At 28.1% G+C, this 72,089-nt stretch overlaps 3 protein-coding genes across 9 annotated transcripts; 2 read left to right on the top strand and 1 right to left on the bottom strand.

Moving 5' to 3' along the window:
- Nucleotides 1–12,339: 12,339 nt before the first annotated feature.
- LOC129966354 (protein TFG-like) lies at nt 12,340–34,585 on the bottom strand. Of its 2 annotated transcripts, XM_056080779.1 has the most exons (9): nt 34,513–34,585; nt 32,775–33,030; nt 31,371–31,454; nt 30,566–30,712; nt 28,455–28,583; nt 28,141–28,179; nt 25,674–25,868; nt 18,946–19,147; nt 12,340–13,385 (listed from the first exon to the last, which is right to left on the bottom strand). In XM_056080779.1, exons 2-9 carry the CDS (start codon nt 32,998–33,000, stop codon nt 13,136–13,138), a joined length of 1,272 nt encoding a protein of 423 aa, XP_055936754.1. In that variant the 5' UTR covers nt 33,001–33,030; nt 34,513–34,585; the 3' UTR covers nt 12,340–13,135. The 2 variants fall into 2 exon arrangements, with proteins under 2 accessions (XP_055936754.1, XP_055936758.1); XM_056080783.1 differs by lacking the exons at nt 28,141–28,179; nt 34,513–34,585.
- Nucleotides 34,586–34,921: 336 nt separating this feature from the next.
- LOC129976719 (TIP41-like protein) lies at nt 34,922–59,207 on the top strand. Of its 6 annotated transcripts, none has more exons than XM_056090452.1 (8): nt 34,922–35,197; nt 43,150–43,329; nt 43,448–43,547; nt 43,658–43,789; nt 45,740–45,835; nt 49,816–49,878; nt 52,619–52,733; nt 59,156–59,207. In XM_056090452.1, exons 1-7 carry the CDS (start codon nt 35,031–35,033, stop codon nt 52,703–52,705), a joined length of 825 nt encoding a protein of 274 aa, XP_055946427.1. In that variant the 5' UTR covers nt 34,922–35,030; the 3' UTR covers nt 52,706–52,733; nt 59,156–59,207. The 6 variants fall into 6 exon arrangements, with proteins under 6 accessions (XP_055946427.1, XP_055946418.1, XP_055946409.1 ...); XM_056090443.1 differs by lacking the exon at nt 59,156–59,207 and adding an exon at nt 55,278–56,161 and having other exon boundaries at nt 52,619–52,709; XM_056090434.1 differs by lacking the exon at nt 59,156–59,207 and adding an exon at nt 55,278–56,161.
- A 6,971-nt stretch (nt 59,208–66,178) lies between these two features.
- LOC129974932 (uncharacterized) lies at nt 66,179–70,549 on the top strand. Its single transcript, XM_056087737.1, has 2 exons — nt 66,179–66,445; nt 68,156–70,549. Exons 1-2 carry the CDS (start codon nt 66,179–66,181, stop codon nt 70,547–70,549), a joined length of 2,661 nt encoding a protein of 886 aa, XP_055943712.1.
- The last annotated feature ends 1,540 nt before the right edge of the window (nt 70,550–72,089 follow it).

The following is a 72,089-nucleotide window of genomic DNA, read 5'->3' as shown; positions in this document are numbered from 1 at the left end:
ACACACCGGACAGTACAAAAAAGACAACTATATACAGCACAGAACACGATATCTTCAGCCGAGACTTGCAGCAACAACAGCATACACAGCAGCCGTCGCTGCTCCGCTAGTCCCTGGAAGACGAGTTCTTCACCGTCGATTCCGACTACTCTTCACTCTGTCGTTTCCGACTACAACTCTCCAATCTGGTTCACGACGACTCTGGTTTACTCTACTCTGCTCTGCTCTGTCGCTTCCGACTTCTCCTCAATTCACCGCTCCCGGCAGCTGCGGGTGCTTCCTTTTATAGGTCTCAGGAGGCGGGGCTAGAATCCTCTCAACCAATCAGGAACGTCCGAGGCGTATCTCCGATCCTACTGGACGGGTCGGGAAAATTCTTGGTGTTTCGGGTATAATCTATTTTGGCGCCAAAGTCTCCAAATTCGTCGCCAAGTCGCCAAATGGTCGCCAAGCTCTGGGACCTCCTATGGAACCAACTATGCTGGAAAGCCGCATCAAAGATTCGTAACAATATGTATCTACAATGTAGATGTTAAATTTGGGTACCGAATTTTATCCATCTAGCTCTCTTCGTTTTGTAGTTATCATTAACTTATATTTGGACAGCAGGACGAACAGACTTCCTCTGATCGGATTTTACTCAAAAGTTGATAAAAATTTACAGATTTGGTGTAGATTTCTATCCAAATGTCATTCATCTAGCTCAAAGCTTTTACAATGTGTTTTTTCGAATTTAGGGAGATCTAAAATCTGGAGATTTGTCAAAATTCTAGAGTTTGAATTTTTTGACAATTACAATACTTCCTCCATACTTCTTACACGAGAAAGTAAAAATAGATTTTGCTTCTCATTTCATTTACAAGTTTTCAGATACAGCTACTTTTCTAAAATAAATTCTAAACTTTGAATTAAAAAGTAATCAGCATCGTTTTTTAAATTCATGAAAGTTATTTAAGAAAGAAAATTCGAAGTGTTCATTTATTAAAATTTTACTAGAGCAAATGATACGAGGAGTTATTTTTACAGCAATAACTTTTTATTCATATGATGCTGCCTTATACATATTTTATTCTTTACTAATTTTTTTTTACAAAGGAAAACCTTTTAGTGTTTCAGTTAAAGATAACTGTTGACATTTACAGCCGTTGCCATGACAACGAAGGTTCTTTACATCATAGACCGATAATTGGTTGTTTCATTTGTCTTTTTTGCAAGTACCATTTTCATATTTTGAGCGAAAATTATCGGGGCTCATATCCTAATCCTAGAGTTTAAAATAATTTTTTTTTTTTTTTTTTTGTCCCAAGTATAAGAAAAAAGAAAAGTGAAGTTTGCGAGGTAATTATTCAAATAGAAGTGTGAAATTTGAAAAAAGATTTTTCTCAAACATAATAATTCATATTTTCAAAAAAAAAATCAGATTAAAAAAGTTAAGGAAATTTGAAATTCTAGTTCAAAACATCGTGGCTTAAGAATGCTTTAGATTTGATTTGTCTATCTTTATCTTATTTTTAGAATTTATTCTGAAGAATTTAACTGCAATATCAATAAAAGGCGTATGAATATGAATTTAGTAACTTAAAAGATGAAAAATATTTTTATAAAACGCATTAAAAAAAGTATCTTTAAAAATGTATTAAAATTAAAGAAAAAAAATGAAAGGAAATTTTGCAATTAATTAACTATTTATTTTTACTTTCTTTAATTCTAAAGTAGTATAAAAATAGTTTTTCCCGAAAAATGTGTTCCGAAATTATTATGAAAAAAAAAATTAACATTTTGCTTAATCTTTAATTATAAATATAATTAAATTTTTGAACACTTCTTTCATAGCGAGTACTTAATACCCAAGATGTACAAATATTATAGTATACAATAAGAAAGAATTGTAATCATCAAAGAATTCAACCAAACGATTTTGGTATATCTTCAGGTATTATACCTCCCTCCCTAGTCCCCCCCCCCAAAAAAAAAATCAATAACTTATATATAACTGACACAATATCTCTAAAATGGAACGAGTTAGAAAGTATTAAACTTAATATGTAGTCTTTATATTAAAATTAAAAGTTGTTGCCAAATTCTGGATATACCGTCGTTAACACTAAATCTATTTACTATTTGACTATTCCTCAATGTGCATTGAACATGGTAATTTAAAAGTGCAATGAGCTGTACTGATGAAATTTGGCATATGACTTAACCATCAGAAGTGCATATCTGTAATATCGACTTTTTTTATCAAATTCGCCGCCGAGCAAACAATTAATTTGCCTATCTAAACATTTATGTTGGGTTTTTTTTTAAAATAAAAATAGCATTCTAATTCTTATTTTATTTTAGAGCATTAGTGTACGTATGTTTTTAAAAACTGTTTTTGTTTCGACTTTAGTAGAATAAAGGTAATTCCAAATTGCAATTTCTACGAGTTTATATGAGCTCATACATACATACAAAGGAATTCAAATAAGATTTTATGTATTTTACACCACCGATCTACTTTTAATGTGTTGCATAGTAATAATCATCCCCTTATGCTTCTAAATAAAATAGTTAAAAACATAAAAAAATAGTAAAAAACATACAATATAAAATAGTTAAAAAGTATAGTTGGAAAATAAAAATAATAATATAATTCAAAAGCAAATAACATCGTTTAAAAGTATATAGTATCTTTGACTATACATATTGTTACGAATCTGTGATGCGGCTTCTCAGCATAGTGGGTTCCATAGGAGATCCCAGAGCTTGGCGACAAATTTGGCGACTTTGGCACCAAAACAGATTATACCCGAAACATTGAGAATTTTCCCGACCGTCCAGTTGGAACCGAGTTACGCCTCGAACGTTCCTAATTGGTTGAGAGGCTTCTAGCCCCACCTCCTGAGACCTATAAAAGGAGCAGCCTGCAGCTGCCGAGTCGTCGTGAACCAGTGGAGAGTGAGAATAGTCGGAAGCGACTTTAAAGAACTGGCCTTCATATAACCGGAGCAGCGACGGAGTGAAGCTAGTGCTGAACTAAGCTGTGCGCTATTGTCTGCAGTAGAGTCTTGTTATATGCTGCTGTGTACGCTGTTTTGTACACTGCGAGTCTCGGCTGAAGATAATCGTCTTCTGTGCTGTATATAGTTGTCGTCTTTGTGCTGTCCTGTGTGTCTTCGTGTAAATAAACGTCGTTGTTTTTTTCTTCTACTGCCGCCTGCTGATTGAGCGTTCTCCACACCATATAACTCCCACTATCCAAACGAGCCCCGGAAATTTCGAAACAATATAAATTTATATATCATATATTTACTTAGGTTGAAATTTGGTATACGGTCTTTAAACCAAATATGCAGATTTCTATTAAATTTGAGTAAAATTTGTTACAGTAGAAGTCTGTTTGTCCGGCTATTTGAATATAAGCCAAACGAAGACAGCTAGATAAATAAGATTCGGTACACAGATTTATCATTTATAGTGTAAACACTTGTCTAATTTTGAGGCAAAACTAACAACGGGTTGACTGTGTGTCAGTCTGTATTTCCAGAAACATGTAAACGCGGTAATTCAAAAACGCAGTCACTTAGATACGTCAAATTAAGTGAGAATTTAATGAGAATTTGTGAACTAAAAGTGCAGTTTTGTGTTAAATCTTTGTTTCCATCGATTGAGAAAAACATGTGTCTAAAGCCGAAATTCGATTTCCAGATTCTATTGACCTCATGTCAGGAATAAATCGCCAAAAAAAAAAAAAAAAAAAACTCGCCAAGGATGACACGATAGATTCAGTAAAAATGCTAAATTCACACCAAAAGTTAATATTTCGTAACTATAGTACGCCAGTGCCATGCAAGGTGTTCTGTAGCACGACAAGTTTATTAGAAAGTATGTGAGGAACTTTTGAGAAGACTACACTCGTTGATTATTCAATCAAATATTGATTTTTCTATACTATAATGGCAACTAATCCACTTTGAAATGTACACAGCAACAAAAAATATACAACAGAAAATCTCATAATTTCTAGTGATAAAAATTGTTGTTTCTTATGGCACTTACCTAGGACAAGCCCGCTGTTAAGAAGACAGCGATTTTAAGCCAGTGGTGGAGCGTCTCTTATTTTTTCAGTAGTGCCAACTAGAGTACGACTTGGCTACTCACGCATCACTCATTCGCTTAGACAACCCCTATTTACAGGAGAGTGTATTCACACATCTCACAGATAGAACAACGGAAGAACAGCCATGCCCAAACTGGGAATCGAACCCAGGACGCCCAGATAACGGGGAAGATGCGCTACCCCTATGCCAGGACGCCGGCTGATCAAAAATAAATACATTCAGTATCAGATTTAAAAAAATTTGCACTTGTCAAATAAGAATGTGCCTCTAATAAAGCTGCATTTCCGGCTTAAAAATTAACATGAAAATGTGCTAACATCAGAGAACAATTACATTTACCTATTATTTTACCGATTTGATTATCTTATCACAAAAATATTAATCAAATGAACAAAAAATAGTAAGAAATATAATGAATGTTAGAGTAGAATAATTAACAAACCCGCTAGAATGGCCTCTCCGATATTTCCTCATATATTCTTCAATAAAAGTGTTACCTCTCCCCCCCCCCATAAAAAATTGTGTATTTTGCTTAATGCCGCCAATGCCTACACAGCATAGACGGATAATAGTTACAAAATATAGATTTTTTGGCTTGGATCTAGGCATTTTTATAGAATTTTTATATTCGAATATGTATTTGTACCGATGAATGTGCCATATACTATTGACCACATGCCAGGGATAAATCGCCAAAAAAACTCGCCAAGGATGACACGATAGATCTTGTGATTATAGCTACAATTCTTTGCTCAATTTTAATTAAAACCAAAATTTGACATGGAATTACAGCTGTAGTCACAAGATCACATACTGCATTGATTAAATCATTGCGTTTATAAGTTACTGTGATAAAATGCAGGCGGAAGTCCAAGCCGAACGGTCACCTCTCGGACAAATTTAGCTCAAAATTTCATAAGAATCTACTTTTAGATACTAAACCAGCGCACCAAATTTTTTCTATCTAGCTCTTACGTCTTGTAAGTTATCGAGTTCACATGTATTCGAACAGCCAGACAGATATTCTTTGGTTCGATTTCGTTCAAAATGTAATAAAAAAATCTACAAATATGGTTTAAAGTCCATATATCAAAGTTCATCCATCTAGCTCAAAGTCGTTTTAAGTTATCGAGTTTATAGATAGACAGACCGAATTCCAAAAATGTGTTTTTTCAGACTTAGTGGAGAATTTTTTGATAATTAGAATGCTTTCTCGATACTACGTATACGATAAAATAAAAAGTTATTCAAGCTTCTGCAGGAAAAACATTTGCCTGTCATGGAAGTTGATCAATAAGATATTAGATGTAATAGGTTTGTATTTCTTTTCAACAATCTAAATACCAGCTTGATTTCTAAATTATTCATTCTCTGAATTCTTACGAATTGTCTTAATCAATTTAAGTCATTAACCAGTTTAAACCGGTTTGAAACAATCACGAGACTATCAGATTACGCATGCGTCGATATTTAGAAAAATGATGAGTTTTTTTCATCTCAAAATCTGTCGAACTCCAAAACTTTGTTTGCCAGCTAGAAAAATTGAAAATGAAAGTTTTAAAAATTATCATTAAATATATATATATATATATATATATATATATATATATATATATATATATATATATATATGTAATATTATTTGTGGTGAAGCATGATGCAGTTGAAGGCAATGAAGATACTTTTAATTTCGTGACGTCGTTTTATTTCATTTTGAAGAAGCAAGCATATGTACAAGCGACGAGCACACAGAACGACACAGAAAGGAATGAGGGAAGAGCTCTTGGACATTTTATCCCTGGTCTTATATAACCTATGATTTTGATAGGGAAAATGCTTCTTTACAGTGCTAATGTATTATGAGATTTCGATAGGGATTTTCATTACAGGCGCCGAGAAGGTAGGGGAAACAAAGGGAGATTTTAAAAAAGTATTTGCTTGATCAGCGGTATGTTATCTCTTCACGCGTAGTGTGGGAAAGTTAGGTTTTAGCTGATTCAACAATTTAACAAAGCTTCTCTTGAATTAATTAAGTAGAGACAGTGGAATTGGATCACGAAATAAGAGAATATTTTAGAATGAAGTTACTATGGGCTAAATTAAGATGAAGTTACTATTAAAATTAATTAAATTGAAATTAGAGTTAAAATATCATTACATATATATATATATATATATATAGAGAGAGAGAGAGAGAGAGAGACCGATAGGGAAGTCTCGTGATTGTTTCAAACAGATTTAAACTGGTTATAGACTTAAATTCATTAAGACAAATAATGACTTAAAAAACAATAATGTTCTCACATGATAACTTGAAATTTACGATCGTAGATTTCATTTTATTATTATTATTATTATGATTACTATACTTTCTCTATACTACGTATACGAGAAAGTAATAAATAATGGATTCGGCTATTAACTTGATGTAAAAAAGTATTATGATTCATTAGAAAAAATTCTGTTTGCAAGTCAAAAGGTGAAAGCTGATTCCTTGTGTTCAGAGATATTACATATAGAAAATTTCATCCCTGCTAATATTTCCACTTCTAATAATTTCATAAAAAATTATAGATACTATTTTATTTTTGCTGCCCTCGAAATAAATCCCCAAAAAATTCAAACATTCCCATTCTTCTTGGCATCTTATGCATGACGGAGCTTGAAGATCTGGAAGCAAAATGGAAATTGCTAAGTAATCCCGGGAATGCAATTATCTTAGCATCTCATATATAATGGAGTTTGACGTAATCTGAAGATCGTAATGTAAGCTCATTATCTTGGCGTAATCTAAAAATCGCCAAGTAAAACCAGTTACACAACCATCTTAGAATTATATACTAAATGAAGCATGACAATCTTAATGTAATCTGAAAATTGGCAAGTAAACCGTTAAAATGAACAAGTAACGAATTGTAGCTATGAGAATTCAAGAGAATTAACCTAATGAAATCTTCCCAATGAGGTGCCATATAAATGGGTTATAAAACAGTCGGGGTTCAAAAGTGATTTTCGACTCTTAAATTTCTAAAAATGGAACCGATCGAAAAAAATTGCATGAAGACTGGTCTTCCTATAGAGATAACCAGCGGGAGTCTCCTCAAACCTTTCTCGCATACTCTCTAATAATCCTTGTATGACATTAGCGTACAATAGTTACGAAATATTAACGTTTGGCTTAAATTTCGCTTTTTTTTATTGAATCTATCGTGTCATCCTTGGCGAGTAATTTGGCGATTCATCCCTGGTACGCGGGTAATAGTATCCGAAAATCGAATTTGGGCTTTAGACACATTTTCCCAATCGATTGAAACAAAAATTTGACAAAGAATTACAAATGTAGTCAGAAATTTCCATACTTAATTTGATATATTTAAGTTACTGCGTTTTTTTAACTATCATGTTTACATGTTTCTGAAAGTACAGACCGACAGACAGTTAACCCGTGGTTGGTTTTGTTCAAAATGTTTACACTGTAGATGTTAAATAAATATGTATACCGGATGTCATCCATCTAGCTCTCTTCGTTTCGTAGTTATGTGTTAACTTATATTCGAACAGTCAGACTTCTTCTGAAAGATTTCACTCAAAATTTGATAGAAATTTGTAAATTTTGTATAAAGATCGTATATCAAATTTCAACCATCTAGCTCAGAGCATTTTGAAGTTATCTTTATCTACTGAAGTTATCTATCAGACAGACATTCGGGCATTTTCCACAAATGTGTTTTTCGAAGTCAAGGAGGTTTAAAATGCGGACATTCGTCAAAATCACGAGTTCGGATTTTTTGACGATTATAATACTTTCTCTATATTACGTATACTAGAAAGTACAAATGTGTGGATTATATGCCAACAAAATTAAACCCCACTAAGAATGTCTTTAGTGACATTAAACATCCAATGTATGTCAAAGCTAAAAGAATTTAAGACTGTTATACAACTGCATTTGATACACCATTTAAATACATCTCACTGGTATAGTATAAAGAGGGGAATTGCAAATGCAGTGTATTATCTTATTCCAGTCTAAAGCCTTGAGATATTTCCCAATAGTTGCTCCACGTAACTTTGAAATGAAATGCTAATCTACTCAAATATTCTAAACTAGATATTTGAGATCTTGAGCCTCATGAAATTTCGCATTTTTCCGTTATTCGCCTTCGGCAGCTGTTGGCTCGATATATTCTACCATTAGAGATCCGCCATAGTTGTTGGTGTGATTTACTTTTCCGTTAGAGGCCTCTACAAAAGAGATATTTTCCAACAATATTTTAATTCCAACTTAGTAGACTTCGTGTGGTGTTTTATCTAGCCAAAGACCGATATATTACAGTCATATTAGTAGCAAACTTAGACCTACCATCTAGTGTTATTTGTAATTTTTCAACTGGCCTTTTTTGCTGGAAGAATGAAATAAATGCTTTTAATTGGTATTTATTATATTATTCGATATACGGATTTCAAATAAATTTGTAGCTTTCTATCAAATGTTGAGCAAAATTCGATCAGAGGAAGTCCGTCTATGCGATTGCCCGAATAAAATTTAACCTAACTACAAAACGAAGAGAATTAGATAAAATGTGATACATAGATTTAACATCTATAGTATAGACATCTATTCAATTTGTTGAACGTCGGTTGGTATATACTTTTAGAAAAATGTAAATGCGCTAATGCAAAAATGCACTGTGCAAAATTTTTGCTTTAATCGATATGAAAAAATTTGTTTAAAACACAAATTTGATTTTTGGATACTATTAACAGTACGCCATGGAGTAAATCACCGAAAAAAAAAAAGAAACTCGTCAATGATCATACAACAGATTCAATAAGAATGCTAAATTCTCGCCAAAAGTTAGTGTTTCATAATTACTGTACGCCAGTGCCATGCAAGGCGTTCTCTCGGATAACACTTTTGTAAGACAGTATACGAGAAAGATTTGAAGAGACCACTCCTACTGGCTTATAATTTGTTGTCTGAACAGCAATTATGCTATATTTTAATATTGATATTTTGCATCAATGGTATGAACAAAAGCCTCTAAGTGCTGCAACTAAATATTTAGATTTCCCAGCACCCATCATTTTCCCACGATAGTTAATTTGTATTATTATACTTCTTACTGAAAGACAACCATATCCACACGACATATTGTTAACATCATGTTTTGACAGCTAGCTGTGGCTCTATCTTTGTAAAAATCCCATCTCTGCTATGTAAATAACTTATCATTATATAGAGTATAACATTCAACATAAAGAAGCTAATGATTTATAATATTCATGGAGTGTTTTTAAGAATACCTCTTTTCAAATAACATATTAAAATTGGAGTTGACTCTGATAAGATTTGAAACGTTATGTAAAAATCAATATTAAATACAGAAAACTTCACTATACCAGATACTAGATGATATAAAGTTAAAGGGTTAAAAATTGTTTGTTTGATGAATAGTCGTTTTTTTTTAAATTATTATTATTACTGAAATAAATTTTAAGATAAATGTTTATAATGCCTAACATTGTTGCATTTAACAAAATCATCATACAATATAATTATGCATTTTAAAAAAATAACCATTAACATTAAATGTAAGCTAAGTCTTAGAAAAATTATTTAAGCTTATTGCACTATTTATTGATAAATGATTACATTTATTTGAAAAGGTAGGCCTAAGGTTAAAGAGTCCAGTTTTTTTTTTTTTTTTTTTAGTTATATTATCCATTTGGTAACACATGGATCATTTTGCAATGGATCTCGAACCTTAATCAAATGATAGCCGGCATGCCACATCAATGAAAAGATGTTTGGTACACATCAAATATAGCATGCAACAAACCTATATATATGATGGATCTTGAATGGATGGAATAGTTTGAAACCTGTAGTTTTGTTTGCAACCATTTAATTGAATTATGGAAGTGAGTTGTTTTTAAATCTTTTATATTATTTAGCTGTGGCGATGTCACTGTATGGTAATGTAAATTTTATGGCTATATCATAACCATTTAAAATTGGCTTTGACTGTAATATTATAACTAATCAAATTTTAGCCATAATGATTATGCTACTATCTCATATATAAATAATGTGTTAGATGCATAAGTTGAGAATGAATGGAAAGAGTCATATTAATATTTTATATCTTTTTAAGTTATTTCAAGTTTGAATAATTTTTTTTTTATAAGATGGAATAATTATTTTACAGCAATGGTGATCCATCACTTAATCCTATCCAACATAGTACTAGGCCATCACAATTTTGAAAAAAATCAAAATTGGCAATTTTTGAAAAGTCCAATGATTTTAGAAAGTAAATAAATTATTCCTCATTAATAATGGAAAATTATTTGGAATTTGTTATAAACAACTGCTAAAGAGACAAGTTTATTTCAACCAGCAGTTAATTACCAAAGATGCCACGTTAAGTTGTTTTAATAATCTATTTATTGACTTTTGGCAAATGGCATGTAGTTAAGCCTAAATTTTGTCAATTATATGTATTACAGCAATAGTTCCAATTAATTTTTAAACCAGACTGGATAATCAAAAGTCCATAGAAATTGAGCATACACCTTAAATCAAGGGTTCTGCACCGATACAGGATCTGTTGAATACATAATTTCCGAGTATATATATTGTACACAGTATATTCCATTGAATCAGTAATTGAGTATAATCCTCTACACAATATGTTCTATTGTTACTCATGATACTGAGACGTGCATATATATAAAAAAATTATCGTTTTTATGTCTCCAAACCTACTCTAGATATTTTGATGAAATCAAACAATACAAGTCTTACCACAGAAAAGGATATGCAAGTTAAAATCTGAGAGAATTGATTTTTAGTATCAAACCTAACTATATTTTATAAATAATGGCAATCAAAATTTTAAAACTTGGCAAACCCAGAAGAAAAGAGATGAAACAAATAACTAATCCCATTGCAAAAGTTGCCTACTCTTCTTGTACCACTCAATCTGTGGATTCAGTTTAAAAATCATCTTGAAATAATAACTGATGCAGTGCAAAGACAACTGCTTGAAGTGATCAGAACCAACTTTGAAACATGATGCTTTTACACCATGGGCAACTAAACCATCTTTACATTCCTATAAAAAATGAATTAAAAATAAAGCACTGGAATAGTTAACAAAATGCCATGTCCTATTGAGCATTACAGTGAACAAATATAAAATAAAATTAACTAATTTTCATGCTTTAAAATATTGTTAATTTTTTCTTTTAAACCTAAATTAGAAGCTCATACAAGAGCAGCTGCAAATACAGATATATCAAGATTGCATATATATATGTGTCTCAATAACGATTTTTATTGGGCGTAGGTCCTTTAATCCAAAGACATGATATTAAAATGACTACTCATAGACATCAAAGAGCCATGGGTGGTTGTTCATTCAATTTCAATTAAGTCCATTTGTTTACTTACCCTCTGAAGAAAAAAGGAAGAAAATTAAAAGTGCATAAACTCGAGAATATCAGAAAATAGAAATTTGTCATCCCTTTCCAAAGTGCAGAAAAATTAAGCTTCATTCTCTACTGAGAAAGTGAATAGTATTATTTGTCTCCAAAAAATTGTCTTAAGAGCAACTATTATTCATACAGTATTACAGTCACTATAAAGAGGTTTCAATATACATGCAATATTCCAATAATTCTTTACCTTTTCTCTTATGACTAAAATGAAGGGAGTTGATGTGATTTGAACTAATCAATAACCAAGTTTATTTCTAGCTTGCTTAAAAAGGTAAAAGCCCCCTTTATATTGTGGGTAATGAACCAAAATAAGTAGTAAATAGTTTAGGTAAACTAAATTAGGCTTGACAATTTATAATTAAAAATAAGAAAAATATTTTTACTTACTTATACTAGCCAAAATTCTTCAAAAAGGTATTTTAAAACTGAATTTCTTTTTATTTATTATTATCTAGAGTCCAACTTTTGCATATATTTCCACTTTTACACATTATTTAATGCGAAAAAATGTTTTGAGAGGCAAATGAATTTTCTAAAAAGAGATAGCAAGTGGGAAAAGTTAAAGAAGATATGCTACTATAACATAAAATTCAACTCTGATTAAACAGACACCGACAGTTTAAATGAAAAAATCACTGAATTTAGCAAGATGAATAATAGTTATGGATACAATAATCATTCAGCTAGAGTTTGTATAAAAATATTCTGACCCAGAAATAATATACAATAGTCTGTTTTATTGTACATGTTTATTACATTAAAAATTCATAATACTACAGAAAATATTTTGTAAAAAGTTTTTCCTGTAACAAAAAAGATGGGTATCAGTAAAAGAATTCAAAGCACAACTTTATCCATTTATGAATGTGATTGTTACAGTACTAAAGGACAGAAAAAGATTTATTACCACTAGGCATTTGACAAGATCAAAGTTTTAAACAAAAGAACAGTTCAAAAACTAATTGTAACATAATAAAAGTTGCAACTGGATTGCTGAAACATACAGATTTTAAGGAGAAGAAAAAAAAATAATACAAGAAGCATCTATTTTAGTCTTCTATTAATTTAAGAAATATTTAATAAAACCAAAACACATTTTAAAGCAAATTTTTATTTACTAATGAATTTCTGATTATGATGTAAGGCAATGCATATTCCAATAATAAGCATTTATAATGAAAATGCATACATACTAGATAACTGCACCATTTGAGCACATTTCACGTAAATAACACAAACATTTTTCAAAAGCGTTTTAAAATAATCTCTAATTTATAATTTTTAAAGGGAAAAAAAAAATGTCAACTCAAGTTGAATTTTAAACTTAAACAAAACAAATAATCTCTAATTAAGAGGGGGAAAATTATTTTTTTAATATGGACTGCAATTTTTTAAAACATATATACAAGCATAAATTTTTAAAATACTAAAATGATAATAAACACAACCTGTAGGCCTGCCATACACAGATCTTAGCATGAAAAGAAAGATAACAAAAATAAATGAATAACTAATTAAGATTAAGATTAATATCCTGCTTGGTAGTTCAAGGTAGGACGAGCATAAGAAGTTGTAGAGCCTCTGGAGTAAGGATTAGCAGGACCGGGACCACTTGGTACAGGTCCAGTTGCAGGACCAGGAGAATACCCAGCAGGATATTGCATTTGACCTTGGAAAGCTTGTGATGTGGGAGGACCTCCCTGGAAAGGAGAGGGTGCTCCAGTTTGACCCTGACTGGGACCACTTGTTGGTGGACCAGTGAATGGACTGCCACGACTACAGAAATAAAAATGTGTTTATCATAATGAACATATAAATTGAATTGACGTTTAAAATATTACTAAAAAAAAAAAAAAAAAAGGCTACTGTGCCTTTTGCTTGGACAAAATTGTCAACAGGCATTTAAAATATCAACAATTAAAATATTAACATACCTTTCTAAAAACTGATAATTCACCTATAAATAAAATGTTACTGTTCAGAAGCATAAATGCCCAAAACATTAAAAGAAAAGTAGATTTAAATGTATATTTCTAATAAATTTATTATGAAAAATTTATAAAAATAAAACTTTTACAAGGGTAGTTCAGAAACAAATTAACCAGGTTTCTTAAAGAAAAGATTCATTCACAAAATTAAAGAGATATATTGGTGAGTATGTGTATATATACATATATACACTTTGGGATGTCAGTAGATCAATTTATTTAAATCAGTACAGAAGAAAACAGAATTCAGGTCACACAGCCAATTAATGATAGATTCTTGAACTTCAGCATTGGAGCTGAAATGCTCTTTTCATCTATGGTATCAGATAATATATCTACAATTCACCCCCTATAACAAAACACTTTCTAAATGCTGAAGAGATAACCTTATTTGAATAGCTTTTTCATCTCATAGTTGCTATGGTAGTAAGTGAGAACATGTATTCTAGTAAGCCAATTTTTTGTGCTTGATATTCGGTACACTGCCAATGGAGATGTTGAGTGCAAGAATCAGATTGAGTTGGACCTCAAAATGGCATGTCTTGCCATCTATGGTTTAAAACTTGGCTGCCCTTATCTTTGCTCATTTTGCACATCTCTTCTGTCTAGTTCAAATTCTTTAGATCAAACCTGGTTTCCAGACATTACACTCACTCTGTAAACTTCCCCTAATTGGTAATGAATTTCAGCTGGGGAATTTTTCTTTCATGTGTTAGCACTTCTATTACTAAAAATATATCCATCAACAGCGACAACTTTTAACAGATGTTGACAGGTACAGCACAAGTAGCTTCATTAACCATTGATGCCTGAATGCTGCAATTGTCTATTCTATTTAAACATTGAAATTTCATTTGCATGCGGAATTTGTGCACCCATCAAAAACTCTAGTTACCTTTTACTTTTGAACTACCTGCATATCACCTGCTACTTGGAACTAAAAATCACAACAAAGATTTCATAGGAAAACAAGTTTGCAACACTTCTCACTATTTGATATTAGGAGTTCAATTTCTTTGCATCTCTGCCATTCCAATAAATTTAAAATACTCAAGAAATGCCCCTGTTGTCGCTTATAAGTATTTTTAAGTACAAAATATTTTTATATCAATGTATATATTTGCTTATCTGATTGCAAGTATTAATTGATTTTTTTTCCCTCTTTAAACATTATCCTCTTTATAGTTAGGGTTAATTTGTCTTCTATCAGTTATTTATTTTTTAATAATTCTGTATTTAAAAAATGTTAATAAAACCTGATATTTAAAATGCATTAAATTTAGCTAAAAATTAACTCTCTAAACATCATAATGTGTGCACACATTGACAGCAAAGATAACAATAAGTTACACAATTAGGGATTGCAATACCGGTATACCGGGATACCGAATACCGGTATTTTGAGCCATTTGTACAGTTTTGTAATACCGGTATTCACAAGTTTAAATACCGGTTTTTCGGTATTTACTAGAAATTTTTAAAATGGTCTCCACTATATGTTCAAGGATCGCGAACATAGCAAAATAGTGTATGTTTCTGTTTTTATGTCTCCCTAACGGGCGAAATCAATTAGCTAATTAATGGCTTAATTAATTGCTTAAATCTAAATTAGCGAAACATGGATTATCCCTGAAAGAAAATATTGTATCCATAACGACTGATGGAGCAACAATTATGAAAAAAGTTGGAAAGTTGATTGGTGCAAATCGAAGATTATGATGTCACTACTGTCAATAGTGAAAAGGAATTGTCTCTTGAACAAAAATTAGAATTAGCGATAAATAAAAATTAAAAAAATTTTCAACAAACCAAAATACAATACAGAAATCAGCTGTATCCAAAACCATCCGACGATAAATCGATTTATTTGAAGATGAGGGATTTAGAAGTAAATACTTGAAAAAAATATATCGCACATTGCTAACAGTACCACCAGCTAGCGTAGATGCCGAAAGAGCGTTTTCGACAGCTGGTCATTTTTACACAAAATTACTTTTCAGGCTTAATGACAGTACAATTGATGCATAATGTTTTTTTTAAGATCACATTTCAAAAATTTGTAATAGTACCACAGACTGAATAGTAATATTTACACTTTTTTTGTGATTTAAATAAATAAGATGTTCCTTTACTTTTTTATGATTATATACTGTTATAATTTATAAGTTACAAATTATTTTTGTGATATTTACACTCTCTAACAAAACTGGCAAATAAAACAAAGAAACACCTGTGTTTTCTTTCTTTTTCTAAAATTTCTAATAATTAAGATTTTAAAAATACCGAATACCGGTATTGAAATTTTGGTCCGGTATTGCAATCCCTATACACAATTAATTAAAATTTGTCAATTTACAATTAATAAAACAATTTATATTAAAAACATATTGGTAGAATTTCACAAAAAATGTATTAATCCCATCAGGTAAATTGCATTAATATTATTAATATAAGCAGAATAAACATGTCATAACTACCCAGTTTATGTACTATCAATATTAATAAAAATTCATAACATATTACTGTGATGTATAAGTCATAAACAATATTATTAAATTCTTTTGAAAAATATGTAAATATATGATTTCAATCAATATGTTCAAATCAATTTTCTATTTACTTTCCTCTTTAAGAAATTAACCAACAGTTAAGTCACAATAAACCAAATTAATTGAGATATTTCTTTTAATGGTCTGTTCAAGAACTATTCCAGGCATGGGTGTGATTTTAAAAATTAGAAAACTAACAAACCTTTTTGGTTGTATTAATACCAAACAAAAGTTTTAATAAAATCAAGCTGCAAAAACTATGCAATTGCATAAAAGATGAAAAAGTTTAATTAAAAATAACAGTTTATCCTTTATTAATCACAACTGTTTCCATCTTTAAATGGCAGCGGTGTGCTATGACATGTTTATACAGCTTTTATAATTTTCTCTTTGTTATTATAATAAATAATCCTAATGAGTTATTTTGCAAGGAAAAATGAAACAAGTAAATGAAATAAAAAGGAAAAATAGAATAAAGCAAAAAAAAAAAAAAAAAAAAACACATTAGCATGCATATCTATAAAGTACAATGACTAACGAAAGATTAAGAAATTTACTGACAACTATTCATTGGCTTAAAATATTAAGATTATTAACTATGTAAAATTAATGTCCAAACTTAAAGAAGTATAAAGAAATTCACATGAATGGATTATAAATTCCAAATAACAATATTAGTTACAACAATCTATGTGGCAATTTTTTCATTACATTGAAGTTTCTTAGTTCTTTCTTCAAGTATTGATGTGAAAATGAGAATTGCATATCAACAAGTGAGAAAGAGGAAGAAAGAAGAGGAAATGCAAATAAAAAGAAAATGTCCCCTGGAATGTAAAGAATTTGGCAATGCTCTCAAAAGCTCTTTAGTTTTAGCTCATTAAATTACCTCTTAAATATTTACTTTTATTTTTTTTTTTTTTGAGAGATTTTCTGACTGAACAAAATTTTCAAAAATATTTAATGAAATCGAAAATAATATTTCATAATATGCATAATATTTGTTATCAGAAATAATTTGCATAATCACTGGTATAATATCTGAATAATTAATTTTTGAATGATATTGTCACGGTTTGACATCGAATCAGATAATATTCTTATTCAGACACATTCATAAAAAACTCTGCTTTCGATTTCTTGGATGAAAGGGCATTTGTTTATGGCGTAAATATAAAACTCAAAGCCATTCTCAAAAGTAAACACAACCTCTTTTAATGAATTCCAAACTACATATACATCTTTTTTAACACCGTTGCCATTCGGAACAAAACAAAAGCTGAAACATAGACAATATTAATAGATATAGAGAATCAACGCGACAGATATATTGTCCTAAAAAATTAAAAACTAATGTACACCTAAAGTGATTCTGGACTATGATAAAGTTTGAAATTCTGGATATATAATAATTTACGAGTATATTTTCAAATTTCTCTAATGCCCTTCTAGTAATTGGTTCCTCACAAACTGCAGCATGGGACCTCTTCTTTCATATAAATATACATATGCTGCTATCAATCCTAACTTATAGTATACTCATTTACATTCTCATTCAGATTAATTGTTATAAGAATATAAAAATTAGATGTGCTAGTAGAATAAAATTTTATATCTATGAGAAACATTGCTATTAGCGAAGGATAGTCACAAAGAATTTCTTCACATTTCCAAGAAAGAGAAGAAAAGCTTCTATTGATATAAATTCAATTTGCAGTGATTTCATAAGAATCCCAAAACATATTCATCAAAAAGAATTTTTTTTCCAAAAAATTAATAATTTTTTCTAAAATATTACAATATATTCAATAATAAAAATCACGATTGCTATTTCTTCTGTAATAAACTTGAAAATAAAGACATTTGATATATGATTTACTGAAGTGTTACAGCAGTAAAATGTATTAATTTTAATCGAGTATAGTACAGGGTTGGATCTTTAAAATTTATTCATGTTTGGTATTATAAGCAGAATAATATGCAAAAAAAAAAGGATATAAATCTTATCAAAAATTATATTTATATAATTATTTTGTACGGTAAAGGTATGTTTATTATATTTGAACTAAAATTTGATAACATGTTTTTCTGTTTAAATTATTTTGAATCAACTAACTGCTTGAAATGAAGTGTTCATTATATTTAATTTAAATTTTCTTATATCAGCAATACCAGTTAAAAAGAATACAAAATATTTAATAATGCAATAAAAGTCAATGCAATTTACAAACAGTAAAGCATTTCAAAATGTTATGTATATATGTTAAATTTGACCTTTTGATTTTTAATTTTAATAATTTTAATTTCAACAATATTTTCATGGATGATGATATGTCAATTTATTTAATTAAACAGAATTTCTTGATTTACAAAGAGATCATTCAAATTTTTCCTACCACAATGCTTCAAAAAATATTTAACCCTTTGACTACCAATTTTGAAAAATCTTTTTCTCTGAAATCATGTAGAAAATGAAGATAATAGCTTCTGTATTAGAAAAATGTATCCGATTCTTTTTCAAATGTTTTAAAACCCCCATGGCTAGGACATGAAGAACAAATACCCCACCACCACCACCAAAAAAAAAAAATACTTTTACTTAGAACTATTTAAGCTGATTTTAAAAGGTTAGTGGGATGTATGTGTGGCCCGTTGGTAGCCAAAGAGTCAAAAAACAAAAGAAAAAATCTTTGACTTTTACTTACCCTAAGCAGCTAAAATGATTGACACAACATGTAAATGAATACTAATTCATAAAAATATCCCTAACATTGATTATTTTTAAAAGAGTAAAGCACTTACACTTGCTGGGGCATTTGTTGCTGCTGACCTTGAGAGGGCTGTGGTTGACCATACTGAGCCTGCTGCATCTGTGGATTTTGTTGATAGCTGCCATAGCCTGGACCAGGCTGGGTTGAGCCATATCCAGAAGGTGGAGGAGGAGCAAAACCGCTGCCCACACTTGAAGCAGGTGACTGTGGTTGCTGCTGCTGTTGGTGGGGGCCTGACAATATAAAGGATTCGTATGAATGCATTAGAAATAAAAGTGTTTTAATTTCAATTCATTCAGAAAAAAATGATAAATAATTCATCAAAGAAGAACAATTGCTAAATATATACTTAAATTATGGAAAATTTTTAGAATTCATTTTTAATATAAAACATTAGACATATTTTAATTACAGCAATATTCAACTGAAGTGATAAAGATATAAATATGTTTATAAATTTAAATGGTTTTTCCTTAATCTGCAACTGAAGTATTGTTAATTTTCTAACAATAAAGGAATTCTATATTTTAATGCTGGTTACATTGATAAAGTAGACATCTTTCCAAGGACTCAAATATTATCCTAACAAATCGATAAATTAATAAATAATCAAGGATTTACATAATGAAAATTTTAAGTTAAAATTCTAGCAATTAATGAATGAACTAAAATTCTTATAAGAATATCCTCATGGCTCAGATAGATTTGAGGAATGAATGAACTTAGTAAAGACAACACAAAAAGAAATTTATTTACAATAATTAACAATTAATATAGCAAAATATATGCAGTCTACAATATACAACAGCAATGCACTAGCTTAGTTATGGAGCATGGGGCAACCTCAAGATGCGGCACAAAAACTCGACTCATTCATAACTAAGCAATTTTGCCCTGGTCAAAAACAGCATTGATAACCAAGTAGCAATATTATAAAGTAAAAGCACAACAGTTTTTTGTTTGTTTTTTTAAATCAGTGATTGCAGCAAATCCTTCATATATTCTCAGAATGTACTTGAGTTTTCTAGAAAACAGCATAAATCCTGCCATGCCAGGAAGCCAAACATATTATGAAGTCTGTTAAGATATTGATAAAACCCTCATGAAGAAATTAAAATACCTTCATCTTCCAAATTTTATCACCATATTTTTATAAATCAGATAATTAACAAGTCAGATCTTCACAATTCAACATCACAAAATGGTTCAGGGATGTTCCAAAATCCAATATTAAAGAAATTCACCAGCTTTGGCATGGTGCTGTCTGAAAAACTAGATATCCAACCAGCTTATTAAGTGAGCATTAAATGCAGATGGGAAAAAAAAGGCTTGTATGAAAAAGGGAACTTTTAGTGAATAACATGAACAGTATGTTCAGCAAGGTAGTTTAGAGTGAAACGAATGAAGTGATTGTGAAAGACCAGATTAAACAAATAAGGAGGGAGAAGGCATGGAATGCCAATACTCCACTAGCATGATGTGAAATGTTCAACTTGAGCATTAAATGTCAAATTCAGTTAAATACAGGGTGTCTATAATTTAAAAAATCCTATTTCAGATCAACTTATAGAGAAAGAAATTCATAAAATTTGCAAAATTAGGTGGTGAACTTTATGAAAAAATGCAAATTTGTTTCCTAAAAAGTTTCACAATTATTATGATTTGTACAACTTTTACTACAACAATGAAACATAAGTAAGTTACTGTACAATACGCTCCACATGACAACTGTTATTTCAGATATCATGCGAAATCAGAAAATGTACATTTGGTAACTGCCCAAAGTGTGTATGTGAAAATGTTCAGTGCATATTTTGAATATTTTTAAATTCAGACAAAAGTCTTGGATTGCCCCTATTTAACCAGATGTTTCCATAACCAAACATCATATGAACTGAGATCTGGGGAAGACAGCAATCATATGGAAAACAAGATCTTTGCAAATATTCCTTGGTTTTATGACAATTACTATGTACAAACACATTTACATGTTTCCTATATGTGTTCTTGACACAATGCCATTTATTGGTAACATTGATATGTTTTTTTTCTTTTTTGCACCAAATTTTCATGCCTACATGCAGACTTCCAAAAAAATTTCAGAATTTTAGATGACTGGTTTCATTTGTAAGCTAATTTGAAATAGGGCTTTTAAATTATAGACATTCTGTACAATACACAATATTCCCACTAACAATTTTACAAACAAAAAGATATTAGATCTTATTTGTTATACAATGTTTACAAGTGAGAATCATTTTTTGTGTCATTATGTGTAAAATAATTGTTACAGAAGAAGAAATGAAATTTCAATTTCTATTCAATTAGTCTCATTTGAATTTTTATTAAAAAACTGATTTAATGATTCTAAAGCAAGTTAATACTAAAAAATATCCTAATGTAATACTTATAATATCCTAATATACTTATAAAATGCAAACTAAAATTTCCACTTTAACAACTGAACGTGATGAAATAATTCGAATTTTTGTTATTTTCAGCATCAGTTCCATATGAAAATCGCAGCATTATATTGATAATAAACTTTTTTTTAAAATATAAAAGATGCAGGATTTGAACTAATTATAAAAGATGAACCCTACATTGCAAAATATATGTTATTTTAACCCTTTGCACTCAAGACTGACTCAAAACTAATTTTTTGGGGAAATACAACTTGAAACAATTATATAATATATTTTTCCGGGAAATAAACAAGCCCTTGTATTAGGTTAATAATTTTATATAGAATTACTTTTCCAAAGGCAAAGAGTAATATTAAATTACAAGCTTCATTTTCCAAAAGTTTTTATTGGAACTACGAAGGTTAGATATTTATACATTTAGTAATACATTTTCTGAATCTTCCTGTTTACACAATCAGGAAAATTATTTTACAAGGGCTTGTAAAATAATTTTAATAATGTCAGTTTTTAATGCTGTAATCTGCACTTGCAAAAGTACTTAAAATATTGACTGGTATATAATTTATACAACAGATCAATAAATTTCTGTGAACACAACAATCCTTATGAAAACAGACAAACTTTTCTTCAATTGGAAACAGCAAATATTTTTATGTAATATTTATCTACTAATAAATTGTTATGTTAGCACTCGAGGATAAATCACTGGATTTAGAGCAACAGAATGTGACGCAGGTATACTTTAAAAATTGAAAATATACAATCTCATAGGAATTTCTTTTTTTTTCAAAAATTAAAATATTACACAAAATGTTGGCAAATTTCTGGAAATGTCATACAAAGATAATTTTTATACCTTATTAAAATTTTAAAAATTATCATTTTAAAGATATTGTTACAAATTTAGCAATTAAGTTATTAAATAACCACTAAAGTTCACAAGTAAGATTTTTTAAAAATAACTCATCTTCTTATCACTCATTTTAGATCCATTCTATCTACTTCAATAATCCACAACAACCTGGCTTCCACTCATACTTTCAAAAATAATTTAACTGGCAAGTAACTTGAATTTTAAATATTTTTAAATATATTTTATGCAATATTTACAAGAATACTTTTTTCCCTTTCAATGAAATTTAACATGCTTTCATAACTTAAAATGTTTTCAAATATTTTGTTTCTTCCATAGCTGAAAGATAATAGTTTATTTATTTTCCATATTCTTCAATACTGTCAATGAATTTTTACTTTCCTCTTTCATCAAATTTTTCATAAAAGCTATTAACAAAATACCATTTAAAACAATAAATAGTATATATTCCTTGAACGATTACATTAGCTATTCTTAAATTTTCTTGCTACTTGTTTCAATTTACCCAACTTGTTTTTCAATGCCTTTATACAATACAAAAATGAAATGCTCTGTATATTGCAATCAATTGTACATTTTATATGAAAAATTTGAATTTTTATTACAAATTTGAAATTTTAAAGTGTATTTTTATTTTAAAATGTTAATGCATTAAAAAAGTGTGTAATTTATTAGATGTTGAAATGCCAAAGGACAGTTATTTTTTATAATCAAATATGACATGTGACTTGACTCCAAAGGAGAGATTCATGTATACAATAAACATAGCAGGTAAATAACATGTTTAAGTATCTATCACAATTTGATGTTAAAAACACTTTATTGAACAAAAAATCCAAATGAAATTCCTATCGAACTTAATTATTGAAAGTAATTAATAAACAATAATAATGGAAAGAATGCAAAGTCAATTTATGATTCATCAATGGAAATTTACACTGATTATAGCATTTAAAAATTACTTGTTAAATAAAAAAATTAACCACTTTAACCACTAATATCAATAATAATCCTAAATTATGCAAAAAGCTCAACATAATTTATATATATGTTACGGCCAAAGCCCGAAATCGGCCAGATCGCGAATTGGCCGGCCAATTCGCGATCTGGCCAACGTTGCTGTAAACTTACCGGCCAATGTCCGATCTTTTCTTGATTTCGGGCTTTGGCCGGCCAATTCGCGAAATGGCTGGGGACGATCGGCCAAAGTAGAAAGAAAGGCATCAAGAGCACATTGTTTTACACCCTGTTAAAAATGAAGTATTTAAAAATGAGTACTTCTGTGTATTTTTTTTTTAAGTGCAACTGTTTCAGAAACGAGTTCAAATATAAGTGACACCTCTGAGTTAAAAATAAGCTTGTAATATATAAAAATATGATCTCGTGTTATTCTGTTCTCATATTAAATCCATAATAGAAAATATTCAGTGAACGTGTATACTTTAACAACGTGATAGCGTGAAGATTAGATTTGCGCCCTTCAAAATGAAATAATTATATCTTGAGCAAAGGCGTTGCGTATCATGTATGAATACAAAGGCAAATTGAGTATTCAGTTTTCAATTACCTTTAAGGGTGATCTTTAGTCTTTTTCTGCTCCATGGACCTAATGTTAAAGATCCCAGATCACATTGTCTCCCGAAATGTTGCTTCAAAAAATATGAATTTTTTTGCAAAGGCAAATAACGAAAATAAGGGCTAATTAAAACAAATATGAAGGACAAATAGTTTTGTTATTAATATCATTTAAAGACATTTCTTTGTTGGCGCCATCTGTCCAATTTCACCTACAACATGTCCTTATTTATATTTTATACATGAATGTCATTATATTTATTTATCACTATTCGCCTTTGGCGACCAGCCGGTTCACCAGTATTAATGATCGCTAAAATTTTCACTTAATGTAAATTGCTCTCTTAGTAGCTTTTTCTGCAAAATATTTTTGAGCTTCATATTTTGGTAGTTATATGATTCAGTCGTACTTTTATGTAGGCCTCAAACAGTTCTGTTTCATTGCACTACTTTCCCTAATGTTCTGTCAGTATCCATAAAATTTCTACTTTAAACTAAAGTGGAAATGTTAAACTGCAATCAATATAAAAGCTTTTTATATAAAAGCTAACCATGTCTTTTTTTTAAATATGAAAATTGAAATCAGAGTCGTCCAGCAGTGAAATCTGACCGATTTATGAAGTTTTTATGCATCATTTTTATAATCACAGGCAAATCACTGTCTAAAAACCCTGCAGAGGATTAGCGTATCTTCATTGAGACAGTCAGTGAAGTGGTCTAAAATCGCCAGTTTTTATAGAAGAGTGATATTGAAATTTCATAAATCAGTCAGTTTTAGTGATTGATTTAGTTGGTTGGAGTTCAATAATTTTTATTAAAAATATTGGTGTCTCAAGAATATTTTGTTAAATATGATTCAAAGGGTAGAGGACCTATGTAAAAAATTTAAAATTCCTGATTCATCGGAGCATTTATTGACTAAAGTTATATTAAATATAATTATTTAGTTAATTTAGACCATTTTGTTAGCAAATGTATGCCCCAAATTAGCTGATGGTAGCTGATTAGAATGATTATCCTAAGTATATTAAACTTTGTTTGCCTTAAATTAAATTGTTTTATTGAATTAATTATATAGGTATTGTTAAAGCTCATAGAAAACTTTTCCTCCTTTTGATTTCAGAAAATATCTTATTTCATTTTTTTTTTCATTTTATACAGACACCTGCAGAAAATTACAATTTTGTTTATTAAATTTGCAATAATAGTTGATTTATTTTTTAATTTAAATTTCTATCAATGTGATGGCAACACGTTGATAAAAGATATTTTTTTTAATTTAACGTGCTCGTGCAGATTAAATCTTAGCATAATTTAATCTAAGCATAATTTATAAATTAAAATTTAAGCTTTAATTAAAAAAAGCTTTAATTTGATGCAAAAATCGATTTTGTGCTGTAATATTTTCTGGTTATAGCGATAAAACGCCGAAATTACGCTTAATTTTTAATTAAAATTCTAATTAAAAATTTTAAAAAATCGCTCCAGGGTGCACATTTCCGACCTCCAAGGTATATATATGCCAAATTTGATAATTGTTTGTCAAACGGTTTGGACTGTAGAGCGCCAACACACACACATTGAGCTTTATTTATAAGTATAGATTATCACATCGGGCTTTGGCCAAGGATGTCCGGCCACTTCGCGAAATGGCCAGCCAAAGTAGAAAATACAACATTAATTGCAAGTATTTCGGACTTTGGCCAAACCTCTTGGCCAGTTCGCGAATTGGCCGGCCAATTCGCGAACTGGCCGTATTTCGGGCTTTGGCCGTAACATATATAATAAATATATTCAAGATAGATTTCTGTACTTTCCTTCTATTAGACAAAAACTAAAAATAATTAAAAATTTTAAACTAATTATATTTTCATTTTTACATACCAGGACCTCCAGACCCAGGGAAGTAATGATGTGATGGTACTCCAGGATTATTTTGAGACGAGACGTAAACTTGATGAGGCTGAGTCTGATACATGCTAGTTGGGGGAGGTACTCCCTGCTGCATCTGTTGTGGTTGTTTCTGACTGGCGGAAGAACCTAAACTGGAGATACTATCTGGTGAACCTCCTCGACCATCTGAAAATATCATTCATCAAGTGAGCAGAATTCATTTAGAAAAGAAAAGTTGTATGCTGAATCAATTTTACTAAGGCAGTTCAGATTTTTTGTCCCATGTATATGGAGATATCTCCAGATTAAAGTCTTAATCCTCTATCATAATAAGTTAAACTTAAAATTATAGCACGATCTCAAATACTCATCAAATGTTAAAAAGCCATATAAGAGCCATCTTATATAATGGAAAGGGGGGGGGAGCAATTATAAATTTTCACTTTAAAAGCATTTAAATTTCTTTATCCAGGGCTGCATTAGTAATTTTGTAGGTTTTCATATAAGTAATTATTATCATATAAGTAATAATTTTTTTAAAAAAACAACATACTACAGTGTATACAAATAGATATTGCAATTAATGCAAGGATTAAAAAAAACTGATTTCTTTAATCATCAATTTTATAAAAACTTTAATTTTGCAAATTTTGATGAAAACTTTGAGTCGTAATTAATGCAATCGTTAAAAATTCTTTTTTTATGATAAGACGATAAGTTTATCTTACCCTTTTTATTTTTATCAACATTATCCCCTTTCAATTTTTTCTGCCTTTTGAAAAGCTGGCATAATGACTTACATTCATCTAATACCAATGTATAGAGATATCAAGAATGCTGATACATACAGAGGCCTTACTATTATAAAATCCATTAAAGCCCAACAAACATTTAATGATCATATTTTGAAGATGAATGAGTTAAATCTTAATTTTATGGATTAGAGCTAAATATTAGATTGGTTTATTGAGAACATGACATCTAACATATTTCTTAAAAATAAATCATTCCACAAATTTTCTGTAAGTTACTCCTGTAATTTGACATCTATTTCAAACTATTCAAAAGTTAAAATAAAAAGTCTGAAGATATAAAAGCACTTTTTTCAAACATTATGACAGAATAATGAACATGAGTGAGTTGTCAACATATTGTAAATTTCAAAATAAATATAAAGGTAAATTTCAGACTAAGTACAGTTTAATATATATGAAGCCATAAAAGTGACATTTATTCATAAATTTTTTCAAAAATTCCCATCCTGCTTAGTTCTATATTGAGTACCAAGCAAGCTGAAATTAAATTAAAACCATTTTTTAACCATTATTACATGTATAAAAAAATTAAAAATAGTGGAAGTTTACAGTTCCAAAATAATCTTAATTGAAATACACAGCAAAAAAAAAAAAAAAAATGTGAATAAGATAAATAGTTTGAAAAAATACGTCAACTTTCAATAAATATCATTAGGACTGAAGTTTCAAACCTATTCAAATAAAACAGTGAAAATTTAAACTGTAATACTACAACAATTCTGATTTAAAGAAACAATGCTGTTAAATCCATACTCTCAATCTTAAAAATTGTATTTTTTATTTAATTCCATTTACTCTACTAATAGTTCAAAAATGAAATACAATATATTATTCTATTTATAAGAAGAAGCATTTCAATTCTATATTCTAATTCTAAAAATATTCAATCCCCTCCCACCCTTGTCTAAGAAATTAACATGTACTCTGTCCTGAAACCATTTTCACTAACAGCTATAATCTGATGGCAAAGTGTGATAATTCTTGTTATGTTTATTTTTTAGATAATGAAATGAATTTTATTGTAATCATCATCACCATTATTATTTCTATTAATCATTCATTATATTTTAAAATGAAAAAGGTTTGAAAAAGTTTTTATCACATTTATTTGAATCTTGGTACAACATAAAATTTAAAAAATATATATATTGGAAGTTATACTTTAAATTGGCTACTAACAGGTTAAATAATTTAAAATAGAAATACATTTTTTCACAATATGTAGCAAAAAATTATGGAACAATTATAAAGATAAGCAGCTAATATCTTTACAAAAGGCAAGAGGATATTTTCTAAGCATTTTTACAGAAATTTAAATATTAAAGATGGAAATCTAATGTCTATAGGACTTTCATTTAAAATTAATAATGAAAATTAGCTGAAAAGTTATAGCATTTAGCATTTATTTGTTCTAAAATGTAATCATAATCCTAAAAAAAGTTGATAAATGTTGCTATTTTTGTTAATTATTCAAATGCCATGAAATTCGTAAATAAATTAATGTTTCTCAATACTACAAATGATGAAAGCAACTATATTAAGGTCCAGTATAAGATTTTAATCAACTACTTTTCCTGAAATTCAGAACCTATTCCTAACTTTAAAGATGAAAACACATTGGATACCTGACATTAATAACTTACTATTGTTTTCTGATACAGAGACATTCGAATCCTGTTGTTCTACAATAAAAAGTAACAAAAAATAAGACATCTCAAAGTAATGTCTAAAAGAAATTAGAAAAGAATCTTTATATAGAAAGAAAGAAGTTAAATAAAAATAAAACTAAGTTACCTTATTTTTAAAATTTCACAATATAATAAAAATTAAAAATATAAACAAATTGTAATTTTATAAATTAACTATGATTAAACATTAATTAAAAACTTAAACCAATGTCAACTTTTCAAAAACATGATTGTTTTAAATGTAGAAAATATCAAAATTTAAAAAGCACCTTCTTGCAATCCAAATGATGTTGCCACTTTATTTCGCCCTTCACCACCACCCTCTTTAGTAGATAAAGGATCAAACTCCTTAGGAGCTGCAGCATTGGGAGTATTATTAGCTTGAGCATTAGCAATACCTGAAAATTTAAAAAACATATGAATATTTAGAATCTATATTAAACAAAGTACAATACTTAAACTTTATTTGTTGAATATTTGTGTTTTAATAAATGGAGAAAAAGAAATAGTATTTACAGTTTTTGATCTTTCAAAAACGGCTAATACCATTTCCATTAGAGTTTTAAACTAATTGTTTACTAAACACAGATTTTTTTAATTATAGAATTACAAGAAGATAAACATTATATTCAAAGGATGATTTTTTTAACAGCATTGAGATTAAATTTCTCAAGCTTTAACCAAATAAACTATAAGGTGCTTTTTTGGGGTGAAGAGTGTCATAGATTTAAAATAACCCAAAATAAGAGGAAATAATAAAATAAGAAAGTTTACAGATTTGTCTGCAAACTTTCTATATAATATATAAACATATATAAACCAAATTTGGGTTTATATATAAGCATATATAAACCCAAAAGATATAAAAGTAATATAAATTTCAATTTATGTAATTCCTTTAATAGAGGATAATTCATCATACAGTATAAAACACAAACTTTAAAAAAAGTATGTAAAATTGCATATAAAACCAACAATAGCAGATTTCCAACTAGGCAATTGCCTAGAGTTCCTATGGAAAGCCTGCAGGCATGTCAGCTACAAAATTTTCCTACCTAAGTTTTCAAATACATACATTTGTAAGAAATATAAATTATGAATTAGAAAATATTATGATAACAACACATTTTCATGCTAAATTATTAAAATTATTGTTATTAATAATAATTCATTTATAATGGAATAATAATTTAAATGATTGTTATATTTCATTTCTTAAGTCTGGCGAAATAAATTTTAATGTTTTATTTATTTGAAATTCATTATTTCTTTATAATCTATCATAATAATTAGATGCTTTTATTTGTAGTAAGAAAATCATAAACAGTTAGGACTAGGCCTTCAAGAATAAATTATATAATTTTAGTCTAATTTTCCATCATTTAAGTAGTAAAATTAAATAATTTTATAAAGCTTAAAACTCATTGGAACATGAAAGTGAATTAGCCAGCTATTAAAAGTGCGACCATATAATGTACAGTGCCTAAAGCCACAAAATTTCTAAATCCATCACTGACCTATGAATATAAATTCATCAAATTATCAGAAAGCATAAGAGGAAAGAAAATACTAATATTTAATAAGCATGATATATAAAAAGTGAAATATGAGGTCTCAAAATGGGAAAAGCTGTTTATGCGATTTATTGTAACTCAAGAAACAAATTATACTTCAGATTACATTTTGAAGAAATCATTCGAAACAAAGTGAATGAAAATAAAATGATAGATTAACTGTAAATAGATTTAAAAGGTATATTATAAATCTAATGACAATTTTTGAATGAAAATACAAAACTTTTCCTTAATAATCATTGATAGCAAGTAATTAGCATCAACAAATCTGAAAATTAATTACGAGAGAAAATCTTAATTCAAAAATGACTATGCAGAAAATGACAATACTTAAAATCATGCAAAATGAGACGACTATTTTGAGCAAATTACAACCCCATTAATATTCCTTAAAATTTCAATTATAAATCCTGGTATAAGGCCTCATCTAATCCAATATAGGCAATATGCTTGAAAGCAGATAAATATTAGTATAAAATGTCAACCCCCCCCCCAAAAAAAATTATTTTCAACTATATGGTATTTAATATTTTTTTTCAGAATTATGGTACATGATTTTTCACAAATATGAAACAAATTTTAAAACTTCATAATTTAACAAAAATAAAATAACCAATATGCAATCAAAAACTAAATTTAATTTCCTAACAGAATTACGATAGCATTTGACAGGTTTTTCATGCAATTTAAAAAATAAGTAGTGATAAACCTTTTTTTAAAGCATGAAAATTCAAAATCTTTTTTCCAATTCAATTATGTTTTTTAAACAAATACTTAAATGACAATGCTTTAACAGCAAATTTTACCTTTTTCATTTTCAACTCGACTGCCAGGCAAAGGTGCTCTAGGTTCTAACTGGTCAATTAATTGGTTAACTTGATTCCTAATTTTCTGCAGTTCAGTTCTTATATGTTTCACTTCATCAGACTGCAAAGGCTCAGGATGTCCATTTACTGAAATTAACAATAACTTCATTAGTTCTCAGATTTTAACAATTGATGCATGTTAAAGAATTTTACAATAAAAATGACAGCACTTTATTTATTAAATAATCTTCTTAAATAAACAATTTTCAGCTGATTTAATAAAGGTAGTACTTATACTAGTAGAGATGTGAGGACAGAAAATTAAAAATAGGAATAATATTTACACAAAAATATTATCATCAAGCAAATAAAAAGTCCACACTGATTTGAGGTAAAATATGTAGAATTACTTTCTAAATTCTTTGATAGATCATCTTAGTCAAATTAAAAAATTCCAAGCAACTAATATTTTTGAACATGACTCAGATACAATATGCACAAAATGAGATTGTACATGCTAACACTACAAATACCATTAAAAGAATTTATAATTAGAATAAGTAATTTTACCAAAAGAACTTTATTGTGAAGTAGCATACAAAGTCTAAAGTATAAAACAATGCTAGAAGAATTATTACACTTAAAAAAAACGTCAACTCTACTAAAATTATATCCTTATATTCAATCTCTAACTAATAAGACAAAAAAATCCTTTATTAAATCTATCTTATTTTAAATAGTAAAATTTATCTAAAGTGATCATAATTATGATGAAATATCAAATTTAGAAAGAAAAAAAAATTACCAAAGATTGTCAGTTTAAGAATTCTACTGCATTGAATTGCAAATGATAAATCTGAGCTGTCAAAGATAGATATTAAATCACCATCTGAAAAAAAAAATATGAAAATACAATGTAAAATTTGATAAATACTGATAACTTATCTTAAGGAAACAAAATAAAGCATGAAACTAACACTGGTTATTGGATATGAGCAATTAACATAACTGTTATGCATAACTTTTATAATTCTATCCAATTCAAAAACTAGAAAGTTATTAATTCATTAGCTCTAATGAAATGAAGATATACAAAAACTTTCCTCTTATATATATATATATTACTGTTTGAGTAAATATGTCTTAAAATGAAATGAACTCCCTAATTCCTTCCATAGATTTCTCCAAAAATCGAGCAACTGAATAGCAACAATGAAGATAATCGTCATGGCCTTAGATAGTTAAAAAAGTCATTTTTTATAATAAATATTTATGATGATATAAGTTTAATATTAAACAGTTTCTATTTTTTTTAATTTGATAAAGCACATGTAAATCAATAAATACAAAAATCAAATTTTTTAAACCCAGTCAGAACCCATAAAGTAATATTTTAATCAACCTGAACTATTAAGAATTTCATCTACTTGGGCCCAAATCATTTCAATGAGTACATTAATTTTCCAGGAAAAAGCAGATAAAAATATAAGATGAGGAATAAAGTAATAAAGATAAAAGAACTTTTAAAAACCTATTATCTATATATATCCTTTTAATTCAAAAAATAAATTTATATATTATTAAAATATCTCATTCTAACTCTAGAGTTGATTATAATATGATTGAAAGGATATTAACAGCATTTGGATAGCTTCATATTATAAACAATAACAAAATATCTGTTTCAAGATTATACATAACGCTTAAAAATGGAAGAAAAAAAAGCCCCTAAATATTAAATAATTTTTATCTGTCACAGATCCAAAATATACATTTTCAGTACAATTTCAACTCATTGTGATAAATTACATTTAAATCTATACTATATCCAAATAAAAAAATAAAAAAATCTTCGAAGAGTTTTAAAATTGAAACTTTTTGCACTAAACTAAATATTCTATTCAATAATAAATATAAATTTGTTTTAATCATCTCTTTAAGGTAATTATTTGATAAGCAATCTTTTTATGGGACCTTATATATATATTTTTTAATTACTGTAAAAATATTAATTCTTAAAAATCAAACAAAGAACTTTATTGTTTTTAAAATTCTGTAGAATGTATTTAAATAAACTGTTAATATATAAAAATTTTAAATAAGATGGATTTTCAGTTTGAAAGAATATATGAAACACAAATATCAATTAAACTCTTATATGAGACACACAGCTGAAATTAGTTTTTAACTATCATTAGTGCATACTTGCCTTCATCACGATACTTAATGAGAACTTCATCATCAGCATTTAACTTCCCTCTAAAAACCCTCTGCATCATAAGAACAAGTTCATCATAAGTAATGTCTTCATTATGAATTGGAATTCTCCTAATGTCATCACCTAACTGGGCTTTAATAATAAGTTTGCCACTCAAATCCAATTGGGCATAAACTCCTTCTTCAGTTCCTCCACCGCCGTAAGAATTTACAGCCATTATCTTCAATCTTTTGATCCTCTCTTACTTCTAAAAGGATAGAATGTTTAAAAAAAAAAAAAAAAACTTATACAATTTTCAAGTAAAATCAAATAAATTTTATTCATTATAGAATTTAAAAAATTGCCTCGTGCATTAATCAGTAATTTCAATTTCACTGCAAATTACAAAAACATTACCTAACTTTTTATGCATTAAAGGTAATTTTGTGAATTTTGGACAAAAATTTTATATTATTAGATAGTGATAGATAGAACAATTACTTTATTTTGAACTATATCAAGAAAATGGAAATTGTTTAAATCATTCTTTGTATAATTATAACTTTTTTTTGTCAACAGATATTTTTACGTTATTACACATCAGATATACACAATTAACTGGAATTACTACATATTACACAATTAGGTTTAAAAAATTAAAAAATAGACAGCTTGCATTTTTTAATAAATTTTTTTCAAAAGAGAAATTTTTCTTCAGATTTTAATGAAATTAATTTTAATTTCATTTTTTCTAATTTGTTCTTTGATTTATTGGCTAAATTCTAGAGACAGGTACCGACAAGTTAATATCTCATAAAAACATATGGAAAAAGAGTGTTTCTATTATTAATTTTTAAAAGGGAATTTTAACTTGCATATATGATTAAACTATATTTTCAACGCCTTGCAATAAATACAACTCAAATAAATTTCACTGACAATACTTTAACTGAAAGAGATATGTTATCAAGATAGGTAATTTTGACATTAAATCATTTTGCAATATCTTTTAATCAGTTAACATAAAAAACCAATTAAAAATATGAACATATTTAAGAAGCATTAAAATTTCATCACTGGAATGATTATCCAAAATTTCAGTTACTATAAAATTTCATCAGAGTAATTATGGTATCAAGCAATTGAAATAATTTCACAGTTTACTTAAAAATGAATAGAACTTTCACTCCCCATTTTTTTAAATGACGCAAAAGAATTATGCCGGTGCAAATAAATTAAATTTCTTTATTCTATTCGTTTCATAATTATATATTAATTCTAATTTGCTTTATACTAAGGAAAAGCTACAGAAACTGTAAATGTTAAACAATACACTGGTTACTTTTTTTATATATAATCTTCACAGCAATATAGTTTAATATGGAGATTCTGTTACTTAACAGCATTTATGCTAAACATTGAATGCGATTATAAAAAATGAATTTTTGCTTAATAGGTAAAAAAATACAAGCATAATATACTTAATACATTTCTTTTTATTATGAGAATACAAATTAAATATACATTACTAATAACAATAAACAATTTCAGAAATTTCAAGGATGGGTGGGCACAGGCGATATGTCAACAGCCTTTTAAATTAAGTCCAGGAAAACATTAGGCTTACAGTTACATGTAATTCACCGATCTCGAAATTATAAAGAAACATCAGAAGTTCGATGCATAATTCTATTTAAAGTTTTTCGTAACTAATTTAATAAAGATAAAAGGGGGAAAAATGGAAACTTACTAATTTATCCATTCAGTGATGACAGATGACGAAAATTGTAAAAAATACGACCAACCACGCCACGAAACCGCAGTTGCAGTTGCATTCAAAAATTAATCACATGTCAATATTGTATAAGCGAAAAATATTATTACAATTGAATTAGAAAATTCAAAATTAAAATTTAATTTTTATTACCAAGATAATTTTGTATTAAATTTATGTCTTATACAACTTTCATTTTAATTTTGTTTTCTCTAAGGTTTTATAGCTAACACTTTCTCTAAAATGCTTTTTATGTTTATGTACTTTATTAATATTAAAACAATAATTAATGATTGAGGCATCTTAACCGAACACAGGTACTTTATTATTTGTGGAATATGTGACTCACAGTGGTTTAAGTTTGTATTCGTAACTGCAACTTAATAAAAAGATGTAAACAATTTCTAACGTGACACTGATCAAATTTCAGATTTTCATTACTCGTTTGATATTGACTTAAATATTTAGCGTTTATCTGTATAATAATCTTAAATATGAGTGACAAAGTGGCTGTTGATAAAGCTACTTTCAATTTTGGTCAATGGACAGTACAAGCCAATAAAAGCCATATTTTGCAATCGAGATGTACTCAACCGCTTCAGTGTAATGTTCAGAATGAGGGAACGCCGGTTGACAAATCTGTTTTGTGTGATTTTTGTTTGTAAGTTTCTCCTTAAAATGTTGCCTCTTTAAGAAAAATTTTTTGCTGGTCTATTTCATTTCCCAATATTTTTATTTTGCTCCTTTTTACCCGAAATCAAGTTATTTCGATTTCTTATATAGTTCATAGGAGTTTTTAGTTTAAATATTGATCTTACTATTGAAAATAATGTTATGCATCGAATATTTAATTCGACTAAATGCAACATTTGGGAAATTTGGGCAGCGTTTTTTTTTTTTTTTTTTTTTTTTTTTTTTGTTTATGATGATATACCGATGTATTATGAACGTCACAAATATAATTTATCAATTATTAAATATGTCCAAAATCTTATATTATAGCCATATTTCAACTCTTTAATTTTTTTAAACATTTCTACAATTTTTAGAATTAAATGTTTTTTTCCCAAAGATTTAATTTGTGACTGAACTAATTAGAATAGCTGAAATTCATAATTACCTTTGTTGAATTATGTATATGTAATTTCATTGTTACTTAAAATTGGCTCATTAAATGACATTTGATGGAATTGTATTTTTGATGTTACTATAAATAGAATGTCATTCTCTTTTAATAATATTTTTGGAAAATTTGCAGTATTGGAAATTTTATTTAATAATAAATTTTAAAATAAATATTCTAATTCTCAAATAAGAAAATTGTCTTTGTTTGAATAACTGTTACTTGTACTATATAATCTTTTTTTTTTTTTTTAATATTATTTGGACATCACTGATAATGGATGACAGACTTTTCCAGACAATTGAATTTGTTTATGATTTTTGATGTTATCTATAAAAATTGCAACATATTTAATAATGTTCTTCAATTGATAAGCTGCAATTAAATAATTACAAAACTCATGTACAGATTAAGTAAAATTAAAACACAAATATATGATTTAATGTTTCAAGAAAAAATAAGCTAAGTTTTAAAATTATTAAATGTATCACAATATGCAAGTTATCCAGGTTTTAGCATATTGACATTTAATTTCAAATGTTTGCCTTTTTGCATAATTCATGATAGATATAATGAAACTTCAGTACTTCATATACTGATATAGATGACAAGAATTTGTATCTTCTGCAAATTGTATAATTCTGTATGAAGATTGTATAATTCTGCAAATATTCTACTTCCTTGCATATAGCTTTCTTGGTCTTGGTATCATTAGCAGTTTCAGCTTCTACTTCCTCATCATTATCTTTTCTCTTTTTTTAGCACATATTCGATTATTTTATCTTCATCAAGGCAGAGAATATTGTATGAAAATAATTGTTTGACTATATTTTCTTCTTATTAAATTATATATATATAGAGAGAGAGATGCGATTCTTCTCACAAATCCATGGTTTTCTGCTTTCTTTTTAAAAATTTTTTATCTTTTTATGCTTTAAAAAAATTTTGCAGTTCAATTGTTTAAAAGGACTATCTTAAAGATAAAATGGCTACAAATCTCTGTAAAACATAAATTCAGCTGCAAGGAATTACATAGTAGAAATTCTTAGCAAAAAAAAATGATAAATAATTAAGTTTAAGGGAAAAGCTAGTGGCAAAGGATTCTACAAAGAAAATATCTGACAAAGTTGCAAGTTTGCAGAGAAATATTCGTCTTTAAAAAAATGAGATCCCAGGTCTCAAAAATTTCTTCCGTATCTGAATCTTGTAAACAAAATGGAACTGTTTGTTGTACCAATGTGATTGATATACAAAAACAAATTATGACATGTCAATGAAAAACACATAAAAAAAAAACAGAATGAAAGAAGCCAGTCATCAGAAGTGTGATATGTTAGAAAGATCCATTGACTAAAAGTTGCTAAAATATGCTCATGGAATATGTTTACAATAAAACATAGGCTCTCCCCCCTCTTTTTTTTTTTTTTTTTTTTTTTTTTTTTTTTTGCCCTACATGCATTTAAATTTGTCCTGGACAATATATTTTTTTAAATGCCTTAGGGAGAATCATATTCAGTTAGTTTTACTTTTATAAATATTTTGAAATGAATAAAAAAGTTAGTTGGCCTATAGTTTTGATAATTTTTCCTATGTATTGAATATTGAATTGATACTTTTTATATGTTTTTCTTTCGTGCGTTATTCTGCGTCGCTATTTCGATTTCCACTTTTTTCCCTTTTTATCAATCATAACTCTTTTTATATATTTTTCACTTCAAGTAAAATACTAATACTTACAAAAGTATTAGTATCTGGATATTGCTTTTTAATTTAGAGTTGAATAGGAGAAGCTTAGATTGTAATTTATCTTTTTGTTCAAAAAATAATGTTGAAGTGAATTTGCTATACTCTCCTAATATTCTTACAATTTTCTATTTCAAAAAAGAAGAAAGGAAGAAAAGATAATGTTAATTGTAAATAATCATGCTATTTCTCTTTGTATACATATATATTTAGAGAGAGAGAACAATTAAGATTTGTGTTACACAACATTTTAACCTCTGGTATCTTGACTTTTTTCTTATAGAATTTAACTTTTATTTATAAATTGGTACATCTGTTGAATTGATAGGCCTCTAGAATTTCATTCCTTCTCATTAGAGGATCTGTTTCTTCCTAATCACTTAAGCTTGTTATTTTATTTCTTGTGTCCTAGTTTGCTATTTTGTTTATGTTTGGTAGTTTGATTGTTAATGATGATGAATAAAAATAGTCATTTCATGGACAACTGAGAGAAAAAAAAATGTCTTATTGTTGGAAAAGATGTGAAAGCACTTTCTTATTTTACTGTTAAAATCCCCTTTTTGAAAGTTATAATTATCGTAGATCATATTTTAATGATTAAAATATCTGTACTATCTTTGTTTATGTTTAATAGTCATAATATTTTTTTAACAATGTGTAGAAGAAAGTAATTCTAAGAAAATAGCAATAAAATCTGTATAAATATCTTAGAAAAGTGTTTGCATTTTGTATCATGGTTTAGTTACTAGACTGTGAACCATAAGGTCCCAGGTTCTATCCTCACTCATTCCATATCACTAAATTGGTGACCTTGGACAATGAACCTTCGTAACAGCTGTTGTGGCGCCATCTACCCGCAACCAAAGTCGTCAGACTAACTTGACGCAGCAAACAAAGTCGCCAGACTTACTTGGTGCAGCAGCAGCGGCAACCACTCACCCACACACACTCGCTATTCAACTGGCTACTGGCCTATTAGACAACAGCTAATAACTCAATACATCACAACTCAACAGTCATATCGTTCGTCTCACCTCCGACTCACTGGAGGAAGAGTACTGTGGTGAATAGCATATAAGCCAGTTAACAACTCCGCTACATGAGCGTACGCTTTTGTATCATGGTTTAGTTACTGGACTGCTAACCACAAGGTCCCAGGTTCTATCCTAGCACATCACGTATTACTAAAAAGTCATGCATTGTGACTTGTCTGTTTTTGTTTCAAGTAACTTACTCATCTAATAGTAGAAAATGTACAAGCTGGCAATTTATTAAATATGGTGCAGCTATTTGACTGTTTGAGCTGCCTTTCATGCATGTGTATTTTGCACAAGCAGCTGGATAGAATTGTTTCTATTAAAATTTTACTGTAGTGGTTAAAAAATTTGAATTGCAACCCATTATAGAATCACATAGAATAAATTTTAAATCATGAAAAAATTCCTTGTTTTTGCTTTTGTTATATTTTGAGTATTAATTTTGCAAAATCAAATTATGAAACTGTTTTCAAAATTCTTTATTAAAGTTTATCAAACAAATGCATCAAATGTGAATGTCAAAATTTCTTGTATATTTTATTTTCTTATTTTTTTTAAGCCTACAGTTGAGGTTGTAGAAAATTTTTTTACCTAATTATTAAATTTTATTTTTAAAAAATATTTGGACTGAAAAGTAGTAGTAACAATTCAATAAGCTCTGTTTTATAATATAGAATCTCCTTGACTTACAAATAAATTTCATTTCTATTTCCATTAGACTGTTGTAAAAATTTTATATAAAGCACAAAGATTTAGTCTGTGTTTGTATAATCATTATACCTAGTGGGAAAAATATATATGTACTCTATAATTGTTGTTGTTGTTGTTTTTACTAATCTCCATGGCCTGACTTATCCAAATCCAAAAATCCGTTGACAAGAAGAAAGTCAAAAACGATGAAGGGAGAAGAATAAATTTCTCCCCAAAGAAGTCCTAAACAGTCTAGAATATGTTCAGCTGAGGCCTGATGTTGGCAACATTTCGGGCAAAGAGGGTAAGATTTTTCACCCTGAGAAAAGAAGACATTTAAGGTGGCCATTGGCAAGGCGTGACAGGCAAGTGTTGGTTTTTTTATCACAATGAAGAATAAAGGACTGGCCCGGCTTATTGGCCCTATACCAATCGAGTAGGGGGAACCATCCAATTCTTATTTAGGAATTTCGCCTTCCTTTCTTTGCAAGCCAGTCTGCTATTTCGTTACCAAGTAGATCCACATAAGATGGGATCCACTGGAAAAGAATATCATGTTGGAGAGAAATCAGCTTCAACTTCTGAAGAATAGACAAACTTGCTTTATCTCCAACATAGGTCCAATTGTTAAGGTGTTCCATTGAGCTGTGGCTATCAGTAAGAATCCAAAGGTTCTTATAATTATTTTTATGTAAAATGGTCGTAAGTCCCTCATCGATTGCTAGAAGTTCACTTCTAAAAAATTTAACAGAAGTCTAGATTTCGTTGGCATAGAGAAAAACTAGACTGAGGAGTTACAATATAGATGCCACTACTTGCAAAATTGTCAATTTGCTGCCATGAGTATGCAATTTAATGTCACATTTAATTATTAATGACTTCTAAGGCCAGTTAATGACATCTTTTGAATGACTTCTAAGGCCAATTGTCTAAGGTGTTCTGTCGCATTTTCATTTTTATTAATGGGAACAGGGAGGTTGAAATAAAAGCGAACCCTGGTAAGTTCTTCAGTTGGATTCATACAGGAGTGAAGAGAATGTGGCTCTACATTTTTAGGAATTACATTCTGAGACAAGACTTGACTAAAGGGACTATTTTTCTTGAGTCTCTGGAGATTAATCTAATTACTTAGGTATTTTGAGGTGTTATTTTGAATGCCATAACTGGAAAGTTTATTGTAATATTTGATAAGGTTAGCATGTCTTCTTAACACGAAGAGGTTTCAGGTCGGCTTCATAAAGGACAATATCTGAGGGGCAACTTCGTTTCAGGCCAGTTATTATACGAGCTGCACTCAGCTTTACCTGTTCAAGTTTCTTCAAGTTGGAATTGGAGGCACAGCAATAAATTGGGAATCTATATTCAAGTAAAGGTCTGATGATAGCTAGATAAGTAGTTCTAAGGGTAGTAAGGATGTTTGATCGTTTTCTTGCTTTTGAGACGATGTAATCAATTTGCTTATTACTTGTAAGCTCAGATTCCAAAACAAATCCTAAGTATTTTGGGTGTTTTTCATATGGAAGTTCTTGATTTTCAAGCATCAATTTTGGTTTGTAGTTGTATAAGTGTTTATTGGTTGTAAAAAAGGTGGTAATCAATTTGGCAGGATTAAATTTGAATTTAAGTTCTGCAGCAAACTCGGTCAAGGCCTTCAAAGACTCATTAAATTTAGACTCTAGAAGGTTTATATCGAATCCAGAGCTCCAAAGCGCAATGTCATCAGCAAACATACCAATGTGTGTTCCAAAAGGGATAACTTTTTCTGCACCTGCTAAAAACAAAGAGAATAGTGTTGGACTAATCACTGTACTCTGTGGGACACCTTGGCTAAGATGAAAATTGTTTGAAAGTGTCTTATTGAACCTAACCTTGATAAATTTCTGTTGTAGATAATCTGAGATCTGGCTTGTGGTTATGAGCATCTCTGATAGTCTGTGCAAAGTAAAGAACTTCATCAGTGTTACTGTGGCCCCTTCGAAAGCCATATTGCTCACAAGGCATAAGATTGTTTTGGTTTAGGAAGAATTATTACGAATAAGGATCATTTTTTTCTATTACCTTGCTAGTTGTACATGTAAGTGCTATTGGTCTAATATCCTCAGGGGAGGAAGAATTCTTGTTAGGCTTTTTAACTGGAATAATGATGGCCTTTACTTTATAATACATACTGCAGGGGTGTTTGTGCTCCGGGGAAACCCCGGAATTCCGGGGATTTTGAACTTCGATACCCGGAAATTCCGGGGATCGTCGTTCAAAAGGAAGTAGGAATAATAATGAATTATTTATTTTGATCTGGGCGATTTTGTTTGCTTTGAAAGCAGAAAACGCAAGGTCAGCGTGTGTGGTGAAAACTTTTCCTTTCTTTCTCCAAAGGCAGTGATAATGCGTGAAAAGGGGGGGAAAACTTCTTTTTTGTTCTTTCCTTATTGCGAGTTATGACTCATTCCCCCGTTTCTCGGATATTCTCTTCTGGATTCTTTTCGGCAAGTAGGCGCGGCAGAAAAAAAAGGGAGAGACTTCGCGACCAGATGTGCGATCACGTGACTCTGGGTTCAAAGGTCTTATCTCTCCTGGCATGGCGCCAATAAGTAGAGAAGGGGGATTTTTCGCCGTATTAGCTATTTGTCATTGATCGCTTCGCAACTTTTTTTTCTCCGCTGTGTAAAATTTTCGTTTCATTTATTGATGCACGTGTAAATTTTTCGTTTCTCTTATTGAAATATTTTTTTATTTATGTACGCAAGAGAATTTCACTTTGAAATTTCAGCATATGAAACAGAAATTACCCCTTAAAAATTCATATCTAATTAGTTTTACAGCATTAGATTCAGAGCTAAGAGGTAAAACCAGTACAATATTAGCTTTTGAAAAATTATCATCTTTTATGTCCCATATTTTTAGTGATAATGAAAAGTCAAAAGTAGAAGCTGAAATAAGGTTATACCAGAGTGATATTGATATCACCAAAGAAATGCTCTACACATCTGATGAAAGTGGAAATCAAGTCAAGTGTACAATTGATAAATATTGGTCTAAAGTTTTTAATTTAAAAGATTGGCTAAATTGGTCAAAGCCTGCCTTAGCTGCTTCCATGGCCCATTAGTGGAAAGTGCATTCAACTTAATGGATACACTTGTCACTGACTATAGAACCTCTCTTAAGATTGATTCCCTAGATGCAGTGCAATTAAATATGATTTAATGGCTTCTAAAGAAACCTCATGTGAAAAATATGGCTCAAAAAATCCAATGACTGATCCAATTCACAAAGATCTCTTACTGAATATGAACAGAAGTTGGAAAACATATCAAGAGGACTTAAAAACATGTATTTCGGATGAGTCACCTATAAAAGTCTCTGAAAAACCTTCTACATTAGCAGAAAAGCAAACTGCTTCTACCTCTGCATGTGCAGTTCTCGAGGAAATTTCTTCAACTGTAAATGAGGAAAATAAAAGTCAATCTTCCTGCAATTATGAAGTTCACCACAAAAGAAAGACAAGCCCACAAACATCAGAAAATAAAAAAAAGCAGCAGAAATTAGATAATTTTTTTAAAGAATTAATTCAGGTAATGTAAAATATTTGCATAAAATGTAGTAGTTTATATGTTTGAAAATTTATGGTTATTAATTTTGCAAAAAAAGTAATTCATTGAACTTTTATAATTAGGTCATTCAATATTTCATAATTGTAATTTTTCATTTCTCTCTCTCCCCCCCCCCTTCTCGAAACTCCAAAATGCCGGTAGTAAGTCCGTAAAAGTTTCAGGGGATTTTTTGGGGTCCCACAAACACCCCTGATACTGTAAATGAAAATATCATGTAAAGTTCAAATTTAAAAAGAAAAATTAATGAAAATGAAAACTATAATTAGTAGTACTACTGATGGTCATAGGTTCCTAAAAGTGAAGAAGATAAATTGAATTTTTGTTAAATTTTATTTTATTGAATTTTAAAATGAATTAGGATAAATATTGTGAGATTTTATTTATTTATTTATTCTTCTTCACTTTCATGTAGGTATGAAAAAGAACTTGAACTTCCACAATTACCAGAAATGTTATTTGCCAGCAATAGCCTAAAATTAGAACATGATAATGGTTTTGGAATAGAATTCAATGCTTTAGATGCATTGAAATTAGTAGACAGTAAAAATGATGTCATGAAAGTTGCTGTGGCTGAAGCCTGGCAAGAATCAAGGTCAGTTTATTAGTTTTTATATATATCCTTTTAATACTGCATACTTTTATACTTTTAATACTGCATACTTTTAATACTGCAATTTCTTTCTGTCTCATAATGTTTGTTTTAATTACAGAGTGGAAGACTGTAAAATAAAAGATGTAGTAAAGCCATTCGATTGGACTTACACTACTCGTTATAAAGGAACATTATTTGGAGGTACTGAAATTTTCAAAGTAAGCTTAAATTTTTCTAATTCATTCCAAAAAATTTTTAAAGTGTAATAATCTGGAAAATAGTTTCTTGCTCTTGAAAATAATTTTAATAACATAACTTATTTTTTTAGGTGACACCAACAGAAGAGCGAATCAATGTTGAGAAATTGAAAGTGAAATCCAAAATTTTATTTTATCAGGACATTATATTATTTGAAGATGAACTGGCTGATAATGGAACTGCTCAACTTTCAGTTAAAATGGTAGACTTTTTAAAATATAAGCTTACTCTATTAATGCAGTAAAATTTCTAAGTAAATTGTTTTGAATTTGTTTTTTTTTTTAAATAAAAAATAGTTTGGCAAATTAAAATGAATTTTGTAAACCCTTTTTCTAAAGGTAATTATTTATATATATATAAGAAAATTAAAAATATATGCATTATGAAATTTTAATTAAAATTAAAATTTATTCCTGAAAACAAACTAAAGAAATTAAAGATTATTTCTGAATAAAACTAAAAAAGATACAATTGTATTTAGAGAATAAATATAGAACCAAAAAGGAAGAAATGAAGAATCCGGCCTGCAGACTTTCTCAAGGGTCACCCTAAGACAGGGATTCAAACAAGGGATTTTTTTTTTGTTGGTGGTCTGACTTTGTCCAACAATATTGACCCCTCATGACCTGAAAGTCCCCTGAAATTGAGGCCTTAGAGATAAACCATCCCGTCCTGAGGGTGACCCTTGAGAAAGTCTTCAGGCCAGATTTGTAATTTCTTCCTTTTTGATTCTATGTTTGTTCTTTTCGCTAATATTGACTTGGTATTTTTACTGATTTGGTTATATATATATATAGCTAGAAAAGCAAAATCATTGTCCAGTTTAATTTTAAAAGTATATTTCAATAGAATTCTTCTAAATATAAAAAGCACCAAGATGAAGACAGTTGTAAATAAATAATTGAATTAAATTCTAAATAAATTTTTGTATAAATATTTTAATTATCCAAAAATTGTTAATGGCAAAATTTTGACTTCAAGATATGGCTAATGGGGAGTAAATTGACAGATGCTTTGAAAATTAGGAATAGATATTCTCTTGTTATATGAAGTAAAAAAGAAATAAGGAATTCATGAATAAAACACAGAAGTTAAATGTAACTATCCCATAAATAGAACACTAGACTTTAATGGGCTAATGTATTAAAAGATTTCGAGTATTTCTGTATACTTTGCTCAATTTTATGTCACATTTTCCTATTTAGAATTATAAATAAAAATTACTTTGACTTAATTATTGGAACTATACAATTATCTGAGAATTTTGATTGAGTGATACAAAAGAAAATATGTTATTGTATTACTTCTAACATTCTGCATGCCCTGATATCCAAGATGATTGCAAAAATCATTTATTATCTTCTAATTTTTAAAGTATTCTGTGTACTTAATTTCTAGTATAGTTTATTATTTGATTTAAAATATGATTTGATTATTATTAGTACAGAACATTTTTTTAACAAAAAATATCAAATTTATCACACATATAATGAACAAAGTAAACATCATTGCTCTCTAATATTGTTTTGTTTACTTGCCTAATTGTTGTTTAAATAAAGTAAAATTTATTAAAAGCCAAGTTAAAAATGACTATAATTGACTATGAAAATTAAAGAGAAATCTAAACAAATGAAAATGTCATGCAAGTAATTTTTAAATATAATTAGTTTTGAATAATTTTAAAATATTTTTTTAATAATACTAGCAACTAGAATTTTATAAAATAGAATTAGTTATGCCAGTAAAAGTCCATTGGCAAAAATGTCCATGTGAATGAATATTTTTAGTTTTAAAAGAATCCGTTGAATTTCCCTATATATTTTTTAAAAAACATTTTCACTCCTCCTTTTCCTTCTGAAAGTGAAAATGAAATACATTTTCTTCTTTTTTTTTATTGAGTTCAATTCTTAATCTACTCATCCTCTTTATCATAAATGAATAGTATTGATTTGAATTTTAATTGAGTTGTAGTTTTAGGATGAGAAAATATTCATTGAAGAAAATGTAAATCAATTCTATATTTTTAAATATATTATATTATTTACAAGTTATTATTTTTTAAGTAATCCTTAATAACATCATGAGTAATGAAATTGATTATTCTACAGTAAAAATGTTTCCCTTTTTTAAATGTTAGGTTTGTCTTTTATAGAGGATTATGCCCGATAGTTTCTTAATACTTCTGAGGTTTTTCTTAAGAGTGGATAATGTGCTGGTGCGAATAATCGATACTCGAATTTTTCATGAGGTTAGTACTTTATTCATTTTAAGTTTAAAAGGCTGATTTTAAATACACAGACTGCTGTAACTTTCAAAAAAGAATGTAATTTCCATCTGTAATATTGTTTACTTATTAACATTAAAAGAATTCTTTATTATATATATAAATTTTTACTTATTTATTCTGAAACAAAATTAGTGTTTAAAAATTTTCTAAATTTTTCTGTAATATTGTTTACTTATTAACATTAAAAGAATTCTTTATTATATATATAAATTTTTACTTATTTATTCTGAAACAAAATTAGTGTTTAAAAATTTTCTAAATTTTTCTTCTTAATATATCTTTTTATAATAATAGTATGAGTTCATATTGATTGAATAATATTCTCATTAGAATCTTTATATTTTTCTAGTATATTATTTCGTAATATTAGATAGGTGAATATACATAGCTAAAATTAATAGCTATTTATATAAATGAATTTATACTAATATATATTATTAGTATAATATAATATAATAAACAGTATAATTAGTATAAAAAATAATTTAATGACTTTAATTATTGTTTATTCATAAGTATTTTGAACACCACAAAGAAGTTTATATTGATAAGTAAATATTAATATTTATTATGGATTCATTCTGAGCTTAAGTTATAAATAACTTATGTTCTAATTCTATGTATGATCATAATGTCATCGATAAATGTTATGAAATATAAACTCTAGTAACATTTTGAATATTTTATGAAACACTTAAGAACAATTAATATTAATACGATAATTATTAATTGATTTTTAAAATATGTTTTGAATGACTTGATTTAGTTTAAATCAAATTCATTTCATCTGTTTTAGTGAGCAAGCATTTTTAAATAGCATAATTTTGTAGATTTACATTTCAGTTGCTGCTTTCACACTAAGAACATTTCTAAAAAAATAATAATTTTATTATGTAGATAAAAATTAGATTTGTTATGTTTGTTGTCAAACAAATAGGATTTTATTTGTCTGGTAACCACTAATAATTTACTAAAAATTGCTAAATGTTTTTTTTTTTAACAGAACTGAAAAAAAACTTTATGACATAAAAAAAAAGATTATCAGTTCTCAGAATTGAAAAAAAAAATTATTTTAGGATTTAGAATGAGCTTGAATATTTGAGAACTTTTCTTTAATGAGCTATATATTTAAATAATGAAATTTGATAGTATAACTGTCATAAAATTAAACTAAATTATTTGTTGTTTTTATACTTTTTTGAAAAAAATTAAAGAAACAACAAAAAATTTCTCCTAAGTCTTTTCATTATCATTCAAATAGTTTATAATGTGATATTCACCTTATTACTGTGAAGTGGAAATATCAAAACTTAAAATGTAAGAAATTCTCTTCTGATTTTAATGCATTAAGAGTAATTTTACTCTTCTTAAAAAGTTATTAAAAGAACAGAGATAAAGATGAGCACTTACTCTTTTTTTTTTTTTTTTTTTTTTCTATTTAGCTATAATTACAAAACATTAAAATGAAATAACTGTGAAAGATAGTAATGTAATTTTTTAAAAATATTTTTGCATAGCTCTCTCTTTCTCTATTTTTTAATTATTGAACAAATACTACAGCTAATTCATTCATGAAAGAGTGAATAATTTTTTTTTTTTTTAATGAAATAGGAGAAAAGGTGTAATGTTTTTATGATCCCATAAAATGAAATTAGCCTTTTCAATTCAAAGGAATTTAGAAATTGTTATAGATGTTTATTACATTATTTTATGATAATCAAAATTCAAGGCTTGGGCAATAGATGCTATGTCTAGTGTTATATAACAAATATTGGACAACTTATGTAAAGGACTAGACAAGAGCTTGGCTTTCTTTAAGCTACAAAGGGAGCACAAGTTGAAATTTGCTAAATCTAATTGGTCTAATCACAATTTATTATAGTAATTTACAAAAATAAATACATGTTTAAATGTAACAATTATTGATCAGTAATTTTTTAGAATCAGGACTAGACTTTATGCATATATTGTATTTCATTTTTTTTTTTTTTTTTTTTTTAAATTTTCTGAACCAGTGTATCTTAAACTTTCAATGCTCATTTTGAAAATACAAATTAAGTTTGGATTTCAGAAATCTCTAAATTAAAAATAATGTTTTTAAGTAGGTCAGGATGAAGTAAATTCTGCGTCCTGTGACCTCATTAAATTGTAAATAACTGATTTTAAAAAATAGGTGGTACATGACATTTTATAAATCGAATTATATTAATTCAGTAATTATGCAAAAGATTTTTAGTCTTGTTAGATTTTATTTTGCTTCAGTATATTTGTTTGTTCTTATTGTCCTTATTTTTCATTTTTGGACAGTTTTATTGTTTTATTTACTAGCTTAAAATATAGCAGAATTAGACACCTCATTGCTAAACAAATACTGAAAACAGCAAGACAAGCTGAAATAGCACTTCCTCCACTGATGGACACTTCCTGGAATAGCTTGAAAAAAGACTGTTAACCTAAAACTAAATCTAATCAAGAGGAATGTGATGGCATTAAGTGTCCATTTGTGCATTAATCCATTCTGCCTAAATATTGTTTTCAAAAACAAAAATACAATTGAATTGTAAACAGAAAATATAATTCTATTCTTTTTGGAGGCTTTTAGTTTATTTTAATGACCATGATTATCTAGGAAACATATAAACATTTTTCTCTTGCTTATTTAGTATTAATCACATGCAAAAATACTTCTGAAAATTAAATTTGATCAATTACCTGTAGCGCAGTTATCCAAATAGACTTTAAAAAAAAGGAAAAAAGTCAAAATGAAGAAAATAATAATGAAAGATAGTTAGTGGCTTCATCTTTCCTCAAGCAAAGAAAATTATTTTTAGCAATTAAAATAGGGTGCACAATATTATATTGTTCTTGTGTAATTTTAATATTAATGTATGTGGTAATGAGAATTTATTTATCATAATTATTTATGCTGTGTCTATTTTATGTAATTCTTATATTATCATGTGAGAACATGATGTTGTTTTGGATAGGGAGTTTTGAAGCACGAAATCGCTTAGGCAAAGAATATTGAAGCTCAAAATCGCGTAGACTATGAGTAAAGCATAAAAGGCAATTTTCATCATCGTCTTTTAATCGCATATATTTTTTTTACTTGTTTTTATCAGTATTGCATTATTATTATGTATGCATTTTTAAAAGGTTGACCTGCTTTTACCAGTATTGCTTTAATATTATGTATGCTTCTTTGACAGCAGATGCATTTTTAAAAGGTTGACGTAGAACTGTAACATCTTAGCTGTTATTTCATCTGCTGTCATCTCAAAATCGGTCGAGCTCCCAAACTTTGTTTATCAGCTAGAAAAATTGAAATAAAGTATAAAAAAATTATCATTATATATAGACAGAGTGAGAGGGGGGGATAGAGATGTCTCGTGATTGTTTCAGACTGGTTTAAACTGGTTAATGACTTAAATTAAGACAAATAATGACTTAATAATGCTCTCACGTGATAACTTGAAATTTGCGATTGTAGATTTCATTTTAATTTTTTATCTATTATTTACAATTTTCTTCTGCTTGTATATTTAAATTAAATATAATTTTGTAATTAAATTTTTAATTTAATTTCTGAGAGCCCTAACTGTCACTGTATAATTAGGATAATTGAATCTCTATTGTACTAAAAATTGAATGGTTTTCTACATAAGAATTTCTATTAAATAGTTCAAAAATAGTTTAGTAAAATGAGGCTTAGAATATTTTGTTTTGTTTTGTAATTATACATACATTATTATTAATAATTTATTTATTTATCTCTGAACATGGATTTAATTCATACAATTTAACTTAATTTTGTTGTTTGAAACCTTGTGATTCTGTCAGTAGGCATTTCAGCTTATATATAAACTTGTATAATCAATGTGTTGTTTTGGGTTCATTAAAAATTATTTTTGATGTTTAATTGTGCTTAATGTATTTTACAGATTGGAAAGAATTACCTTTTAAGGGAACATACAGCAAAAGAAAATAAGATAAAGGATCTACAAGTAAGTTATTGGTGATACAAATAATAGTATATATGAATCTCCTGCCTTTTGTCATGTCTTATTGTTGTCTATAAAATTTTCAGTTTTCTTTTTAAAAATGACTTGCTTCTTAATCATAATAATGTTTTTTGTCTGATTGATATAAATATGAATAGTAATGTAATATCATTTTTCAGGTGGTATTTTATTCGTAAATCTTGATGAATATTATCTTTTGGAATGTTTAAAATAGAAGCTCAAAATTTGAAATATTTTTTGTATAATTTAAGATAAATTAATCCGTTAAAGTAGATAAACATTAAATAAGATTATTGTGTGTTAATAAATAGAATAATAAAAAATGAATCTGTCTTGAAGACTTTATCAAAGATCATTTTCAGGCAGGAATTCAAACCAATGATTATTTTTTCAATAAATAGTTTCATAAGTTTTAGTTTTTGATTATTCCTGATTTGTTAAAGTGTATATTTACTGAACATTGTATAAATATTTTATTGAATTCCTTTTAAATCACATGAATGAAATTTGATTATATTCTTGTCTTCCAAAAAAGGGTAAGTTTTGTTAAAAATGATGCATTTTTCATAAGGCAGGTTATGCGTTAAAGTGTAGTAAATTATTATTAGTTATAGATTTAAAATAAAAAGGATGTATATCTTTATGATTAACTTAGATATTTGTTATCTTAACTTTTTCTGTTTCTGCTGTCCCCAGCCCCCTTCTGAAAATTTCTTCTTCAAGCAAATTTTATCATTTGAATAATGCATGCAATAGTGTGCATTAGCAATGAAATGAAAGTTTCTAATTTCTTTCAACAAAGTTTCGCTTGCATAATTAGAAAAGTGATATGATAATGAATTATTTGCATTTTTTCATCTAACTTGCATTTTAATCAGTTTTTTCTCATGAGTTCGCTATGTTATATGTTTAGAAAATAAATTATTTAGAGAATTCTTAATTTATATTTTTAATTATCCTTGTTTTTTCTTTGAGTGATATAGCTTAAACTTGATTGTACCTGGTATTCAGAGGAGTAACAAAGTTTCACTAATCAGAATATTTACTTTTATTGTTATTATTTACTTATGTATTTATCATTTTTATATTATTGTAGATATAATAGTAATTAATTGATTTGTAATTATATATAACATACTTATGATAATATAAAATATTAAATCTAAATAAAATACTGTATCATTTATTTTCCTCTTTTCTTAAGAACAAATATAAATGTTGACTAAAAACTCACCATAATAGAGAGAATTTTTGAAATTATATAGCTTGTTGAAAAAAGCACTAATTTTTAAAAAAGTCCACAAGTTTTTTTAAAAAACAATCAAAATCAGTATATTTAAAAGTTAGGTTGTTTTGTTATGAAATCGGCTCTTATCAAATGAATACTTAATGTGGTTTCTCCCTGCAGATCAACATGTTTAAAAAACTTGTTTATTTTGGCATAATGACTAATAGGAAATATTGTATTTATTGGAAAATATACATTATTGAAGTTGCAGAGCTAAGCAGCCATCCTATTTGCAGCAGGAAAGATTGGAACTTATCCTTCTTGCCTTTATGCTCATATGCTCATGGTTTATACATGCTCATATGCTCATAAATATGCTCATGGTTTTATATTTTTGATCCTTTTGCCTTAATATTCACATAATGAATGCTCTTTCTACTTATTATGAATTATATGAATGAATCTGTCTATTATAAATTAGCCGTTTAGCTTATAATAAATTATTTCTAAGAGAAAATTTTAATTCATTTTTTGAGTAACAGTCTGATTAACTAATAATGGCATATATTGAGAATCCTGCTCAATAATTCTAAAAATGCATACTATTTTATTATTAAAAACCAATGTAAGATTTTCGGTTGAATAGAACATACTGACAATTAATAACCCTGAATGGCATATAAAGTATGACAAAGTATTGTAATAGTCAAAAATTTTGACATATCTATGTATTGTAGACATCTTTGAATCGGAAAAGCACATTTTTCTAAAATTACAATTGTCAATCTGTTAACTTGATAGGACAAAAATTCATTTCTGAAATTTGCTAAGTGATTTTTGCATCAAATTTATAGATTTCTATCAAATTTTGGACAATATCCATCAATAGAAATTAAATGTGTGCATGAATTTGGTACACAGTTTTGTCAACAAAACTGCAGTTCTATATCAAATTTTGGATCATTTTGTCTATGAATTGACCATCTTAATGTTAGCATGTATATGAATACAATAACTCAAAATTGTAATGATTTTAATTAAATGAAATTTAGTATGTGTTTTTGTTACCAACATTTTGGATCTTTATCAAATTTTGTTTTTAATTTTAAGGGAAAAGAATACCATTGAAAAGAGATCTTGTTTTTCTTTGTTGTGTTACAAAGCACTCCATTGTGTCTCTATATTTGAAAATCAGAAGGGGGCATTCCTCTTATTTTGTCCAATTTCCATTACTGTAAAACTCTTAAAAATCATGCCACTCCAAGCCAAACCTAATCTGTAATTTCCGTGATTGTATTAAAGAGTGTATAAGAACAAACATTTTTGGAAGTCCACCCCTGCTGGTGGCACATCTTTTACAGCACTCCTTGTTTCTGACGAAGAGCTCATACATTACCCATGCATTTTCATTTTATATATCTTTTTAATATCTTCTTTTAAAATGCAACATAAATTCTATTTATACATTTATTTCATTTTATTCATTTAATCTAGGTAAGCATAGCTCTACTGAATACTCCTGCGGACCTTTGGGATCATCTGAGCACAGTGTCATATGAAAATGAAAAAATTGAATTCTAATCATGTAACAGATATTCTGTATCATCCTGTAAATATATTTTATTATGAAACTAAAAGGTTCATTTATTCCTCTAAACATCTGTTATTGTCTTTCATACCTCATTATAGAAATAAATTGCAAACATTAATTTATATATCCTCGTTTTGAAGGAATATTAAATATTTATAAATATATAATTTTTTTAAACTTTGTAACATTAGAAATAGTTAAAGATCTTTATGAAATAATTGAAGTAAATTTGAAAGTATTATTAATAAAGTGCATTATTTTTTTTCTAATTGTTGAATCTTTTATTGCTATTAGATGAAGATAAATTTTAGAAAAACTTTGATTCATAATTTTTGATAACACAATTACTGAAGTCTTATTAAATGCCTTCCAAGACATTGTAGCCGAATTGAATTTTAGTAATTTTGATAATTCCTTAGAGAATGAATAGTATATGTAAATATGTTAAATAATACTTAAATATGTTAAATATTACTTTTTGATTGCATAAAAATATCAGAGGGCAGAAAGGAAAGATTTAATTTTAAAAGGATTAAAAAAGTGTATATGCTTGTATTAAATAATTGTCTGATCTGTTAATTTATATAAACTATTTCCATTTATAAGGAATATTAATTATTATTACAAAAAATAATCTATTCAGGTGTAAGCAGACAAGTAATTATTTCTAAATTAACATTCTTTTTATGTTTCATTGTTGTCTTGACTTATAACATTACTTATAGCATTATTTAAAGCATACTTTAAAATATTTTATTTGTATTGTACTTATATCTATACAATTGTATGGTTTCTTTTGTAAAATTTTAATTGCTGAAACTGTATAAAGCTTCGTAGAAATAAATGTATTAGCAATGAACTTAATTTAACAAATGCATGCTCCTTGCAGTCAGTGAAAAATATATTCATATTTAAATTTATTAAAATCTGTGTTATCAGTTTAGAAATATAGATCACAAAAATTTATTTATTTTAATTGAAAATAACATTGATTTGGAAATTTTACTAGAAATTGAATCACCGTTTAAAATTTTCCTAAATCAAGTTTGCAAATTTCTAAATTATTCAGTTTTATAGGAATAATTTTTATTTCTCTAGCTAATTCATAAATTCAGCCTTTTCTTTTTAATTAATGCTATTTTAAGGGCATCTATTATTTAAATTATTTATTTATTTTTGTTTTTATTTTAAAATGAAATGACAAATGATGATTTTATATAATTTTTTAACTGTAAAATGTAGAATAGTATTTAAAATATTAAAAGTTCCTTTTATGTAAATATTTTTAGAATTTTCATTTATATATCTGTATTGTTTTAAATTGCTTTTTAAATTTCTAAGAAATAGTTTACTTCTTATATGTAAAGTTTACTTCTTCAAAAATTTCTTACTTATAAGGGCTGTTTCCTTTTCTTTTCTTCTCCTACCCCCTCCTGTTTTACATTTTTAACATTAAACAAAAGTATAAAGCAATAAATGTGCCTGTTCTCTGGTGTAGTAATATAAAGCAATACTTTTGAATATATGGTTCAAATATATACATATATATATTATGTAAAAATATTTTAATATTATTATTTCTAGTTTCCTAGATTCATATTTTTTTGTCTTTAAATCCTATTTAGCTCATCATAATTTCAGATTTTTTTATATAACTAGTTTTTATTATGATGAAATAATTAGATATTTATTTTTTTATACATATAATATTCATATAATTTTAATTCGTTGCATTTTTCTAAATAAAATACAAAAGACACGTGCTATTAATAAATGAATGAATATTAATTACATTATTCTTATTTATGAAATGAATATTTCCCTTGTATGTGTCAGAATATTTGTAAAAGAAACTCGTTTCTAAGCTTGTGCTTTCTTTTTTAATGTTTAGAAGTAGGGTATATGTCAGTTTGTATTTCATGCAACCTTTGATGAATTAAAAAAATATATAAAAATAAAGAGTTGTTTATTTTAATTAACTTAATGTAAATTTATTATTGAAAAGTTTATAAATGTTTTATTATTTCCACCATTTAGAAATTGCTTCTGTATTGGAAACTTTTGTTTTAATGATGATACTCTTAAATAGGGTTGTCAGGTGCTACATGTGACTCTAAGTGATTGTCTTTGTAACTTAGCTGACTTAGCAAATATAACAGAATATTTGTAAAAGAAACTCGTTTCTAAGCTTGTGCTTTCTTTTTTAATGTTTAGAAGTAGGGTATATGTAGGGTATAAAAGTAAAATAAAAAAAACTGTGGTATTTTAAAAAACCTAATTATTTATGATTTTTAATTACAAACCACAACATTTGCCAATGTCTTATCATTAGTTATTTTTCCCCGATACGAAACAGTGAATATTTTATTAATGAATCTTTTATTAATTATCTAGCATATGCTTAAAATTCTAGTCTTTGTAAGAAGACTATTTAAAAAAAATAATAAAACTCTATCATCTTAAAAATTAGCAGGCAAATGTTTTGTGCTTTAGAACTTTGAAACTAGGGTTAAAGATTAAAAGAAAATTTTCTTTGTTTTCTGCAACTTTTTTTTTCTATAGATGTGGAAGCAATGCCTAACTATATGCAAATAGAAGTAATTGAGACTCAATTCTGTCCATATTTGAAGGCAGCATGTAGTGAAATTGGAATGTCTGAATATATGCCAGTTAAAATTGAAAGTGGCTGAAAACTGGATTTTACTTATGAACTTATGAGTGCTAGCAATTATTTATACAGATGACACAAATCTTTTGCCAGGTTTAGAAGTGCTGACCATTTGTCAGTTTTGAAAGTAATGAACAAGATCAAGATATCCCTTATGTAGAAGAGATGGCAGCAGCAAAGGAATGCCAAGTTATAAGATTTTTTTTTGTATTTTCAACATATATTTGTGTGTCTCTAAAAATTAAAGTTTTTACTCTTTTCTGACTACTTAAGCATAGTTTTTATTTACCAGCCATTACCATTTCTTTATTTTATTTACCAGCATTTAAGTTTGACACATTTACTTTTATACAATTAAGTAACCTCTGTGGAATATTTATTCCCTACCGTCACCAACCCTTATGAAATTTGTTGCAATTTCTTTTCTTCACAGATGAATCAAATGTCAGACTGATTTGTATTTAATTCAACAGAAATGAATTCTGTATCAACTGTTTGATTCAATATTTAAAATACAACTTTTTTAAAGAATTGTTATAATTCTTTTTTCATCATTGCTTACTTTCATCCTTTATTTGGTTGTGATGCTTCATTAGATGTATCTGGCGAATTTGAGTATTCTTCAAAAAGTTTCTCAAGTTCTTCAACTTTGCTTTCAAAATTTATGTTATTAAGTTTGCTGATGAGTTCAATGTTTGCAACAGCACAATCGACTAGGGAAAAAATTATTAAGAATTTCTAAGATATATAGTATGAAGTTTGAAACAATAATTTTAATGTATATACTTATTAAATAATTGTAATAAGTACATATGTGATTTGATTATTTTACTTCAAATTCAAATATTGTACTGAGTCAATATAATATTTGAATTGCATCAGTTGATTTATGTATTGATTGATTACTTTTAATATAATAAATTCAGAAACTGAAATTTAATAATATTTATTTTTGAACTTAAATAGCATGCAATATTTGTTTTCATTATGATTTTAATTGTTATTCTTTGTTAATTTTTATAAAATTGATATGTGTTTTTTTTTTGATTGTGAATTGAATTAATTTAATTACTTATTTAATTTTGGTCATAATTTAAAAATTTTTAAAAATTACTTTGTTAAAAGTGTATTTGTTATGACAAAGAAGAGAACCTATTATCTATTTTAGTATTGTTTTTTGAAAAAAATTAACTATGAATAAATTAAATGCATATTTTAAGTTATTATTTATTTCTCTAATGACTATTCTTTGAAAGCTTTGAATAAAAATGGAATCTTTTCTCTCGAACATTGATTGAATTACATTAATAAAATTTATAGGGTTTTTACACTTTTTTTTTTTTTTTTTTTTTTTTTTTTTGCTTCATTATAAAAGTTTTTGTAAGCATGAACACTACTTATTCCTACTTTTTAATGTAAATTTTATTTATTCTATATTTAAAATGTTAGATGCCTATAAATTTGAATGCATTTTGAACATAATGAATTCTCAGAAATTCTGAAAGTCTTGTGACTGAGTAATTTCCATTTACAGTTTTTTTTTTTACACTTTTCCTTGTCATTCAATTTGACTCACTCTACTGGTGAGACAAAATATACTGTCAGTTCTATTTTAGTGAATAAATTTCCTAATAAGTTATACATGACAAAGGAAATACTTCCTCCATTATATCACACACACTTTGTGTTTTATTATCATTTATTAAAGCTCTTGAAATTTATGAAAATATTTAAATTACTATATGGTTATTTTCAAACTGCATTTAAATTCAGTATTTTCCAAAAAAAAAAAATAATACTATTCTAAGAATACTACTTCATTGCAGTATCAAAAAACGTTTAGTAAAAAAATAGAAAGGTTAGGTTTTCAAAACATATTTAATATGCCACTTTAATAGATTTTCTTCCATAATGTCTAATCTTTATTTTTACATTAATGTATACAGCTTTATATATATAAAAAAAAATTAAGTTGCATGGCAAGTGAGTATAATTTAAGTATTTGAAAGCAGAAAAAAAAATGCATTTTTCTTGATGTAATTTTTTATATGTAAGATTTTTTTTTTTTTAATTTAGAATTTATTTATATAGCTTGTTGAAAATATTTACCTCTCATTTTTGTAACTTCTTCTTGTAATTTTTCGAGATTTTCTATAATGGCATCAGTTTCATCTGATATTCTTGAATAGTCAAATTCATCTGAATTCTCCTAATTAAAATTATTGTATTGTGCTTAAATTTGATAAAGCTTTCATAATTCACAAACATGCATTCATATTGATATAAATGTTCTTTTTTGGTATTATTTTATGAATTTATTAACCTTTTAATGTGTAAATTAATTTTAAGCATAGAGCATTTCTGTAAATTTCTTTTGAAATGTGTTTAAAATTCCAAAATAGCTACAAAGTAAAATTAAGTTTAAAAAATAAATATTTTCCATTTTAGAAAAAGTTATTGAGGAATCAAAAGAAAATTATTTTTTAAAATGTTTGTATGGATATATCTTGAAACTTTTAAAAACATAATGAAATATCAAAAAACATTTCTGAATACCTTAAAAATTTAATTACAGAAAAAAGAATCCAAGATGAGAACTCTTTGACTTCCAAAATTGACTTGAATGTCAACTAAAAATTGTTTAATAATTTGTTGATACATATTAATTTGTTAAATAAAGCAAGCAAAAAAAAGGGGAAGATAAGAAAATAGATAGGAAAGGAAATAGATAAAATAAAATAGGTGCAGGGAGTGAAATGTAACTGATTTATAACAGAATACTGGGCATTAATTTCAAATGTAAATTGAATACCATATTGCATATATAACTCTGATATAGTTCTCTAATTTAATAAACCTAAGTCAATTTGTATTTTAAGATTCTGAATTGAATCCTTCAAATTGTTTTTAAGAATCTGACCTTAAAAATATCGTTATAAGTGATCTAAAGCATTTATCCAGTAATAAAAAAGTTGTATGTTATGGAAACTGAATTTGAAGTAATATATTTTTATTCATCTCATATTCATGATAAATTTGGTTATTTTAGTGAATATATATTTTTAAATTTTTGTTTAATTTAAAGTTTATTTTTTATATTTAAATATTAATTGTTCAAGATGCATCTTTAAATTTGGATAATTCAATAAAAATGAGTGGTAAAGGGTTCATTGGCTCAGCAAGGAATTCTTTCACTAAAATTTAAATTCTTTCTAAAATTAAATTCTTTCTTTAAATTTTTTTTTTTTAACTCTAATTTCTACCAAACAATATCTAAACCCTAAAAATTTCTCCATGATCTTAAAATTATTTTTGCATGAAATTTCAATGCTTGATATTTTTAAGCAAAAAATGCTGTACTATTCTATGGCAATGCCCCAATCGTCGCCAAGCTTGAAAATCCACACTACTTTGTGTTGCGTCTGCGAAGAAATTGAATGTTGATCCAAAGATCTGCCGTGTCATCATTCAGACTTATCATTATTGCTATTATCTGAGATTCTGCTAATGAAATTTTCAAAAACTCAAGAAAATTTTGTTTTGGGCCAAGTGAGCACATATCTCAAAATGCTCATTAATAAATCATATTAGAACTACTAAAAGCAAATTAATAATGCTAATTTTGAAGGAAAAACAATTATGGTAATATAATTTAGGTATATGTACGTAATATTACTTACATTGTATTTTCTGTCAACAAAAAGTATAATTGTATTTGAAAGTATAATAATTTAAATTTCAATACTTATATTTTCCTTACATCATTGTTTAGATTCACTTTTCCTGATGTTTCTTGTATGGATGGATATTCTTCTGACATTTTAAATAGTATTTCCTGAAAGAAAATTAGAATTAAGTTCTAACTAAAAAGGGAAACATTCCGCTTGCCTGGAAATTGTTTTTGAACTTATCTTTTGTGTCTTCTAATAAAATATTGCACATGATTTTATACTATTCAATTACAATTGTGTTTACTTTCTCACTAAATATTATTATATAACATTTTTATTAAACCAAGCAAATGTTGAATATTTTTTTTATAATACTAGAAATTTGAAGTTTGTAAAAATCATTTAAAAAAAATTTCCAAAAAACATGAAATATGTAAATTACTTAGATTTGTGGAATATATCTTAATTAGAATTCGGTTATCTTAATTTCATCATCATAATAAAGTAAGAAATGAATGATGTCTTCCTGATTCTACATTTGTAATAAAGCAAAAAAATTTAAATGATTTTAGAGAATATTGTGAAGTTTTTCAACTCCCTATAAAAGCAATTTATTTTTAATTGTTTATTTTTTTTAAACTTGGTTATAAGATAGAAATTAGTTATTTCATATCTAACTAAATAGAAATAAAAATATATCAAAAGAATTCATTAAAATGATATTTTATCTGATATATATATATATATATTAATTATTGTTTTTTAAAAAGTATTTGAGCTGTAAAATTCTAATATAATCAATGCAATTGCTTTAAATTCATTAACTATGTGATGGTTTGTGAAATTAAATGCTCATAAATTGAACTACTTAAGTTTCTCAAAACGGTTATAACAATAAAGCTAATATATTTTTACAAAAATAGTATTAAATTATATATAAGATAAAATAATATAATATAAAATACATAATTAAAATAATATATTCAAAACGTGTATAGCTTTTTGTTATGGATGTACATTTGCTTTACTTTTATTAAAATGAATTAACTTATATCTTTGAAAATTATATTACTTTAATTATAAAAAAAAAAAATTTTAAATTAAAATCGACTTTAGCTACAAAAAAATGTCATACTTTATGTGAATTCATTTTTATCGACATTTCGTCAAAAAAAAAATCTTAATTACGAGAATGTATACTTTTCATTAAATTTCTTTGCATTAATTATTCTTAAATAAGATAGCTTTATTAATATGCTATTTATTTAAATTATGATTACCTGAGACGAATCTCAATAATTCAATTATCACCTGAATCAATGGTGGAAAATGCAGTTCTGCTTGTGAATTATTTGTGTATGAATTGTTCTTTCACAATCATCGCTATTTGTTTTTGAAAATTATGCAAACGATTTTTTTTCCTTCATCGAGAGCAGTAAAAGAATTTTTGTTTAAAATATTTACACAACCTATTTAATTTTTCATTTAATTGAAGATTCTTTTTGTTATTTGTGTGCGTGCGATTTAAAGCTCTCTCCAGCAGAATATATTGTAAAAATTTGAATTTACCGCAAAAATATTGCTTTACAAATCCGTACCAAACATTTTTCAAATAATTTAAATAATTTTATTTTAAATAAAAACTATTTATCCTTATACAAATTTCGTTTACTGCTTTTAAAAAGGATTTTTTTTTTCCTTTAAAAAATTAAAAACCTACTTTTATTTTAAGTTTGAAATGTTTCCTTTTAATTATATAATGCAGTGGTAGAATATACACATTTTAAAAATTATATTTAATATCATAGAAGTTTAAAAACAGTTTTTGTGCAACAATATATTCCAAAAATATTTACAAAAATGTCTTTTTTAATTTTTATTAATTTTTAATTAAATATCGAATTGAAATTTTGAAAAGGCGTTTTTTCGTGTGTACCTACTACTCAATACATAAATATGAGGAAGGTTTGGTAGCTTTAGATTCAATAATGGGTCCTGCTGTGTTTTGGGCGATTTTTCCATCACAAAATTTGCAATTTACTTGTAGTATGCCAGCCTATTAACTTTAGTTTTAACAAACTGAAGTTGTATGCAAATCTTTTGCAAAATATGAAACATCCTATGATTTTATGATAATTATAGGCTTGTTTATGGACAGAAACGGCAAGAAAAAACGAACCAAATTATCATCTGTTAATGAAAATAGAGATGTTAAATATATTTTTTTCGTATCGGCATAATTGATAATAATCAAACAAAAATTTCAAAGTAGCCAAGAAGGTCAGTATCATGTTTCTATTTAATACAAACATATTCCATACGATTAATTTACTCTAATTCATCATTTGATTATATAATATGTTATCTATTCCTATTGTTTGCACCTTTCTTTATTGTAAAGCAGTTCTTTTTGAAAAACTTTTTTGGATAGAATCAGCAAGAAATACAACAAAAACGAGGACGTTAATGAAATGTAGGACGTCAATGAAAATAAAGATGTAAGAAATATTTTTTCGTAACGACATAAATGAAAACAACGAGAATCACCCTGCAACTTTCTCTCGTATTTTCCGATAAAGGTCGTATTCCACTCCCTCTGCATAAAATTGTGGACGTTGGGTAAATATTCCTTACATTTTCAAGCTTTTATTTTTCTTCAAGTTTTAATAGTTTCGCAAATATGGGTTCTAAACTACTTTCCAGTAATTTATATCGTTTCCAGTAATTTACGTCCCCCTAGATCATCAAATCCGCATGTTACCAACATGGGGAAAAAAAAAAAACTTTTAAGAATGTGCTTCCACTTTAAAAAAATTCATAGTTGAAGCCTCATTTGTTATTTTTTTTATTAATTTTTTACAGTTTCAAATAGTTCTCCGACTCTATATTTTTGCGATCTTCACCTACTAAACGTCGTTTGGGACCCTATGTTGTATGGTAATTCTTTATCCCCCTGATGCCTACTATCACCCCTCTGAATTTGTTGGTCGAATTCGGCAACACCCTGTATATATAAATTGCAAATTGTTATGCTAAAGAATTTTCCTCTTTTCACAGTCAATTCCTTAATAATTTTCATACCAGATATAAAATTTCTAGATCAAGCATAAAGATTTATATTATTAAAATCAGAAAAAAAGTTTTAAAAATATCAACGATGCCTTCATAATTAGGAGAGTGATTATAAATTAATATTTTCTACAATGTTTCTTGTGTGAACCTAAGTATAAATAGTTTTACAATTAATGGCGTTTTGAGGCATAAATGTTTTTGCTGTGCATTACAGAGACAAATATTGTGATAATAACATATTAATAATGTTATCATCGCCAAACCTGAATATTGGCGTTGTTACTTCAAATTCAGCTTTCATTGGTTACAAAGATTTCAAATGGAATTATTGCTAATATTTGGCAAGATTTTGTTTGTGTTCCACTAACGGAATTTTGATAAAATATTCTAATGCTGCGTTGCTGAATTTTAGCAAAAATGGTCTTTGCATTACAAATAGTTTGTTCTGCAGCAGATAGCAGTTAGTTTAATTGTATGCATTTATTAAGTATTCCATAGTGAATTAATCCGCAAAATGGTAATTAGATCCAAATCTAATTACCAAACCTAATTTCCAAATTTTCCTATTAAAGAATAGCAGATTAATGATCATACACAAGAACGGCGTAAGTTGTCAAAGTGGCCAAGAAAGTTAGTATTATGTTTCTGTTTAATACAAACATATTCCACGCTGTTAGTTTACTGTAATTCATTATCCGATTATAAAACATGATATCTATTCCTAATTGTTTGCATCTTTCTTTATTGTGAAGCAATTTATCAATTCTTTCTGAAAAACATTTTTGAACAGAATCGGAAAGAAATACGATAAAAATGAACCATATCATCATTTGTGCGACGCCAATGAAAATAGGGATGTTGTGCACGATATTGTTTTGCATCATCAAGACTGAATAAATGGCTTCTTCACTTATTTTAAACAAAACGATAAATATTGAAAATGACATGAAACGTTCTAATTTTTTGATACTATGAAGTGTAAACTGACATTTCTTCCATTCTCCGAAAGGGTTCATTAATAAAACCTTTCCAGGCAATATTTTGTTTGACTCTAAAATGAGAGCGCATATTAAGCAATATAAAAATGCTGTTACAAAACCTCCAGCATATATTGAATGAAGAATCATCAATTCGAAAATATCAATCACTAACCAAATCAGCCAAAAGTCGGAGATTCTCCAAAGGCCTTCGCATGTATAAGCAGAATTTCTATGTTTGAAGAATCTTGCAAACACAGGATAAAATAAAAGACTGCAAAAAAATAATAGCATTAATTTCTTTTTTTGCCTCAAACTTAATTCATTTGACAAATCTTCAACAAGTTTAAGTATCTTAGTGCGTTTCCGATACAAATTCCACCAATGAATTAAAATGATTATGTGACTCACCAGTGGTATTGCTTTAATTCCTGTGATGCGTCGTTTCAAAAATAGGCAAGATGCAATTCTTATCGAATGAAGAATTCTTATCATATGAAATGCTATTACTGATGTATAAATCCACAGTTTTTTTGTTTGTTATGAATATTCCAGTGAACGCAAAACTCCATTTCACAAGGTTCGTGATCAAACTTTTCTCCTCAAACATGCTTTTGTTTTTCCACGTTATGATTGAAGCAGTATTACTTGCGATTAATTCTGCAACATTGCTACAAAACCTTTAAAATGAGAATTGTTTTAATCGAAAAACTTCCAGAGTCGTTATAAAAAATATTCTTAATATATGCTGTAAATTTAAATGATCTCAGCAATAAAATAAATTGTATTCTTTACGAATGAAATTAATTCTGTTTTATTAAAATAAAACCGGAGAACGAATATTTTTTGTATAAGCAACTATAATATTGAAATGAAACATTTTTGCTTATTTGGACAAATGTATATTAAAAAGACTTTTTTTTTTGTTTCATTTGCCATGAAATCTAAATGATAATTTTCAATGACGAAATTGTGCCATCAAAAGTTCAACAACCTTTTTTCTTTGATTAAGTCTTTGCTATTAAAGGCCACATGAAAAGTAATTTTCCTATGAAAATTTTTGAATTGTTTGAGGATAATTAGTATGTAGAAAATGTAGTATTTGATTTTTTCCCCTAGATTTATTACGAATTCAGGAATATTTCAAAAAGTCTATTATATAGCTGTTTCCCAATTGAATAATTGCATTCAAATAAGAACAAAACGTCTTTGACTTTATAAAATATTCCATTACAATGCAAAATTACAGGTGTTTTTTTTTTTTCTTATACTGATTTTTATCTGTTTAATACGTTTGCGGATTATTTACCTCATCGTTGCCAAAGAATAATAACAAAGTAGAAATATTACAACTATGAGATTTTCTGCCGTTACAATAATTATTCCAATGATTTTTTTACTTGTTTATTTATTTTTTCACCCAGAAGATATTCATATCTACTCATAATGGAGTTTATTCATACACACACTCTATAAAGTAAAATTATCCACGTAAAGTTTTTCTCTCTGATTATTCATTGGTTTATATTACTGATTTTTAATGGGAAGTATGAAATACTTGCGAATTTATTATCTGATGATTATTTTTCAAAAATAATACAATATAAAAGCAAGAGATAATTTTCTTTCATTGCAATAATTATCTCAATATTAATTTTTAATCTTTCTTTTAGAAATCGCAAACGATTTATTTATCTGATAGTTGCCAAAGAATAATTCAATATAGAAATAATAAATAGAATGCAGAAATAATAACAGATTTTCTATTCCCAAATTTTTATGATTTTCTGTGATTGTTCTAGTAACTCTTTTTATTTGTTTTTTTATTTTTTTACACAAAAGAGTTCATGAAATTTATTCATATTCATTCATAATGGAGCTAGCTTATTCATTCTTGTATTTGATAAAGTAAAATAATACACAATAATATTTTTTATATATAATTCATTAGCTTATGTTACTTATTTTTAATATGGAATATAAAATGCTTGCGAGTTATGCGAGGATCATTAAAGAAATAATGCAATATAAAAGCTTCACGTACAATTTTTCTTCATTACAATAATTTTCCTAATGTTATTTTTTTAATCTTCATTTTTATTATTATTTTCTTTGAATGCAATCAATTCATATTCACATGGTATGCCATAAAAGTAAAATCACCTGTAATAACTCAAATTTCTAATTATCGTGCAATTCTGCACTTATTGCAAGAACAATTCTCAGAACATAAATTCTAAAAAGCATAGGATATATATCAACAAAAGAAATCAGATTACTAGAAGGTTACTTAATAATTATTAAAATACTTGAGAGCCTAAATGAAGTGATTAGATGATTTTTGTCGGTAAGCAGAAGCATAACTAGGGTGAATCTATCATTCTAATATGCATTTTGGACGCCTTTTTCCCGCCCGATTAAAATCAATATTTGACCTGAATCTTGAGACATTTGTAGTATCAAGATCACAAACAGAATTTCATTAATTTAACCTACTACGTTTATGAATAATTGCGTTTGTATGAATGCTAACGTACAGACCGACTTTTCTTTGATAAATTTCATTCAAAATTTGAAAAGAATCTCTATTTTAGATGTTAAACTTATGTACCATTGTAACTCTTTACATTATATAGAGGTTCTCTTTTGCTGAAACAATCAGACACACATTCTTCCTGTGAATGAATTACTTTCAAAATTTGGCTGAAGTCTACAAATTTTGTCTTAAGTCCTGTTCACGCGAATGTCACTTAACGCCAAATTTGGCAATGTTAAAATTACGGCAACCCCTTTACCCGCCCTTCCGGTCGAGTCTTTCAGGGGTTCATTAGAACGTTGACCCGCATCGGCTCCCCAGCCCCCGCAGAAGCTGTAAACAACTTCAGTTTTTAAGGCTTAACAAAGCCAACCGCAATGCAATACCGCAATCAGCCATGTATTATATGATCTACTCACCGCAAAAGGAGTGTATATAGTGTAAATAAAGAAGTTTAAGCAAAAGTACAGTCCACTGCTCACTTCGAATCACCATATTTATGGTCCGTCGAGCCGGAGTAATTACTAGTAAAAGTAATCATGGCTGATGATCAACGAGCAAAAATCATATCTCTTAACAGAAAAAGAGGTAGTATAAAATCCTCTTTAACAAAGCTGAACTCTTTTATCGAAACGGATGATTCAAAGGACTCAATAGTGTATCAAACCAAACTGGATAATCTTCTCAAGATTAAACAAAACCTAGAACAGATTAAAGAAGAGTACTTCGTCACAGCCGAGGATTCCGAATTACAAGAATTGGAAGATTCGGTAGAAGAATTAGAAGAACAGTGCGAAAGACTAGAGGTAAGCCTTAAGAAAATATTAGCCTCTAATAAGGAACTTTTATCTGCTTCGAACTGTAATTCTCATTCTAATGAAGCATCAAGCAAAACAGAAAGCATTAGTTTCAGACTGCCTGAAATTCCGCTGCCTAAGTTTTCTGGTCATTACCAAGACTGGCAGAATTTTAAAATTCAATTTGAAAATATCATTGACAATAATGATAAATTAACTGAAAATCAAAAATTATATTATTTAAAATCAACTCTTAGCGGTGCAGCCGCAGAAATAGTGACAATAGAAGAGACCTATGCCAGTTTGAAAAATGCTCTGAAAAAACGTTTTGATAATAAACGCTTATGCGTTCAAAGTCATTTCAATGACATTTTAGCCTTAGAAATCCATGCATCCGATTCAGCAAAAGGTTTACGAGCTTTTTTGGACAATTGTATTAAACATGTTCGAGCTCTTAAAATTATGGGTTTAGAACTAAACTCTTTTTCTGAAGCATTATTGATCAATATTTTGATGAAAAAACTAGATAGAGAATCAAGAAGACAATTTGAACTTTCTTTGGTATCATCTAATTTACCTACATGGTGCGAATTCATTGAATTTTTAGAGAAAAGGTGTCTTGTCCTTGAAAACATTCAAGGAAGTATTACCGCAAAATCAAAACCGCAACAAGAATTATATAAAAAATCACATTCATTTTTTGTAGGAAATGATTCAAAGAAAGCGTGTATCACATGTAATAAGCCTTTACACCCTTTATTTAAATGTGAAGCATTTTTAAAATTAAATCCTGTGTCTAGATTGAATATGATCAAAAATACGCATTGTACTAATTGTTTATCGGATTCTCATAAAACGAATCATTGCCGCAGCAATAATCGTTGTAAGATCTGTTCTGGCTTTCATAATAGCCTTCTTCACATTGATTCTTCTATAAGAAATAAAAAACAACAGCAACAAACCTCAACCAATAAATCTAGTGATCATCAAAATACTTCATACTCTAACTCAAAAGCTTTAGTTCAAACAGAAATATCTCCTTCTCTCTGTTCGCAAGATCAACGAAAAACAAAAAATGCAAATTCATCTATTTTGCCAACTATTATTGTTTATATTAAAAACTCTGCTGGTCATAAAATACCTTTGCGAGGCATTTGTGACACTGGGTCTCAGAATTCCTTTATCACTACAGAAGTCGCGAATAAATTAGCTCTTAAAAAATATAAAAATAATGTAACGATTTCCGGTATTAATGGAAAAACAAGTCAGTTACATTCAAAAGTGTTAGCAGAGATTTCAAATAGCGATGAATCATACGTTACAATAGCTCAGTTGCTCGTCATTCCAAAAATTACTGAATGCATTCCTACAATAAATAAAAAATTAGAAAAACAAAGTTTACCGGATGGATTCAATTTGGCTGATCCTATGCAAGGTCAAAGGGCAATTGATATATTACTTTCAGCTTCTTTCTTTTTTGATATATTAATGCCAGGGAAATATATTTCAGATAATCTGATTTGGTTGAATTCGCGTTTCGGATTTATTGCTAGCTCTGCAAAGGAAGGAGAGTCAGAATTTAATCATAAATTCTGTGGTCTTGTTACGGAGAATGATAACTTAGAAAAAATAATGGAACGATTTGGGCAAGTCGAAACATTACATGAAAATCAATTTTCTTTAAGTGAAGATTCAATTTATTGTGAGAAACATTTCAAGCAAACATACAAACGCAATGAGGAAGGTAGATATATTGTGGAAATGCCAATAAAGGAGAATCCCCCTGTGTTAGGTGAATCAAAACAAATAGCGCGAAATCGTCTAGACAGTTTAATTAAAAGGCTAAACAAAAACCCGCAAATGAAAAAGCTCTATTCTGAATTCATTGAGGAATATGAAGCTCTTGGTCACATGGAAAGAGTAATGGAAGATGAATTACCAGAAACTAATTATTTTTTACCTCATCATGGAGTCTACCGGGAAGGATCTACAAGCACCCCTCTAAGAGTAGTCTTCAATGCTAGCTCCCCTAGCTCTAATGGAGTTTCATTAAATGATTTATTGTGTAAAGGTGATGTTGTTGAGGACATTTTTGAATTAATATTAAGGTTCAGGACACACAAGTTTGCCTTTACATTTGACATTCAAAAGATGTTTCGTCAGATTTTAGTTGTGCCACATCAAAGAGACTATTTACGAATTTTATGGTTTGATGAAAACTCTCATCAAGAAGTAACATTTAGATTAAAAACTGTGACATATGGCACTTCATGTGCACCTCATCTTGCCATACGCACCATTAAACAATTAGCTTTAAATGAAGCGTCGGACTTTCCGTTAGCATCGGAAATGGTTTTACGCGACCTTTACATGGATGATGGGATTACAGGTGCCCCGGATATCCAAACTGCTCAAATTCTACAACAACAGCTGATAAAAATGTTCGCAAGAGCAGGAATGTCTTTACATAAATGGACTTCAAACTCACAGGAACTTTTAAATAGTTTTCCAACTTCTAATCCTGAAAACACTTTTCCCATAGATGAGCAGGTCTCAAAGGCTCTTGGCATGCATTGGAAGCCTTTCGAGGATTTATTCATATTCACAGTCAAGTATGAGAATGAATCTATACTCACGAAACGAACAGTTCTGTCAGTCATTGCCAGACTCTACGACCCCTTGGGTCTGCTGGGACCAGTTATATCTAAAATGAAGATTTTTCTCCAAAAATTGTGGTTGCAAAAACTTACATTTGACGACCCCCTTCCACCAGCCATTGGTAAAGAGTGGAGTCATTTAGTTCAATCCCTTAGGGCTCTTGAGCTAGTAAAAATCCCAAGATGGATTTTAAATGAAAATCCTGCAAAATTAATTCTTCATTGTTTCTCAGACGCCAGTGAAGCCGCATATGGAGCAGTTATTTATCTACAGTGCATCAGTGCCAATGATATAGTCACATCTAGACTTGTATGCAGCAAAACTCGAGTCTCCCCATTAAAAACTGTCTCCATTCCCAGATTGGAACTTTGTGGATGTCTTCTCGCCGCTCAACTAAAGGCCAAGGTTGAAAAAGCTTTACATCTACAAATTGATAGCGCAGTGATGTACACAGATTCTACTATTTCCCTAGCCTGGATTCAAACACCATCACATCGTCTCAAGACATTTGTTGCAAATAGAGTGGAAAAAATACAACAACTGACGCAGAACAACAAATGGCAGCATGTTTCCTCCACTTTAAACCCCGCAGATGTGATATCAAGAGGACTAGTTCCAGAACAACTGATTGACAACTATTTATGGTGGAATGGACCAACTTTCCTTCAAGAACTACCTGTTTCTGTGAACTGTGCTGACCAACAAATGATTGATGCATCTCAGGATTCTCAATTTTTATTGGAACTCAAGGACAATACCACTCACACCTTAGTGACTTTAAATTCAGATTTCCTTACTAACTTTTTGAAAATTAGTAATAAGTATAACAAATTAATACGTGTTTTCAGTTTTCTCCTCAGATTTCTAGGAAACTGCAGAAACAAGAAGATGAAGGGTTCACTCTCCTCAAAGGAAATCGAGGAAGCAGAATTTAAATTAATTTCCCTTGTACAACAAAATGTTCTTGCTGATGACTTCAAAAACTTAGCAAGTGGTAAACAGGTAAACCCTTCTAGCAAATTAAAAAGTTTATCCCCTTTTTTAGAAAAAGGTTCTAATGTAATTAGAGTAGGAGGCAGACTTAGAAATGCCGACATACCATTTCAGGTAAAATTTCCTATTATTTTACCTAAAACTCATATCCTTACCAAATTAATTATGCAAAGTATTCATCTTAAAAATTGTCATATTGGAGCCCAAACTTTACTTCATTTAACTAGACAGATGTATTGGCCCATTGGGGGCAGAGATATAGCTCGCAGTATTGTTCATAACTGTATTACTTGTTCCCGATATAATCCTCACCTGTCTATTAAAAAAATGGGTGATTTACCCGCAGAACGTTGTAATCCTTCGTTACCATTCAATATTATTCGAGTGTGCCTTGTTAAAACAGCCAAAGGGACTTATAAACGCCCAATTACGAAATTAGCCATATTGCCAATTGAAACCTAAATGTTCATTTATTTTGTGTTTATTGTATTGTCTTTGCATACTTATATATCTAGTATTTTGAATTTAGTTATTCTGTAGTATTTAGTGTCTTCATTGTATTTTAATGTGTATTTGAACTTTATGTATATATTCTTTCATACTGAATTTTGCATTTGTTAATTTAACTTTCAATTTAAGATTTATTGTATTTCTATATGTATTGTGTGCAACGTCTTTGTACTTTTGAGAGACATTGCACGGTCGGGCGGTATGTTCACGCGAATGTCACGCCAAATTTGGCAATGTTAAAATTACGGCAACCCCTTTTCCCGCCCTTCCGGTCGAGTCTTTCAGGGGTTCATTAGAACGTTGACCCGCATCGGCTCCCCAGCCCCCGCAGAAGCTGTAAACAACTTCAGTTTTTAAGGCTTAACAAAGCCAACCGCAATGCAATACCGCAATCAGCCATGTATTATATGATCTACTCACCGCAAAAGGAGTGTATATAGTGTAAATAAAGAAGTTTAAGCAAAAGTACAGTCCACTGCTCACTTCGAATCACCAAGTCCTTATAGCAAATTTTATCCGTCTAGCTCAAAGCATTTTTCAGTTGTCTTTGTCACAGACAAACAGACAGACTAGCAGAATGCAAAAATGCATCCTTCAGATTTAGGGAGATTTGAAAAGTGAAGATTCGTCAAAATCTCGAGCTCGAATTTTTTGACAGTTACTATACTTTCTCTATACTATGTATACGAGAAAGTAAAAATGTTCAAATACTTATAGTTATCCATAATAAACTGCACCTGAAACTTAAATTCAGGAGCTTTTGCTTAACTTTTTAACTTGGAAAGAATTCTTATACATTCGCATCCTCCACCTCCTGATTCATATTTAATGATTCAGCAGATTTTTTTTAAAATTTTCAGTTCTGTTTTTTCGAGATTATTATTGCTCATTTGAACCATTAGCGTTCATTTTTCTTTCATCAGTAAAAAAGACACTTTTTCCATCAAACAACCAGCTTATTTATGAAATATTCTGTGAATTTGCTCTCATTTTTATTTCAAAAATTTAAAAACAACAACAACAAAAAAAAAAAAAAAAAACACGCACTTCTCTCTTTTTCACGATTTTCTATTGGTCCGTTTACTTACACAATATTTTGCGTATTTGCTCGATTAAGACTAATTTTTGACTTAACGGTCAAAGAGACTCTATCCCAACACATAAAAGACTTATCTGTCTACGCATAGTATAAAATGAAGTCTCCTGAAAGCATCTGTATGTTTGAAAGAGAAAAACTCGAGAAATATTTAACTGATATTGGAGATATTTGTACCGTTTTCTAGGACATTTATTGGAGAAGGTTTTAGTATATTGAAGTCATATCAAAATAAAAAAAGAAGTTTTATAATTGCGATTTTAATTATTTTCTTATTACGATTTACGCATGCTTAAAACAGCAGTATCAGTGCTTTGCACTTATCCGCGCATATGCGGAAACCTCAAACTGCGCATGCGCAAATAGCAAGAGCTATGGTATACATATGTGATAAAT

Source organism: Argiope bruennichi, chromosome 1 (assembly GCF_947563725.1).
Source record: "Argiope bruennichi chromosome 1, qqArgBrue1.1, whole genome shotgun sequence".
Lineage (NCBI taxonomy): Eukaryota > Metazoa > Arthropoda > Arachnida > Araneae > Araneidae > Argiope > Argiope bruennichi.
Note: the sequence above shows the minus strand (reverse complement) of the source record. Positions and strands in the feature narration are given on the sequence as shown.

Coding starts and splice junctions, on each gene's coding strand:
- LOC129966354 (XM_056080779.1), bottom strand. CDS start 33,000: ATGGCTGTAAATTCTTACGGCGGTGGAGGAACTGAAGAAGGAGTTTAT. Junction 31,455..32,774: donor CATTAAGTATCGTGATGAAG/GCAAGTATGCAC, acceptor TTTTTTTTTCAG/ATGGTGATTTAATATCTATC. Junction 19,148..25,673: donor CCCTGGGTCTGGAGGTCCTG/GTATGTAAAAAT, acceptor TTATATTGTCAG/GCCCCCACCAACAGCAGCAG.
- LOC129976719 (XM_056090452.1), top strand. CDS start 35,031: ATGAGTGACAAAGTGGCTGTTGATAAAGCTACTTTCAATTTTGGTCAA. Junction 43,330..43,447: donor GAAGCCTGGCAAGAATCAAG/GTCAGTTTATTA, acceptor TTTTAATTACAG/AGTGGAAGACTGTAAAATAA. Junction 45,836..49,815: donor ATACTCGAATTTTTCATGAG/GTTAGTACTTTA, acceptor TGTATTTTACAG/ATTGGAAAGAATTACCTTTT.
- LOC129974932 (XM_056087737.1), top strand. CDS start 66,179: ATGGCTGATGATCAACGAGCAAAAATCATATCTCTTAACAGAAAAAGA. Junction 66,446..68,155: donor AACAGTGCGAAAGACTAGAG/GTAAGCCTTAAG, acceptor AAACATTTCAAG/CAAACATACAAACGCAATGA.